The sequence below is a fragment of the Sprattus sprattus genome, assembly GCF_963457725.1.
Source record: "Sprattus sprattus genome assembly, chromosome: 2".
Classification (NCBI taxonomy): domain Eukaryota; kingdom Metazoa; phylum Chordata; class Actinopteri; order Clupeiformes; family Clupeidae; genus Sprattus; species Sprattus sprattus.
Window position 1 is genome coordinate 33,556,704 of NC_137921.1, and position 52,132 is coordinate 33,608,835.

The following is a 52,132-nucleotide window of genomic DNA, read 5'->3' on the forward strand; positions in this document are numbered from 1 at the left end:
AAGAAATTAATTGGAGTGGTCTACTACAACGGTGCACCAATTTTCTGAGGGGGAGAAAAGCCTCAAGTTCAGTTCAAATGAAATGCCTCATTTGCCACCTGGCATGTTCACAAAGCACTTCCTCGGCGCCATCCATATTGCAGTGGTACAAAGTTGACTTGATAATTGAGAGATTTTATGGAGTTTTGGGCTTGCTGAATATTACATGAAACATCCCAATCAGATGAGACTACTTTAAATAGTATGTGTTAGCACTTCATTTGCATGGGGAAATATGTGTTTGTGTGTGTTTAATTTAATTAAATGTACGTGACATGTTGGATCTTAATACAGAACATAGGGAAAGATTTCCCAGAATATATACGTACATTTACTTCAAATCATTGTAATCACTGCATTTTTAAAAGGCCTATTATATCGTTTTATACATATTGTGTACAAAGTATCTGAAGCCACATGGGAACAACCCCACTCAGCATGAGTTGATAGCGCAGGCTACCCAGATACCATACACTGCAGCGCTCGTGTATTCTCTCTGTTGGAACCGTTATTAGAGTAGCAGTTCAGATTGATTTACTCCGCCCTGTCCTGTCTGTTTCGACCAATGGAATATGAGTCATTTGCATGAGGTTCTGTGTTAGGCATAAAGACACGCTTGGAGCACTCTGTCTCAAACTTCTCAAGTAACCTCAGGCACTGACAATACTTGTAGTCATACCTCTAATTGGAGTAGTCTACTACAACGGTGCACGAATAACCTGGAATAACTTTGCTGTACTACAAACTTGACTCAAGCACACAGTCAGTGGGACTGCGTTGACTGGATCATCAATAATATGGGAAAAGACAAATTATTTCTCTTGGTTGTTTGGATATACTTAGAAAACATTTGCACGGTTTTCTCAACAACCACTGAACTGAATTATTTTGGTGAGTAAACTAAGAAATTAACGCTCTTTCTTGTGCAGAAGATACTAACAGACTATTGTCGAGAATTGCCTTATAAATTACATTATTATGACACGAGCTAGCCGCCAAGGCCATGAAACCTTGGAATAGGTAAACATTCCAACCTGAAGGGGTGAACTTAAAAGAGTCCGAATGACCGGGAGTTAACTCACCGAGACCTCTTCAGGAGCGAGTCATATTTTTGGACTCCTTCGCGGCTGTATTTGGCTGCCCTCACTGGGCGCAGGAGAGCAGTAAGATATACAGTTTCATTTGCGTAGTAAAGTTGCCTCTTTTCTCAATACAAAAACTGTTTAAGTTCATAGCCTAAAGAACGTGCGCATGTGTTATCCGTGGTTTATTCACCAAGTCAGACCATTAAAATCAGTTTTGAGCAAATTATAAGTCTGAACAGATAAACAAATGAAACAGATGGAGGAAAGGAATAGTAGTAAATTAAAATTCAGCTGCAATTTTTTTTTGCAATAATTTTTTTCACGATTTTACGTGAAAATAATAAGTAATTTTGTATCTGTTTTACCATAAAGAAATGTGTGATGTGTTAGGGTGTTTTGTGGCAACTGGGGGCACATTGTAAATGTTTATTGGCTTCTTAGAAAATAAAATGTCCTAAAAGTACAAGTGAACAGAAAATAAAAAATGTTTTGAGTCTGACTCCCATTATTTACTGTCTGGTTAAATAAGTGACACATTTATGTTTACACAGGTAACAACACAGACTGGCTGTATGACTATTCAGACATTGAATCCAAGTTTGCCCTGCGGACAGCTGAGGTGCCTGACGATGACCTGTGCTATATAGAGCCTGGCCAGCCTGACAGCATTATCGAGTGTGAATTCGACTCAGAGGCAAAGACCTTCATCGTCATTCATGGATGGACGGTAAATAAAGACCCATCCCAATAAACTGCCAAAACCTTTTCATGTCCTTAACATATCTTTATAAGTAATTGGAATCCCTACAGAAGGCATATAGAGTCAACTGGGCATATAGTTAAACGACTTTGAATAAAACAGGTTTCATAGATAACTACAATATAAAGAAGCTTGTATTTCTCAGTATATTTCCTGTGAAATTCATGTACCCTACTGCACCCAGCATGTTGAAAGAGTTGGTGTGAGGCTCAATATTGACAATGCTGTCTGTGTTAAGGTCACTGGCATGTACGAGAGCTGGGTCCCCAAGCTGGTGACTGCTCTGTATGATCGTGAACCCACGGCAAATGTCATAGTGGTGGACTGGCTAGCCAGAGCCCAGCAGCACTACCCCACCTCTGCAGCATACACCAAACTGGCCGGGCGAGATGTGGCCAAGTTTGTCAACTGGATACAGGTAAGACTAATTAGTGTTTTAATTGGGATCAAAGTATTAAAGTTCTCAACATTGATATTCTGTCAGTTTGTAGTTCTATTCTGCTAGAATTATGAAATTAGCTGTTAGTGGTATGATGTTCTCACAGTTTTTTTTTGGCTTGCTGTCTATTGTGTTGTGTATCTCTGGAATGTTACTGTGTTGCTTGTTTGTTAAGAAAGTTTGGCCACATGTTTTCTATTCCTCCCCTTCCTCAGGGTTTGCTCGATTACCCCTGGGACAAGATTCATCTCCTGGGCTACAGTCTGGGGGCGCATGTGGCGGGCATTGCCGGACTGCTAACCAAAAGCAAAGTCAATAGAATCACAGGTGAGGAGTGATGCAACATTTTCACCATTTGAAGCATAGATGTCATAAACAATGCCCCATGAAAGAAGACAGTGACATTGTATTTTAATCAATCAAACTGAATGTGTCTAATAAACACAGTTGTGTACATCTTCATTTGGACCAGACCACATCAGAGCTCTAGGGACAGAAACACATCTGGTCATCACAGACAGCTTGACTGCATTAGCATGGGTCAGCGCAACACCACAGCTCACTCTGTAATCTCTTCCAGGTATGGACCCAGCAGGACCCACCTTTGAGTATGCAGATGCCCAGAGCACCCTCTCCCCAGACGATGCAGCCTTTGTGGATGTCCTGCACACCAACACTCGAGGATCCCCTGACCGCAGCATCGGCATCCAGAGACCCGTGGGCCATGTGGACATCTATCCTAATGGCGGCACTTTTCAGCCTGGCTGCAACATGCAGAAAACCGTGATGATGATCGTGTCCACAGGCTTCTCAAGTAGGTTAAACTTTTTAACCCTTTCATAAAGAATAAAAATGATTCAATTAATTTGTATTGCACTCTACATTCAAACTGAATCTCAGAGTGCTACAGTAAAACATTGCTAGAAAAAACATAGTTAAAACAGCCCATAACAAAAGCATAATTTAAACATATTTTAAAAGCATAGCGTTTAATACGTTTTTAAAAAGTAGGTAACGCCTTTCTGAATAAAAAGGTTTTTAGGCCATTCTTAGTCTTTCATGACCTTCTGCTCATAGCCGGATTTTACATCACTCCTGATGATGAGACCTTTCAAAAATTCAAAAAGGGCTGTAATGTGTTGTTTAATGAGTTTGTTTCCCTGCTCATTTCCTTCCAGATATGGACCAGATTGTGAAGTGCTCACACGAGCGCTCCATTCACCTCTTCATCGACTCGCTGTTGAACTCACAGGAGCACCAGAGCATGGCCTACAGCTGCAGCAACAAGGAGGCCTTCGAGAAGGGCGTGTGCCTCAGCTGCCGCAAGAACCGCTGCAACAAGCTGGGCTACGAGATCAACCGCGTGCGCACCCGCCGCAGCAGCAAGATGTACCTGAAGACTAGAGAAATGGCGCCATACAAAGGTGAGCCGGCTGAATGGGACAACTTCTCAGTTAATCTTGTGAATCAGTGAATCTGAGTTGTAGCCGGTCAGTTGATTTCCAGAACTAGACATCATAGAGGCACGAATGAATCTCAGTATAGAGTTATGTAAAAACATTACAAATTAAGAGTTGGCAATAATGCATTACAGTAAAGGATGTGTGGAGACACATCAAATATATAGATTAAAACAACTGAAAAAAACTCAGATATCTTAGACTTTCTCAAAGATTTGATCCAGACAATTTTTGCAGTCTTAGTAAGCATGGTTGCTATGGTTTCATGTTATTGGACAGGTATATGCACACACACATATGGAACAACTAATGTGAAACACAAAATTGACCCAAAGTTACCTCGCAACACATCTTACAAATTGTTTCCATACTTTTTGGCAGTACTGACCGATATTCTTCACAGATTTCCATTTATGAGTCTATTTGGCGAATGCTTTTTGCCAGTATGCCAAACTGTAAATGCATTTTGATTTGTTAAAAAAGTTGCCTAGAGACAAGTGAAAAGAAGTACAGCTTACACAGCCTTAAGGCCACATGGTTACATGCCAGAGACAGGATGTGTATTTCAGTGCCAGGTGCTGTGAAACAGGACACGGCTATATGAAGCTGGAGGGATGACAGATTTCTAATGTCACTTATGGGATTACCTTCTGGGTGTCAGAGGAGATGTGTTTCATGGAAGTGTCTAGTATACTTAAAGTACAGAGACAATGCAACTTATGTGGTTAGGCGCCATATGAGGCGGGGTCTTAAAATAGCCCAAAAGGACGTCCTGGTGAAGCTGCAGGTGTTTCTATACAGGCTTTCTCAGGATTTCAGATGTTGTCAAAAGGAATGTTTCCATGTCTAAGAATAGCCCTCTCCCAACAGTTTTCCATTACCAAGTGAAGATGCACTTCTTCAGCAAGGATGCACTGAGCTTCACTGAACAACCAATCAGAGTGTCCCTGTTTGGTACCCTTAACGAAAAAGAGGACCTCGCTCATGTCTTGTAAGTATGATTTCTCCTGCCTCAAAAGCAACTCAATCACTGCATTGATTTGGTACTACCAATCAAAATAATGGGACTGTCCTATTTGACAAACAACTTGTGTTCTACAATATCAAATCAAATAGCCATTCATTGGTCAGTTGTACAGTTGCTGAGAAAAATACTTAAAAATAATCCAAACAGGCAACTCAGTGTCAAGGAACCTGCACTTTTATTTATGGCACCGGGGGAGGTGAGAGCAACTTCACAAGTGCTCAGATCCTAAACCATGTTCATCACATATAATTTGCATACAGGCACATTGTCATAGTGGCGTACATGTAAACAGTCATACACAGGTCTCATCTCAATCAATATTGTGATCTTGTTTACTACCCTCAAGCCACACCTGCAGGCGCTATGTTTGCCTAAATTACAATATTGAGTACACTGTGTACCTTTGGTGGTTAAAAGGTGCAGCCTTAACCCTGTGCAGCTCTTTGATATATGGAGTTAAGCCCCACTCATTCTAGTTAATGGGGAGGCCAATTTTCCCTGTCACCTGCACTTGTTGCAAGGCAATGCTCTCAGCAAGCTAGTCTCTGAGCAAGTTAGCCCACTTCCTTTTCATAGTTTCAGGCCTCTGAGAGTTCACATGACACATTAACAGTTTATCTAAGTATTAAACATTTCCCACATAGTAATGCAGGTAATCTGGCACTGGAACATTGTATCATGGAATAAATGTAAATGTGACTTACCTTGATAGTCAGTCTGTAACATGAAAGAAAAGATCACTTCAACCAGTGCTTTACTTGCATTAACAGCAGCTACATTCCTGCACTTCTTTTTCTTTTCTATTTTGTCTTTCTGTTTCTTACGTAAAGTAGTATTTATTGTTACATTAGGTCTCTATTGCTCGTAGCTTGACTGTTCTCTCCCTTGTATGTCGCTTTGAACAAAAGCGTCTGCTAAATGTAAATGTAATGTAAATGATTAAGTGTGATACTTCTTCTGACTTTACCCCTATAGGCCTGAACTGAAAACGAACACCACCGTATCTTACCTACTGACTACTGACACGGACATCGGGGAGCTGCTGATGGTGAAGATGATGTGGGATAAGGACTCTTACATCAGCTTTTCGGACTGGTGGAGCAGCAGCAAATTCCACATCCGCAGGCTGAGAGTCAAAGCTGGAGAGACACAGGCCAGGTACCTCTTGGAAACATTAAATTGTATATTGTCATCATGTGATATGTCTAGTTTCAACAGTCTAATGCATTGTTTTTCATAATAAAGATGTTTTGTATGGGTACCCACTAAGAATACTTAGAGAGAAGGAATGCGACTGGGTTGTGCCATAGAAGGAAATAGTGACAGGCGTGTATGTTTCCACAGGGTTATCTTTACCTCTAAAGACGGGGAGTTTGCGTATCTCTCCAGGGGAGGGGAGCCTGCTGTATTCGTCAAGTCAAAAGACCACCAAACAAGTCGCAAACAAGAAAGGTAAAAAACTATCCTTCATGGGGTTCCTCTGAGACTAAATGACAACCAACCATCAGGATAGAAGAATAACTCTGTTCATATTATCTCCTTTCAATCACAGGCTTCACAAGCTGAAAATGCATGGAAGCAACTTCAAGCAGAACACTGCATAAGATGGACTTGAAGACACACATCTTTGGAGCGAGTGAAGTATGGACCTTTGCCTCTGTTACATGTTCCCCCTCTCATCATCTGTGACATTGAACTGAAGTCTATATCAATCATGTTACATCTATTTACTCATTATAATGAGATTCCACAGCAGCATTTATACTGTCAGACTTTACTCTTTCATTTTGCCTTAACTACTTGAAGAACTGTTTACACAGGTTTCTAAAATACAAATATTTTTGCTAGTTTATCAAGAATGCGATTTTTATGTGATTTATGCTAAACGTATGCTTGACATTGTGGAGGATGTAAAGGAAGAAAGGATGAGTCATTTTTATTCACTGGTGCCTGTAGGTTTTTTGTGTGATATCAATTGAAATGAAGAAACATCGATTATAGCATTCCCTCTAAATTATACACATTCACCATTGTAAATAGCAATTAGACACAGAGATAATACTACATTTCTTTTGAAGCAACATTTATAGTAGTGTTGCAGATTATACCTTAGAATTACTGTACTGTGTATGGTAAAGCTGAATATTAAGTTACTGGATGGTTAAATGAAGTTTGGCCTAGTCTAGTGCAGAAACTACCTGCTTAAATGTATTTTTGGTAGAAAATAAATGATTGTTGCCTGCCAGGGATTGGAAAAAAGACTGTTACTGTGATGAGCCCTAAAAACAGACGTTTGTAAATGCAAGCAGTTGTATTGAACATACCTGCAGACAATTCTGGTGGACATAATAAGAGGGACAGGATTCAGTAAAATGTGGTCTCCTGTTCACATGCACTTATGGAAGCACTGAGCCCAGAGCAAATGCAATGCTAGGAACAGACCCTCTATTTCTGAATCAGTCCTTGTCTGAGGTCACTACGTTATTCACTTCAGCTGTATCATGCACATCATGTTTACGGATTTCTTGTAAACAGAAAGGTATCACTTATAAAGATGGCACATTCTCACTACCTGATATTTCTCTGTCAGCTGTCAAATCAACTGAGCATTTAAGAAGAAAAATGATTGCCGACTTAGCCACAAAGTGTATATTTATCAACGCTCTTGCCATTGCATTAGATATAAATATGCTACTTGTAGAAACCTATTAATGGTCATAAAAGCAAATAATGGACAATGTTTTATTTGCTTTGTTGCATTACACTGCTGAATCGTTACACCCTTTTATAGAAGCATCTTGCCATGTATACAGTTAGTTCATATGTGATCAGTCATGCTGTGCCTTACTCACTGACGCCAAAGCAGAGGGACCAAAGACATTGACAGTCATTAAATATCAAATGAAGTATTGGATTTCTGTACATACTTGTTTTTTAATTTTTTTCTTTTTGTGTGGCTATTCTGTTAATTGCTAGTCACTTTCAGGGATCAGATCCCTGTCAGATGATTCCACTTGAAATTATACCTTAGTTTCATAAGTACTCAGTTGCTGTTTGTTTTCTTTCATTTGGGAGGATTTTGTTTGTATGAACAATCACTACCTTTTAATATTACACAGTTCCCAAGAACACGTTAAAACATTGTGGTGTCCATGGTTTCGTTTTTGTTTAATGACAGCACAACATAATAGCCATACATCCACTAACAACGTTTCATATTTTATTTATTAAATGTATATATTTGTATATTAAGTCTAATATATTATGCCAGGGTTAAGTTGTGTTTTTATCAATTCTTCCTGAATAGCATTATGCTTTCTTTCATTATGTATTTTGATTTAATTGACTTCAGTGAGCTGAATGCTGTGAGCTGTGCCTATTCACCCTTAGGAACTTCGAAGTGGCACTCTGTATGGTAATCTTTGTGTAATAAACTGGACATATTGTAGTCTAATTGTAGTGTCCCTTTTTAAGTCTCTGTGATAAATGTGTATAGTGTTGCCCTCAACAGCACACATCATGTACATGTATCTCAAATCATATCTCTAAACATGTATCTCCAACATTAATAACCAGGAAAAGTTGGAAAACTGGAGAAGAACCAAACGTGACCATTTTAACAGATTGCCCTTTAAAACTCTCTATCTTACACACACACACACACACACACACACACACACACACACACACACACACACACACACATTTTGCTATCAAAAAACACGGATACTTGTCTCCAACTGTGTTACTAGCTACTTGTATGCATAACTTATGGTCCCTAAAATATCTATGCATGGCCCTAGCCTTATCATTACCACAGTTATGGCCATGGAACTGAGATAGCCTCTCCGGGTGTCAGGCTTTGCTTTCACATTCAAAAGTTCTCATTTCGTCAATAATACTGTAGCCTTTACGAGAAAAGCTTCTCACAAAAGTGTTTTTTTTGCCTAAAATTCAAAATTACCTGGAATAACCTTGTGCCAAGACTCCCCAACTGTTACATTGATATTTAACATCTTATATTTGACTGTTAAAATGCATCCCATGGTCAAGGTCTATACTACCATTGATGCGCACAAATGATCCGACACTGAATCTTGGTCAAATTGTTTGAGTGCCAAAAACGTTTGGAACTGTAAAGTTAAGCAACCGCTTCTTAATGTGGTAGAGTGCAAACCTTTAACTGGACAAATCAATTACATTTTACATCAAGAATGCTGGATTTGCACCTCAGGTTGTTAAAGAGCTACATGCTAACCTTCAGATAACAGGCTTCAGTGTCTGAACAGCCCCATGTAACAATGTCTCACTGTGTTGAATTAACTGTACTTTCAGTTTAGAAAACGTATCGAGTAAGGGATTGTATAACTTTCAAATCACAATGCACCTCTTAATCCCCTTGTCTATGGTCATAGTAGGTTAACAGGAAATGATTCAAAGAAATTACATAACTAAACTGTTGCTAGAAAATCCCCAAATTTGATTCTTGGAAGACCAGTGCAGCAGTCAGCAGCGCTCCAGGACTTGGATTCGGACAGCTTACAGTTTCCTGACTCAAGAATCCCTAGAACTGTAAGTCGCCCTGGGAATGTCAGCATCAGCTCCAAAACAAAGAGGGGGATTCTGTCTGCCAGCTCTCCTGTTTTACAGCTAAGGAGCAAGAAAACAAACTGGACATCTGCAAAGAACATCTTACCTCTTGATTAGGCATGGGTTGTCCTTCTCTTTCTCTCTCTCTGTCTATCTCTCTTTGTGATAAATACACAGAGACACACATGCTCACTCATAAACAACCACATTTTCATGTTGCCGGTTTTTGTTTTCTAATTGAGAAAGAAGATAAGGTCACAAACACGGGAGATGGGAGTTGCGTAATATGGATTCTGAAATGAACTACACTGGCCCTTCTCTCTTTATGATGTGTTCTTGTGCTTGGGTTAGACAGTCTTTACACTGTTTTGGACATTCTGTTAACCTGCTGATGGGACAGAGGCATGTGATTCCGCACTCACTGGACTTAAGAGAACACAAGGTACATCCCACAAGATGGAAACACAACTGCCAAGTCACCCTAATTTGTTGAACGACAGGATGCACATGGGTAAAAAGAGGATGACATTTCTAACAAAAGGTCCCAAGATGAAATAGTGGTTCCAAGAATTTACATCAGTCAGTTGAGGGTGCTCTGGCTCTGACATTCTGTTAACCTGCTGATGGGACAGAGGCATGTGATTCCGTACTCACTGGACTTAAGAGAACACAAGGTATATCCCACAAGATGGAAACACAACTGCCAAGTCACCCTAATTTGTTGAACGACAGGATGCACATGGGCAAAAAGAGGATGACATTTCTAACAAAATGTCCCAAGGTGAAACAAGGTCATTATGAGGGTGCTCTGGCTCTGGCAAAATGTGCCTAATTTATTATCTGTTTTACCGTGACTAAGGGGGAGGATACTTTTCACATTACATTTCCCTTAACCACCATCAAATAATGCAGTAATTAGCATTAAGAAACCATGAACCTGAATACTAATAAACCTCATGTGACAGGATGTGACAGGCAGCAGACAAATGTGAGTGGGATGGTGTGGCCGTGTGGGTGTCAGGGGGTGAGGGGGGCTAAGTGGGGGTAAGGGGGACAATAGCTTTTGTCTTTGATGCAGGTAAAGTTGCCGAACAAGTTTCCCCTTTCTATCATTCATAATTTATTGCAAATTGGTCATATTTTATAGCCTACCATAATGCAATAAATATACGATACCTTCACCTACATGGTGGCCTACCTTAGTCCAATTGATTTCAACTGAGAGAGAGCCACATTCTTCGTCTTCATGAAAACCTATATCAACTGCGAAAAACAGAGAAATTAAATGGGTAACAGTCAAAGTTAGTGTTCAACCATGCACAGAAACATAATGCTTTCTTGAGGAACTTAAAGAGTTTTTCTCAGACGTCCACCGTCACAGAACGCATCCCGGACGCCCGCCGTAACAGTTACTCCGCCCGCAGGCAACGGCCAATGGGATATTAGATTGGCGGTGAGAGGTACTATTTAGGAACCGAATTTCTGCACTGAGTCTCAGATATCAATACTGTTCAAGCGAGTTTGCTGGCCAGAGGACTGCCCTATCACCCATATACAGTGTATTCCGTTGCTTTACTATATAGGCCTATTCAAGAAAAGTCGTTAGATAAACTCGAAGGTGAACTTTTTAGAAATCTGTTTCAAAGACATGAAATTGCGGTTCCACCAATGTCTTTTCTGGCTCGTTCTCAGTTGCACTGTTTTTGTCGTTTCTTCTTTGGAGGACGTACTGTCTCAGTCAAACTTTGGTAAGTTTCACTTGTAAAATGTCCTGTCATTTAAATGTTTCATCATAGTAATAACATTGTTTTACTGTATTTACAAAGACTTAGGAACAGTTGTAATTGCGTAACCCTGTCTATTTCTGTCGTATATCTTACATGTTGGTGTATACCTCTATAACATGTTTTAGCGTAATTGCAGTTTGAAGTACATTTCCCTGTCAAATTAACATTGTCCTTTTTGTAAACTGTTAAATGAAATGTTATCACAAGTGTCTAACACTACTGTCGCGTGTGTGAATGATAACGTATCTCATTAATATGGCACGCTCAGTTGCTACAGTGTGCAATCATTCACCTTCTCTTAGGGAAGGTTTTACGACATATGCTAAATAAAATCAGTTGGTTAGCTCATTTGCCACTCCGTTTACTTCAGATCAGAAGGTTGCCAATGTCACGTTTTGTAATCTAAGACTCCTGTGAACAGAAGTAGGAGGATAATGCAAACAATATTGTGGCAATACAGTCCAGCACAGGGTCAAACGGTCATGGGAAAGCCATTGTAAATGGCGCCGTAACTGCCCTTCAAACCTATCCCTGTTTCAGAGTGGGCAATAGAAACAATTACTGGAAGAATGTTGTTCAAATGTAGACTACTGACTGGTAGATACAATATGTGTAATGGCTCTAACCAGAACACTTTTTTGTCCGTTTGCAGATAACTTTTTGGACCCTTTAAAGGATTTGTTTACTTCGGAAGATGGTGCTGGTCCTCAAGTCAAATTTTCCCTGCGCAAACCAAACCGGCCAGATGATGATGTCTGCTACATTGTCCCTGGCAAACCAGAGTCGCTGTCTGGTTGCACTTTCAATTCAACCTCCAAAACCTTTTTGGTGATTCATGGATGGACGGTGAGTAGCCATTGCATGTCTGATGTATTTCTATAGTTTGCACCATGTCTGTTTATTTATTAACTGTCCAGTTTATTGATACTGACACCACCTGTGGCCTCTCTGTATCCTCAGGTGATCGGAATGTTTGAGAGCTGGGTGGCTAAATTGGTGGCAGCGCTTTTTGATAGAGAGCAAAGTGCAAATGTCATAGTTGTGGACTGGCTCAGCACTGCCCAAAATCACTATGTCATTGCGGCTCAGAACACCAAGAGTGTTGGACAAGACATCGCTCATTTCATTGACTGGATGGAGGTGTGTGTGATTTCGCTGAATCAGTATTAGTATCAGTATGAATCAGTGTCAGTATGCAAGGATACTTGACATTGACTTTTGAGAATAACAGTGTTTTTTGGGTGAAAATCTTGTAGGAGACAACAAACATTCCACTAGAGAACCTTCACCTCATTGGCTACAGTCTTGGTGCTCATGTTGCAGGATTCGCTGGCAGTCACACATCCAACAAGGTTGGACGAATCACTGGTTAGTATGACTTTCATATCTAAACATCTGTCACAGAACACCATATTCTTTGTTTTGTTTTGTTTGTATTGTTTAATCCGTTTTGAACACCAACATAGAAAATAACCAAAATATTAAAACTGAAAAACACTTTTCTGCAGGACTTGACCCCGCAGGACCAGTCTTCGAAGGTGTCCATGCCCACCGACGTCTCTCACGCGATGATGCCCATTTTGTTGACGTGCTCCACACTTTCACTCAAGGCACGCTAGGCCTGAGCATTGGCATCCAGCAGCCAGTTGGCCATGTTGACATTTACCCTAATGGGGGAGCCTTTCAGCCTGGCTGCAACCTGAGAGGTGCCCTTGAGAACATAGCAAACTTCGGCATACTTGGTGAGAATCAGACATGAGAATTAAGAGTTATTATAAAAAAAACTTTGAATATTTTGACAGTGCACATTTATACAGTGGAATTACTTTTGGTAATTGAATTTTCCCCCTTTCTCTTCCAAGCCATGAATGATGCCGTAAAATGTGAGCACGAGAGGTCCATCCACCTGTTCATTGACTCACTTCTGAACGAGCAGGAGGCCAGCAAGGCATACAGCTGTGGAAGCAGTGAGATGTTTGACCGTGGGATGTGCCTCGGGTGTCAGAAAAAACGCTGCAACACCATTGGCTATGATGTCACCAAGGTCCGCAAAGCCCGCAGCGTCAAAATGTTCACAAAGACTCGCGCCTCCATGCCTTTTAGAGGTACAGTATTTCTAACATACTTCACCTTGCTCATTGCTTAACTTAAACTTCTGGTACTGTGGCAAGATAAAGAATGGTTTGCTGTTTTTCATGCTAAGTTACGTTTCTTTTCCAGTGTATCATTATCAGCTGAAAATTCACTTCTCAAGTAAGGTCAACCAATCAGAGATGGACCCTTCCCTCACTGTTTCCCTCCATGGTACTAAAGGAGATGCCGAGAACCTTCCCCTTAATGTGTGAGTAGCACTTTTGGCTTACAGTTCAAAGGTCACCCAAACAAAGCATAGGCATAATGGGAAAGCAAACATACTTCTTCCTTTTTCTGAGGTAAAATTCACATTTTGGACCAAATGCTTAAACACATGAAACATTACGGTCAGAGAGTGTATAAAATGTTTGGTATGTCTCTACCGTAAATCACTGTTCTTCTCTGAGGATGGAGGCCACAATAATAAACCATTAAAAAAGATAATCACAGGATGTTAGTCAGACTTCTTTGTCAGACTGCGATTTACTGTGAAGATCTTTCCTTTGCAGTAAGGAGAAAATTGCTGCCAATAGAACACATTCTTTTCTTCTGGTGGCTGAGAAGGACATTGGGGATCTGCTGATGCTCAAGTTCAGATGGGAGGAGTCCACCAGCTGGACTGCATCTTCACTCCTACGCATAGTGTCATCATGGTGGTCCGGTGACTCAGCCACCCCCAGTATAGACGTCCACAAAATTCGCATCAGAGTCGGGGAGACACAGAAAAAGTACGCTTTGATTCGACATGATTCAGTGAGCAATTCCAGCAACTCAAAAGCTGGTACAAGAAACAGTGTGTCAAAGCTGGCCTAAGTATTTCATTTCCCGTCTCACTGACTTCTTTATACTTTTACTCTAGGATTGTGCTTTGTGTAAAAGATCCCAAAGCTGTTAACATGGCCCAGGAAGTCACCTTTGTAAAATGCAAAGATGAGTGGAGAGGCCCATCACGAAGGTAAGTTGTTGACATTTTTCTTATTGTAAATCAATTTCACTTACTATTTTCTTTCAAGTACACGCTCATATTTTGATTTCATATTCAGGAAGAACCTACAGACCCACTCACACAGTTCCTGAAAGGAAGAATCATGTGTTGCTTGACAGACTTTTTTTATTAATGATGCAGTCTGCGATTCAGATGGAAAAAGATTGTTGATATTTTGGCTCAACATCCAATGAAATTACTCACCACCTTCCGTGCTCCTGATGCGCCGTGTTGATTGGCTGGGAATGTTTATGCCTCTATCTGAGCCACTATGTTTGATTCCCATTACAAGGCCAGGACTATGTACGAACGTGAGGAGCAATTTGGTGAATTCGACCAAAAATGTAAGGGATTCGAATCGTGGACTGTACCTTTAATAGTCATAGAATAATTTATGATTGCGTTATTTATTTATTTATTTATTCTGCAAACACAAGCACGTGTACACTGTATTGCATCCTAATCCCACGCATTGTGTACAGACTGTACAGCAATTGCTACTATTTAAAACATGTCAAAGCATATTGTAAGCACAGCCTTTATGACAGATGGCCAGGTACAACGAACACATGAAATATTGCTTTAATTTTAATTACTTTCTATCCAAATCTTTGGTTAGTTTAACTAAATCATAGGTATACACTAAATGTACAAATTACCAAATTTTTGAATATGATCTGTCACTTTCTAGTGTAATGTAGTTGTGTACTAGGACATGTTGTCCTAAAGTGATTGTTGGAGGCAGGTATTTCTTTTGTCAGGACATTTGGCATAAAATGATCAAAATGTATTTATTCTAAAGCACTTTTGCAGGTGCTATGATTTTTAAGCCTGTGAGCCCATATTAAACTGGGTTGCCATATATAGAATGCAAATCAAATCAACTACAAAACATATAATTGAGTTCAACTAATTTCTCAGTAAGAAATAACTATAAATTCACCAATAAACTGAATTAACTTGTCTGCCCATGAAAAGATTTTGAACCCATTTCCAGAACAATTTGGTCAATTACATGATACAAAAAAGTTATATACCGGTAATATAGGTACTGGACTAATAAGACTGAGTATCTGCCTTTTGAAATGATACCGTTCACATAAAGTGTCATGTCGGTATACATGTCTGATCACTGTAATCTCATATTGATATCTCATGTCATATAAAGTGTAATGTAATACATATCACTATGTATATAAATGTTAATGGTATGGTTGCGTATTTAAGGTGTTTCAGTATAATAAGTTCCACTCAATCAATGGTACAAACAGAACATGCATTGCACTTTAAACCTTAGGTGAATGTTAAAGCAAATATATGTGTTTTTTGTTCAAGAGGGTCAATAACATGCTGGTAACTGGTTTACACGGTACAAAATGTTAATAGATATTTATGTGTTTTTTTATTGTTGTGATATCCATAAACTTAAAAAATATGAAGACATTTACCATTGTGATGTACATATACATACTGTAAATAGAAATACTTTAATAAACTAACTTTTCTGTATCTAAATCTAAATATTTGTATCATGGTTTTGTTTGCTAGTGCTTGATATGTGTATGCAGAATTTCACATTGAAATACATAAATTAAAGTTATGTTTTAATTTGAAAGTCTGATTTAGAGAATTGTTATTTTAATATATATCGTAATTTCAGAGGTCAGCAATGTTGTTACGGCAATGCATTTCAGCCTGACATAATTGTACTTCCTTTTTCTTTTCCAAAAATCTGTTTACAGAAAATTATACAAATAACATTATATTTGAAGTCAGAAGTTAGTATTATAATGTTGTGATGTATCTAGTCAGGACTAGAGATGGAGCTTGTTTGAAGTGAGGGTAAGGGTTTTGGTAAGGTTTTTCAAACAAGCAATCCAATTAATGTGTCACCAAAACCTTCCATTGTATCCTTATGTGAAGTGATCCTCCTGAAACAGCAAGAGCTTCCGTTATCCTTATGATTTCCACTTAGATAAACCGCCATTTTTTTTCTCAGTAGTAATCATGCATTTGATATCAACCAGCCCTGATGCATTGGTACAGGTGGAAATGCACACAAACATCTCTCTGGCTGGCTGTCAATCAAACATGAAGAATTGTGTCAAGGGCTCTTTGGGGTAGTGTAATGTGGAAACCTGGATGATAGTCAAGACTCAAATTAGACATCAAGTTGAAATAGCTCTGCAGAGACAGGCGTTGGGAGGCTTGGAAGCCTGTGTGAAGCCTGTACTCATAAGAGTTCAAATAGCGTCTGAGCATGTTTGGACAGATGGAGCTAAACCCAGGTCCAGCTTTATTAAGCCCAGCGAGCTCACAACTGCAGAAAGACACTAACAAGTTGGGAGATGTTTTCCCATCCACAAAACGCCACCAAACCTTTTGCACACGGCTTGGAAACGAAATTCACAGAGCACTGAATCAGTATAAATTATTTCAAAAGCACAATCAAGTTTGCTTTAGGCATTTGCAGGGCCGCAGATTAACAAAAATGGCAGGATTATTCAGCATTAGGCTGTCGTGTTCACTTGTGATGGCAACGGAGAGGCAGGAATGGGGGATCAGTGTTTACTCAGTCTGATCCATCTCCAAGGGGCGTCCAAACAAGAGCACAGTGCCAGCCATAACGGCAGAGAGAGTGAGGATGGCTAGAAGAATAGCCCACCACTGTGCCTGGGGGAAAAAATATAATGACTTTTGTGAAAACTTACAAAACCTTAGGAGTTCATGGTGACAAAAAGGAACCAAAAAGTTAGACAGAGCATAGATAATAAAAAATAGATTGTTCAGTCAATTAGTCAGTTGGATGTTTGTGAAGAGACTGATTATGGTGCAATTGAAGGAAGACTAAATATAAATATATATGTTAACTATATATATAATGTTATATCTAATGTCGCCATGGATCTATCTGTTTACGTAATGCAGACATACTGTAAACGTACCTCCATCCAGTCAGCCAAGTCCTCAAACTCATCCAGGTGGAGAAACGCATTCTTGAGCCTTGCTATTGGCCCATCAGCGTCCAGCAGGCGACAGACTTGGAACTTGTCGCAGTAGCCCTGATTCCCAGAACAGGGAGCCCCAGCAACCAAGGCCACGCGCTTTCCTCGGAAATGCTTGGCCAGAACGGAGGAGATAGTGCTCGCACATGTGTTGGGTTTGTCTGGCAATGAACAAAGACAGCAAAGAACTCATTTGTTTTGCTTTTTTAATGCCTTTCCTGATGTTTCTCTTGGGTTGTAAATTTGGTCAGACAGTTTCTTCTAAGTGATATACTGTTGACTTTGAGACAAAATAAATAAATAAACACTACACTTACTGATTTGTTGACAACACATGTGGCATTTCTCTCTCATGGACTCTCCCGGACAGTCACATTGCTCCAGGCCGTACTTCACACAGAGAGACAGAGAACACTCCTGAGACAAATAGAAAAGATGATTTAGAGTGCTTAGTGTGTGTGCGTGCTTAGTGTGTGCTTAGTGTGTGTGTGTAGGGGGTGCTAGCGGGGGGCTAACTCTTTTTTGTTCGGGACATATAGAAATATAAAAAATGTGGCTGAAAATGTGCCAGGTTATAAAATTCCCTCCAATTGCTTGCTTCTCTGGAGGGTGATCTATGTGAAATGTACAAGTACAGCACATTTACTTGTCTTTCACAGCAACATTGTTCGCCAAGGCCTCATTCATCATCACAATGGATGACAGGATTCAACCAAAACCAACACAGTCAATATGGCCACATTCTGTGAAAGCACAATACTCACTCTCCGTTTGAAAGGGTTTCCTTTTGAAACAGCGTTACATTTCAAACCCAGCGTGTGGGTTGTGTTTCTAATTAGTAACCGAGCACCAACACAGCCTCTCACTAGTGCAGCATGTTTGATTCTTTTGTGCAGTTTAATGTTCACAATGTTGGCTATGGTTGGCTCATTGCGAGCAACAGCATTGACCTTCATCACATTCCAACGCACCCCTTGAAGACAGACACGTGTCCCCAGACTACAGACAGTCATGTTGGCTTTGGGACTGGGAGCAGGACAGACAGGAGAGGCCCCAGTGCACTCGCTCTCCATCTCGCACTCTGACTCTTCCTCACATGGCGTACCCTGGGCTTTGAAGTCACAGCTCAGGCTGCAGCAGAGGCCTTGGCTGGGACTGGAGTGTAAGTCAAAGAGGATGCCAAGGGAGTTCAGAAGGATTAGTGGAGGCCTGCACAACACCAACGTACAACTTGTACGTTTGCCATTACCATAAAGCACTGCCAAAGTTTTCCGTTTCATTTAGACACTCTAATCCAAAATGACTTACAGTATTGTGAAAGCATGCATTTTTATCAGTACTTGGACTGCAAAAGACTTGACCCCTTGACCTTATCAGCTCTTGAGCCATGCCGTTCTGGCTGAACTATTAGACCAATTATTTCCAAAACGTCACTTAACCTGAAAGTAAATAACAATACCAGTGTAGCTAACAGCGCAAAAGAGAAAAATCTAGAAAGGGAGTCCCATACCTGCAGATCTTGTTTGGTTTCAGGCGACATTGTACAGCCAGGGACTCCTTGGAGCTGTAACAGCACGGGTCCGTGTCGTTGTGCCCCACGTCACACTCCTCTCCATCTTCCACAATCTGGTTTCCACAGATGGGCTGATCACTGACTGGAGCAAGACAGAGCATGCACACGGACACATCCGAGTTGGACAAAGATGAGTCGTAAAAAAGCACCCCCAGTACCTCAAGGCGCTAGAGATCTCAGACAGATAAGCTATGTAATAAAATAGCGAATCTTCCCCGAGGGGGCTTGTCTCCTGACTCTCACCAACAAAGCAGTCGTCCTTCTTTGTTTTCAGCAGTCGGCTGATGTGCTTGAGGCTGCAGGGGGAGAATTTGTCATTGTTCTCCTGCACCTCATTGCTGGCGTGAGGGAACATCAAATATCTGCCTTTCCCTCCTTCAGATCCCAGGCTTCCACAATCCGGGCCTTCATCATGCTGGAACCAACACAGAGGAGTGCACATTAGGGGATGGTTTTTCATGAAATCGCTATTGGGATTTGCTTAGAAAAAAACACAGCTGTTCATAAAAGGTACCCTCTTGTCCAACAGTGAGGTTGAGCTGTGTCTCTTTTTCTCCCTGTGAAAAGAGGAGTTCAGCAGGGGTACGTTCTGCTGCACTGGTTTTTAGTCCACAGTTCTTCAACTTGATTTATACCCTGGGCTTATTACAGGGCTAACTACTGAGAGTCTGACCTCAGGCGGTGTGTGATCATAAACCTCTCAGACCCAGTTAGCACTTCCTGTGCTGTTCAGGTTATTCTCAATTGAACTGGGTATATGTAAAGCATACTTAAAACAACCAATAGACCTTTTGATGGACATAACTTAACTAAATGTTTCATACAGTAATTCAGATCACCTCAAACATGACTTCCAAATGGATATCAGTGCCAGTGTCCCTGGGCCCTGGACAAAATGTTCCTACTACCATAACTATGACGTCAACAGAGATAGCAACTCATCTATCACATCTTCATTGATGCCTTTGTCTTATGTCTAGGGCATATGGGGTAGCCTATTCCTAGCAACTGTTTTTACAAAAACAAAAACTCAGCAAGTGAAACTAAACAGGATTTAAAGGCTGCTCCCTTCGTGACACTCAGGATAAAACAGTAAGGTCTCCCCCAAGGTCTCCTCTGTACATAAAGTCAAATAGGCAGCAGACTGTGGGCTGATTTTAGCAGGAGAGGCCACATAAATCTCAGGTGAAGCCTTTTTCTTTGATCTCCACATGATTTCATACTCAGTCTGGAAACAATGAAGGAACGTCTGTCAGGACATGGCTTGCTAGAGTCAGCCAAAAAGTGACTTAATTTATAAAGCGGAAAGGTTGGGGGGGGGGGGGGGGGCGAGACAGCCAGACAGCAGAACTAATTGGCTCAGGAATGCAAGTCCACAGCCTGTGGAAGGATGGCCATCATTCATAAGGAAAGGTGTCAGTGGAGGAGAGGTCATCTGTGAGTAGTGTGAGCTGGTTTGTGGTGGGTAGTACAAGAGGTGTGGTTTTATAATGGGTGACAGCACTTGTGACGAGGGCGTGCAGACCTGCCCCCCCCCCCCCCCCCCCCCCCCACCCCCCCCACCCCCGCCTCTACAAAAACAGACCCTCAAAGACTTAACTGACTGTTCTTTTTGCAATGGGCATGAGAAGGAGGTGGACAGGGGGTGGCTGGCTGCTGCTTAGGAAATAAAAGGAGGCAATAGACTCACTGAAGCACCGAGACTGTGCCCCAGTTCATGGGCCAAGGTGAGATGGATCTGCCTGGGGGGTAGATAGTGGCCGTAGTTCTGCAGGGTGATCAGGCCCGTGTTGAGGCTGGAGCTGCGGCCGTCCCTCAGGGGGGTGTGCCTGGAACAAATCCCTCCCCAGTTACCTGGAGGTTCAAGAAAGAACAACATACAAAAAAAAAGTCACAGTGACTGATGTTTTTTTCAAACTCGCTGTTGACAACAATTTCCACGAAGCTCTGTCAGTTTGTTATGTATGAGGGGTGTGTCTTGTTTTCATCTTATCTGCTCATTCATCTTACACAACGACCCTGGCCCCCCTTCTCATGAGCAAACATCACCTGAAATACCACTCTCTCACATTTCCCTGAAACAGTGGGGGCCATGTCCCCCAGACTTACATAATGGCTAGGTATGCTAACCTCAGGATTACAAACAGCTGGACTTTTTCACACGTGAACACAGCTGCCTTTCAGAGTCCTCCGTCCCAAAGGGCCCTTGGACTGAAATAATAGCCTGCTGTTTAAGAGGCTGTGGCCCTGGTGAATCTGTCAGCCTATCAGCACGCATTGCCCTATGTTGACATGACAGAATGCTTGGAATGTGGAGTGCATTGTCAATCTTTGAACTCAACCCCGTACCTCCAATCCCACAAATACTCAGAAAACCCCCCCGAGAGAGTATGTGCTTGCATAACCAAAATATTCAAATCATTTGGATTATCATGAATTTATTCTGTTACCAAATTTAATTTAAAAGGCTAAGCATACTAATCATACTAGTGACTCTACCTCAATGAACATGGCAAACACTATGTAAAGTGAGCAATGTGAATCATTCGTCAGTGACTCAGCATATCTGCCTTAACATGCTATGTTGAACAAGTTTATAGTTTTGTTAAGATCCATGGGCACACGTGAAACACCAAGGGATTAATTGCCTCTTTCACAATATGAGAAAGAGAAACCCTAAGGAATGCACGGAGAACTGGGACATGTGAACTGCTGCCTGGTGAACTCGGTGACAAAGCAGCAGAGTCGTGTTCTGAAAGGCTTCTTGTAGTGGTCACAGAGGAGAGGAGCTATGCAGTGATTTCCTCAACAGTGGCAGTGGATTGTCCAAAACGCCTATCTTCCCAGTTGAGGATTGCAGAATTAAGTTGATTTCAGTGATTCACCTCTGTCATTACAACATAAATGTTCACATTAATCTGTGCGTCAGTGGACAAAGTGGACAAATTAATTGAGCCATGCCAGCTAATGTGAAGAGGCTTTCTACAAAAACCATGACTGGCATGTATCTGCTCAACTGAGCCATCATTGGGAGTCACCAAGGGACCTTACCAGAGAGAGAATCATCCCTATCAAATGGCCGTTCTGCAGCCGTTGGCAGAAATTGTGTCCCCTCTGCCATAGCATATCTGTACAAATCATCTCGCTGACCTTATAAAGAGTCACATTTTGTATCAATGTGAATAAAGCATATGTCCTATGTTTATATGTGTAGCCTATATGTGCTGAGAGACTGTCATATAACGTCATGTATTCATCTATTTGTTTATGTCTGTGGCGATTGTAGCCTACAGACTGTGAAAACAAATCCCCTGCAGGACCATAAAGATGATTTCTATCTACAAACAGTAACGTAATCCAACCTATTTCCGCCCTTTATGTCCTGCCTCACGCGGGTACATGTTACTTAAAGTGGCATTATGTAGGAATTGTACTTCAGGGTTAGGATTAGGATGATCAGTTTAACCTTAAAATAACAGCTTAAAAAAATTGGCGTTTATTAGGCTATGGAGAATCGTCTGCGTGCCATTGCCATACCAGGGTCCGCAGGCATATTACTGCATTATGTAGGTTTGCCTGAAGCCCTACAGTTACTACTGTCTGCCGAACTACTCCTACATACACTCCTACCCAAATGGTGTATTTAACTTGTATGTGTGAAAAAAACACATCGGCAGCAATATTAAGTGATATTAAGGGCCTGATTTACTAACAGGATTGCGCCCATTTCAGGCGTAAAATAGCGGTCGTAAACATAAAACGGTATTTACTAAGGGGGCGCAGCGCATATTAACGCTTTGTGGGTGTGGACGGGGAGGACACGAAAAGGTGGGTGGAAACATGCGCAAATATTTGGGAGGAGCGAAGATAAGTGCGCCTAATGATGTATTGCGTGGTATTTACTAAACTGCCTGACCAGCGCACGTCTCTAATTTGCGGGATAATTCTACGCCTCATAAAAGCACGTCTTAACCAGGAAGCGCATTTCCATTGCGTCTGAAAACGTTGATATGGCGAAAGTTATAAGAACAAGGCGAAGATATAGACAGAGACAGCGCACAGAAATATTTTTTACAACTCGTATAACACTTTTTCAGTTAAGCGATCCACAAATCATTAGACGGTACAGGTTAACCAGCCACGCAATACTTAAATTACTGAACCACATCAGAGACGACATCGAACCTTCCAACGGAGATCACATTCATGGTAAACTCCGGACAACATTGCAAATATTGGCATCGGATCATTTCAAACAGTTATAGCATCAGCAGTTGGTATATCTCAGCCTTCACTCAGCCAAATATTCACACAGGTAATCGACGCATTGCTACGGTGCACTGGTCAATACATTTCCCCACTGCCACAGCTGAAATTAGAGACATCAAACAGGACTTTTTTTGAAATTGCAAACTTTCCGAATGTAATATGAACCATTGATTGCACCCACGTCCATATATATTGTAGTGAACCCATGTCCCTTGTAGAAATTATCGCCATGTACACATCTATATTGTTATAATAGACAGTTTTTAATGCCACCAATAGCATATTCTTTATAATTGTGTTCTTTTAAACATCTCGCTGTAGGTGATGGCGGGCATAACAACAATATAGCAGCGCACACATTGAATCAGGTTCAGTGATTGAGCGAACGTGAACCAATATATCTATCTCCACTTCGCTGAACTTTCATTTTCTCTTCCTAAATAAAAGTAGCTCCTACTCCTAATGTCCGACCGCAGTTCAAGCAGCGGTCGCAATGTTAGTAAATCATAGGGCGGAGTAAACACAGTTTGCCCAGCGCAGATCTGGTTTGATAAATACCACGGAAAATGTGCAAAAACACCGTGCGTTAATGTGCGAATGCAGATTAAGCAGCGGTCGCATGTTAGTAAATCAGGCCCTAAGTGTACTAGACAGCGATTTATTTCTGTGTGTACAAACCGTCATGGAACGAACTGAACGTATTCGATTTCGCGACGAGCATTTGTGAGGGTCATACAGTTTTCAACCGGCACGAGACCTCTCTCCCTCTTTAAATTGAGGGTTACCCGCTTATTGCAGCGACGACAGCTGACGACCGGGCTAGGAGATGTTCACGAGAGGATATGGGTCCTGATAAAGATCATACTTGATCATATCGGTAATGTTTTGCTAAATTTTGGCAAATTTCCTTACACCACACGTATCACAGGTAAATCACGAAAGGCTGGAAATGGGTAGGCCTACAACCTCCTGTATCAGCTAATTTTGCGTGTTGGTCTACGCAACAGAAAAAAAAGGAAAACACGTTTCAGTTGAAATCCCTATACTTAACTCATTTCTTGGTACAGTGGTCAAGAGTCTGGTCTTCACGTGTGAAGAAGTCTATGTGCTGATGGTTAATATTTTTCACATGCAGATGATTCAGTCACCCAATTTGCCAGGTTCCTGTGGACGTCAGGCCGATCCGGCAACATTTATTTCTGGATTCATGCTATCCAGCCTGCGTGTGGACGGCCCCTCTACCACGCATGGAAAAGCATGGAACTGAAGATTGAGATCAGTGTCTCAGCAGGGGGCTGGGAAGACATGTATGTCATGTATCTATCTGTATATGTCTGTGGTGATTGTACAGACTGTGAAAACAAATTCCCTGCAGGACCATAAAGATGATTTCTATCTATTAACAGTAATTATGGTATGTGCAAATGGTTGGGCACCCTTTCAGTATGAAGTCTCAGAACTTTACATTAACTTAGTAGGCCTTACTTATTAGGACTTAAAGTGAAGTAGGTCAGAGTTGTCATTCGTAATGGTCAGCTTATGACAATTCCAAAAGCTGATAAATTCTGAATTTCATGCATTTCCAGCTTGTAATTTCCAATGACTGAAATGTTATAAAGAAATTACTGTTAAGGTTTACTGGAAATCAAGGCGGGATCTTGAGGACCAAGAACACTTTCAGATGAAACTGCACGTCTGCTGGGCAGAAAGGCCAACCATTCTCCTCATTCTCCCACCTGACACAGGTGTGGTGGTGCACCTGTCAGACCTAATTTCCTAAACCAATGAGGGAATAGGCGTCTTGAAAGTTTTAGCAGGTGCGTCTCTCTTTTCGCTTTGCTAAAAAGTAACATAACATTTATTAAAGCACCTTTCTTGGTACGATGGTCAAGAGTCTGGTCTCCTCGTGTGAAGAAGTTTAAGTGCTGATGGTATTAAGGCAGGACCTTCTTCACATTGGCTCTGTTGAAATCTCCGACAACAATGAAGGTTGCCTCCAGGCACACATTCTCCAGACCAATAATAATTCCTTAATCTTATAAAGAGAATATCTGGGTCTTTGACTATCTAATGTATCCTTAAGTACCCATTTAGTCCTGCTTCTGGCATAATAATTAACCAGGTGGACAGTGGTGTCTCGTTACTCACACATTAACACAGTCAAATTGAGGGGGTTCCCACCCAAAGATGGGGTGTGCCCCCTCCAAAGAGAGATTACTCTACAAGATTTGAGTTTGTTAAAAAGAGGACACTTCTTGAACCCACTACCGATGACCCCGCCCCCTCCCCCGGGGCGAAATTTTGACATATTTTTCACATGCAGATGATTCAGTCACCCACTTCGCCGGGTTCCTGTGGACGTCAGGCCGATCCGGCAACATTTCTTTCTGGATTCATGCTATCCAGGCTGCGTGTTGACAGGCCCTGAGACCACTCTACCACGCATGGAAAAGCACGTGGAGAAACCAGAGACAGAACATTAAGATCAGTGTTTCAGCAGGGGGCTGGGAAGACATGTATGTCATGTACAGTATTTATCTATCTGTATATGTCTGTGGCGATTGTACAGACTGTAAAAAAACTAATTCCCTGCAGGACCATGAAGATGATTTCTATCTATTGACAGTAATTATGGTATGTGCAAAAGGTTGGGCACCCTTTCAGTTTGAAGTCTCAGAACTTTACATTAACTTAGTAGGCCTTACTCATTAGGACTTAAAGTGAAGCAGGTCAGAGTTGTCATTCGTAATGGTCAGCTTATGACAATTCCAAAAGCTGATAAATTATCTTACTCTTCAAATATTGTGGCATCGCTCAAAAAACACAGGCTCCTCTCAGCAACAGACAGAGGATCTGAATGAATCTATCTGAAGCCCACAACAGAAAAGACATCAATGCATTTCCAGCTTGTAAATTCCAATGACTGAAATATTATTAAGAAATCACTGTTAAGGGTTACTGGAACTACTCTCCAACTCACAGAGACTCATGTCTCTGAAATCCAAGACTAATCTATGCAGATGTATGATGAACACGGATTCACTAGCAGGTTCAAAATGACCCACTCTGGAGACCGGATTCAAAAGGTTGTCAATCATTTATTTAGAGATGTTAAGCATTGAATGGGGTCAAATTGACCCCATACATAATAGGAGGGTTAAGATAAGTGTCTCAGCAGGAAGGTGGGAACAGGGGCGGAGATCCCATTTTGTTGTTGCTCCATTATACATTATACATTATTGCATAGTAGGGCCTTTTTCTTTATTTTTGGATCTCAGCCAATTTGAGGCAAGGATTGACACCATGTTCAAAGTGGGGAATGACAGAAAAAGTTTGAGTACCACTGTGTTACAGCCACAGGGCTAATTTCAAGTCTTGTGGTTTTCCCTTTCATCAATTTGTAACTCCCAAGCCCTCCACCACATCTACAGTCTTAACTGTCAATCCAGGCCCCACCCACGTCAGGAGCTATATTAGGCCAATTTTCCATCAAGCTCAGGCCAAGCCATTTTTGTCATCTAGCGAGCTTAAGGCCCAGGGCTGGTAACACTGCTCCACAATGGGATGCAGGCTTATGATCACAACATAGTCGGGTTCGTTCTGAAGGGTAGGCCAGCCCTTGTAGCAGGCTGGAGGGCTCACGGCTTCAGTGATACGGCCCTGTCTATTAACATCCTAAATGCATGAACAATGTGACTGAAATGAGCGTTGAAATTTACTGGGGGAGAGGAAAAGTCCCTCTGCATTCGCCAAGTTTCAAAGTAATGATATTATTCCCCCATGGAGATCATCCCTACGTTCTGAGCTGGAACATTTCCGTCCATCTCCCGAACAAATAAACATGTTTGAAAACTAACAAACAAAGTTTGAAGAGATACTGAGAACCATGGAGAGTCCACATGATGGGGGGTCCAGAAGGAGCCACAGGTTTATAGTTCTTTGGGGACAATGTCACAAACATGACAACAAGTGATGTCCTCTTGCTTGTGTTCATAATCATGTATTCATTAGTTTCGACAAACACAACATTCCCCTGCAGGTCTAATAGTGAATTGAAATCAGTGCCACTATTTACTACCTTGTGGACAACACAGATGGCTTTGTTGTTTTGAAATGCGTGCCCATTGAACGGATCTCATGTGAGATGTCTCCATGGTTACAAATCCAAGTTGTGGAATGTAGCCACTACCCAGCCAGAGGGTGTGGTGGTGGTGGATAAGAAACATGGGGGGGGGGGGGGGTTTGCAGAGGTCTTTCGTCACATGGCAGTATTTAAGAAGCCTCACACCCCTCAGCTAAGCCAATCCAGAACCACACAGCTGACAATGTGATGGCAACAGTCAAGGAGCCCAACCCAACCCACCTCCCCCCCACACAACAACAACACAGCCTACTTTGTCACTTGTAATGTGGGATGTCAGCGACATTCAAACAGTTGCTACCAGTCTGAGACTGTGATGGAATGTGAATACTTTCTTTGTCCTGGGAAGTGAGGGCAATGTGTCCTAGCATCCTAGAATGTGAGGATGTAGATACAATGTAATAATCAATTCAGATGGAACAGGGAACAGTGAGTTCCCTACTCAGGAAATAATACTGGGTATCTTTCAGTGTTTGTCTGGCCAGACCAATTCAGCAGGCTCTGTGCGCAGCTTACCAATGAGTTGGCATTGCGGTTTGCAGCGGCACATGTGTGTCTACTTCATCTCCATTGAAAATCAATTCATAATGGGCTAAAGAAAGAGAAGCTCACTGTTCTCACCACATTATAAGCCAAGAAAAAGACTTCTAGGAAAAGCTATTGAAAAGCAGGGTCCATTTTAAAAGTAAATAAGTATCTAATTAGAGAAGGTATCAAGCTGTCAAGACATGACATGATCAAATTACTTCAAGGTGAGGCTTATAACATATCACTTATTAACGTATACAATTATAAAGGTAATAAGTAACAGTACATTTCCTACATCCTGTTTGTCCTGTTTTTTTTTAAGTTTTTAAAGAAAATTTCATTTTGAGGTGGTGAGCTTGAGGGGGAAGAGGAAGAACCATAGACATCATATAGGTAGACGCCCCCTTCGGCCTTGGACGGCATAAATCGTCGGCGCCATCTTGTTACAGGAGTTATTTCGTCTTCGGAGTGAAGATGCCTGATTCATGCGCCGCTTGGGGGTGCACCACCGTCAGGACGATTCAAACAAGATCGCAAGGAATTACCTTTCACAAGTAAGACTAAACAATTGTTTCTATTTGTAATTGTAAAATTCAGTCATGTCACGTAGATCATGTGTTATGTTGAGAGCTAAGAGCTGTTGAGACAGCTAAGTTGCCACCAGAATCAGACTATAGCTAGTCTAACGTGAAATGGACATGGTGAGCAAAGCCTTATTCTATCGTTCGTCAACAGGAGATAATATTGTCAAGAAATATAGGATATACAGTATATACAGTATATATATATAATCTACCACTACTTGCTTGTGAGTAATTACAATGTATGTATAATGTAATTATATAGCATTTATGGTCGCGACGGAAAGCTGCGTTTCGGCTGAGCGACTGGCCTTAATTTCTCTCTGTGATGTATTTAAAAAAGAGACTAGATTAAAACAAAAAAAGGCTCAAAACATGCCAATGTTTATGCAATGGTTCTACAATATATGAAGGTGTCACGTAATGAATGAAACTACGGAAAAAATGTCACGATACTCTTCATGCACCTGTGAGATGCACCTGCAGTCAGTCGCCGGCCGAAATTGACGTTTTAAACGTTATTTCTATTTCAATGTTTTTGTTTTTTTAAAGATACATCTGTATTATGAATCTGACTGACTGGCTAGCTAACCTTGCTCGCAATTTTAAGGTTTCCCAAAGAGAAGCAGTTGAGTAGACAGTGGGAAGTGGCTGTGAAAAGGGAAGACTTTTCTGCCAATGAGAGGTCAATGCTCTGTGAATGAATATATGATATACCTATACTTAAAATATATTATATTATATTGTTTCACATATTATATATATATCATATATATATATTATATATATATCACTCCCTTCCCTGCAGGACACATACACCACCCGGCTCACACGAAAAGCCACCTCAATTGCGAGTGACACCAGCCACCCCGCACACAGCCTGTTTAGCCTACTACCCTCTGGAAGAAGATACAGGACCCTCCGTTGCCGCACTACCAGACTCAGCAACAGCTTCATTCACCAAGCTGTTAGGACACTAAACTCTCTCCCCTCACTCCTCCCAGCCATATCCAAATTCCCCCACCCCCCCTAAAATCACTCAGGACTCTGTAACAATCTGCTTCTGCACTTTTATCACTTATGGTAACACCACTCACTGTACCAAATTGCCCTTTTTTTGCACTACATAACCTCACTTTATGTAACTTATGCTGCTATATGTTTATCTGTATGTTCTACTTGTATTATGTAATGTCTTGTCTGTATGTTTGTATGTCCTCTCTGTTGTGCCTGTGCACTTATATGTTTCACCGTAGGAGAGTGGGAAACGTTTTTTCGAATACTTTGTATGTCTTGACATTTGAAGTAATTGACAAATAAAGCTACTTTGACTTTGACTTTGATATATGTTATTCCATTGCACATTATACTGAGTCATTATATTATATTGTATTATTTAAATGCTATGTTATTAGTGTGCTTGCCCGAAGGGAAGCACAGTATTGTTCTTCGTTTTTTACAATTTTTTTTATTCTAGTAGTTTTTCTTGCAGCTAACTACTCCTCGCCCGATTGAGATAGAGACGCCGTTCAAACACCAAAACGTCCGGCCCGATCCGGTGCAAGCTGCTATGACTTTTCGTGGCGGTACTCCTTGCCACTCCTTTTTTATTCCTCTTTTTCCATCACCTTTTTTCTCCATAGACTTGCATGGCAGAACTTTGAGGCATTATGACATCATAATAGGCTCATTAAACTGGCTTGCACCTGTGATTCACTGACAACTCTCACTGACACCTGCGCACGGTTCCTCTTCTCTCTCTGTCCCTCTCCATTCAACTGTATAACTAGGAATATTAAGAGACACCTTCCATACCAGGTCTCTACTCACTCATGCATACTCACTCATGTTTACTCACTCGTGCATACTCACTCATGCATACTCACTCGTGCATACTCACTCATGCATACTTACTCATGCATACTCACTCATGTTTACTCACTCATGTTTACTCACTCATGCGTACTCACTCATGCGTACTCACTCATGTTTACTCACTCATGCATACTCACTCATGCATACTCACTCATGTTTACTCACTCGTGCATACTCACTCATGTTTACTCACTCATGCATACTCACTCATGCATACTCACTCATGCATACTCACTCATGCATACTCACTCGTGCATACTCACTCGTGCATACTCACTCATGTTTACTCACTCATGCATACTCACTCATGCATACTCACTCATGCATACTCACTCATGCATACTCATTTGTGCATACTCATTTGTGCATGCTCATCCAGCAGGGAGAGCTGGAGAGCTGACACCTGCCCCAATTCCAAGGCACTTGTTCTCTCGGTCATGGCCGCAACAGAGCAAGCACACTCTCGCAGTTCGTTCACGAAACGCATTCTAGTTTATATTACAGTTCAACTATTGAGATGTGTATGTATATATTGAGATGTGTATATTTTTACTGCTATAGAAATATATAGCTTTTTTTTGTAATGTTGATTTGTGAAATAAATGTGTATTGCCAATTGCACTGTTCAAGGTTTCTTAATGCACATACTTGAAAAGGAACTATTAAACTATGAAAAACACACTGACTGCCAGTTTCTCACTATTTGATGTATGCTCTTTCTCTTAATGATGGTCAATACGTAGTAACTAAAGAAGCACTATTTCGATAGTTTATAGATCTTCTCAGTATTTTCAAAGTGCACGGGCTGTGCAAGAAAAATGAGCGTTTATCATAGACCCATGCACATGTATGACTGGCGATTTAACTAGCGAGATTCAAAGTAACGTAGAGGCAAATCTTTTTCACACATTTCACGTAGAGCATAAACCCTTGAATACTCCATGAAATTGGTTGCGAAATGTAAAAGGTTATCGTGATTTTTATCCAGATAAACCGCAGCTCCTGGCAACTTGCACTTGTTTGACACGTCTGACAGACCTCTGGCTTCAGAGAGCTCCCGAAACAATATGGCGGCGACGCGTTTCGCCGAGGCAACGGGCTGAAGCAGTGGAGGCGGCGTCTACCTATATGATGTCTATGGGAAGAACCATGTCGGCATCCTCGGTAATGTGTCAAGGACAGACACGGACAAAAAGGAAATATTAAAGGACTTTTCCAAGCGTGCCGCTTAACGCCTGTTAAGTGTTATATGGCTAAGTGGATAGCGCTCACGTGGGTTTGGTTATCGTTGACGATAAGACTTCCGCTGTCGGCTTTTTAGCCCACGCCTTCCTTATGGGGCTGTTTACATTTTTTTTTTTCATACCTGCCTTCCCCTCCCATGCAAGGCCCAGCACTCCACTGTAGTCGCGGTTGGTCAGCAGGTATGACAAGCAGTAGTTTCCCCAGTTCGTCTCTGAATAGAGACTAAGCAGTTTTTCTGGGCCAATGAATGGTCGATTCATAGGGTTGCCTGGCTCCTCCTTGGTCATCACCTGAGAACAGTCGGACAGGAATATGCATAATTGTGAATATTTTCCCCCAAAGTGTCTGTCATTTCACTTGTTGTTGGTCTTTGGCCATATGCGAAGTCATTCCATGCAGGAAGCATTTTATCAACACGTGTTCATTCAGTACATGAACAGATTCCAGGCATTAACAGTACAATTTTGATGTGGCACTCACAGTGAGGGATTTCACTTTGAAGTTGATCAACTTGACACCGTCAAAGTCCGCCTTGTCAAAAACATCATTCACTGCTCTCATATAGGAGGCTACCTATGAAGGAGAACAGAGAGATGGATAACAACTGGTTCAGAATCCTATACAGTATACAGCCGCGGAAAAAATTAAGAGACCACTTCAAAATTATCAGTTTCTCTGGTTTTACTATTTATTGGTATGTGTTAAAGTAAAATGTACATTTTAGTTTTATTCTATAACCTACTGGCAACATTCCTACCAAATTTCAAATAAAAAATATTGTCATTTAGATAATTTATTTGCAGAAAAATGACAATTGGTCAAAATAGCAAAAAAGATGCAGTGTCTTCAGATCTCGAATAATGCAAAGAAAACAAGCTCATATTCATTTTTAAACTACACAATACTAATGCTTTAACTTAGGAAGAGTTCAGAAATCAATATTTGGTGGAATTACCTTGATTTAAAATCACAACTTTCATGTGTCTTGGCATGCTCTCCACCAGTCTTTCACATTGCCGTTGGGTGACTTTATGCTACTCCTGGCGCAAGAATTCAAGCAGCTCGGCTTCTTTTCATGGCTTGTGACCATCCATCTTCCTCTTGATCACATTTCAGAGGTTTTTTATGGGATTCAGGACTCGAAATTGGCCTGGCCATGACAGGGTCCTGATCTGGTGGTACTCCATCCACACCTTTACTGGCCTGGCTGTGTGGCATGGAGCATTGCCCTGCTAGAAAAAACACTTCTCAGAGTTGGGGAACATTGTCAGAGCAAAAGGAAGCAAGTTTTTCTTCCGGCACAACGTTGTACTTTGCCTGGCTGAGGTTTGTAAAAGACCATAAGGATTGAAAAAGCGGACTGGAGGTCATCTTCTAAGTTCATCTTCTCTGAGTCCAATTTTCAGCTTTGCCCAACACATGGTCGTCTGATGGTTAGACGGAGACCTGGAGAGGCCTACAAGCCACAGAGTCTTGCACCTACTGTGAAATTGGACTCATCAGAGAAGACGAACTTAGAAGACCCTCCAGTCCGCTTTTTCAATCCTTATGGTCTTTTACAAACCTCGGCCAGGCAAAGTGCAACGTTGTCCCGGAAGAAAAACTTGCTTCCTTTTGCTCTGACAATGTTCCCCAACTCTGAGAAGTGTTTTTTCCAGCAGGGCAATGCTCCATGCCACACAGCCAGGCCAGTAAAGGTGTGGATGGAGTACCACCAGATCAGGACCCTGTCATGGCCAGGCCAATTTCGAGACCTGAATCCCATAAAAAACCTCTGAAATGTGATCAAGAGGAAGATGGATGGTCACAAGCCATGAAAAGAAGCCGAGCTGCTTGAATTCTTGCCCCAGGAGTAGCATAAAGTCACCCAACGGCAATGTGAAAGACTGGTGGAGAGCATGCCAAGACACATGAAAGTTGTGATTTTAAATCAAGGTTATTCCACCTAATATTGATTTCTGAACTCTTCCTAAGTTAAAGCATTAGTATTGTGTAGTTTAAAAATGAATATGAGCTTGTTTTCTTTGCATTATTCGAGATCTGAAGACTGCATCTTTTTTGCTATTTTGACCAATTGTCATTTTTCTGCAAATAAATGATCTAAATGACAATATTTTTATTTGAAATTTGGTAGGAATGTTGCCAGTAGGTTGTAGAATAAAACAAAAATGTACATTTTACTTTAACACATACCAATAAATAGTAAAACCAGAGAAACTGATAATTTTGAAGTGGTCTCTACATTTTTTCCGCGTCTGTATATGGTAAACTAACATCAACTGTATGACAGGTTGTATGACATGTTTAAGTGAACTCTGCTTACTGGCCGCAGTGGCTACACCCGCCAATGAACTAATTATGACAGGTTGCAGGTGGGTGAGACACCTGTTGCCTGTTAAGGGTGTATGATTGTTCCTGGAGCAGGATGGTAACAGACAGTCTGAATCTGGGCACTGGAGAGAAAGCTTGGCAGCACTAAGAGGAGAAGCCCTAACCTTCTGTGGACTATTGTGTGATCGTGTCTGAGAATTCAGGGTGAGTTAGCCCCCGGCCGGGGTAAATGGCCAGTCCCCTTGGCTATAGAGAGTCTCAGTTGTGTTTGGAGTCTAAATACGGGTGGTTGGGTTGAATGTATTGACTATAAGTTGTAACAAACAGTAAACGAGTATTCTGTGTTTGTGTAAGCTTAACTCCTCCTCTGGTAATATAATCCTATTATAGTATTAGGTGCCTTAACTGGCACAGATCTGGTGAGATTAGAATGAGCACAGTGAAGTAGATTGGGATAATAGAGAGCATGGAACAAGTTCTTCAACCCTAGAAAATGAAAAAGAAAATGTGGGGTTTAGTATCCCTATGAACACACCGCAAGTGTGCAAGTGCAAGGAAATGTGTGCTGACAACATGTACCAGCCATCTTCCACAAACACTTTTATACGGTAACCTCTGAGAAAAGTTACTTGATATTTCATCAGTCTTGCATCACAACCGTGTCTTAACGGCACTCGGCACACTGCAAGCCTGACACCACACCATCTCGAAGGGCAAGTCTTGGTAGAGTGCCTGAGCAGCACCATGCAATCCCAAAGGACAGTCCGTCAGAAATGGTTGTCAGAGCCTACGATTTATGAGCACTGGGCACGGCCAGAGTGTTACTACATACCAGACCAAGCTGCCAGAGACATGGCGCCCTGGAAGTGCAAGACCTAGAAGCACACACCAGATGTTTGGCCTGAGAGCGGCATGCTGGGGGTAGGATTCACATGTGGCACAGTGCCCGGCCGGGCACCTGCCCGGAACTCTCACTTGAACTTTCGCCTGCATTTCATTCACACGGCTACAGGTGGTCCTGACAATTTGAGTCCACAGGTGAGCTGCCTCAATGAAGGGCACAGCACAACACCCGCAATCCAAATAAGATCAATGTGAAGTCAGAGGAGGTCTTCAAGCTCTTAATGAGACACATCAGCTCAGAATGAATCTTCTGCCTCTATCTACTCATCCTCATGGCAATAGAGATTCAAAGACCTTTTCTATTCTAGGTGAAACACAAGAGTGTGAACGCAGACTATCATTTATTCAGGAATATTGCTCTTCACTGTGTGTGTGAATAGTGCAGCACGGTAGAGAACCATTTTAGTTAGTGAGTCCTTGCATAAGTCTGAGTTAATAATATAAGGCAAAATATTCCGTTCTGATGCATCTACCCATTTAGTCATAACAAACAACAACTGCAAACCAACATGCCGATGTAGCAGTAGAAACTGGTCCCCAAATTCACACCAGTGGGAAGCTGTAAAATATAAATATGTACATAAACATCACACAAGGACGGATGAAGTAACGAGAATTTACCTCATCTGGGATGGGTAATGAGTTTCTATTGTACAAAAGAACATTCTAAGGAAAAAATGTGACATCGGGCACTACAAGTGACTGAAATCCCGCCCCCTGTCCTTTTCAGTATACAAACATTACGTGACGTTCTGATTTTACATGGTTCAAATGGACTATATGTTCTCAGGGTCATGTCACGTGGCAAAAACTATTTGGCAGATGCCCAAACTTTCCCCCAACAGTTCATCCACCCCTGCCTGCAAATACAGGGGAGGTAACATCACTTCCCTTGGCCGCACAATAGGATACACTTAGCACCACTTTTTAACAATGAAAACGTGCATTAGCAAACCATTGTTGCCCCTGATGTTCCTTCCAAAAAATGTCAAAAATGGTGTTCTCGCAGCTGAACAGGAACACCTCGGCGCCAGCAACACCGGGGCCAAAGGTGTGATTCTCACACAGCTGAGATACCACAGAAGATCTACATACGTGTGTGTGTGCATTTCTCCACTGTATATACTGGTCATGGGTAAATATACAACCCCAATCAGAACAGTTGGGACGGTATGTAAAATGAAAATTAAAAACTGAAAACAATGATTTGTAAATTCTCTTTGACCTGTATTACATTGAAAACAATACAACAGTTGGGACAGTGAAGCATTTATCACTTTGTAATGTTGCCATACCTTTTCACAACACTAGGCCTTTCCAGGATGCTGCTTTTGTACCAAATCATGATTACAATGACCTTTTGACTTTCAAATCACATCCTTATTTATTTATTCTACCTCATTACTACCCCTAAATTGCCCCCGTCCCAACTTTTTTTGGAATGTGTTGCAGGCCTGAATGGAAGGAATGGATGTATATTTACAATTTAAATTAAGTTGACCAAACAAAACATGAAATAGCTTATGTTCATACTGTCTGCAATACAACTATATAAGGTAAAAAAAAGGTACATTTATAAATCACTGTTTCTTAATTTTTTTTTATTATAATTTTTCCATACCGTCCCAACCTTTTATTGACATTGGGTTGTATGTACGGTAAGTCTTTTTGACTTCAGCCTCTTTAGACTGTGTCTGTTAAATAACTCAGGGAAGGGTAGAATCATCATAACAGTCTTTGTTTTCACTGTGTCATAATGTATCTCTAATCACCTGTGCCACGACAGCCTCTACGCTACCAAACTTTCGGTAGTACAAGAAGTCCGCTTGCAGGTGAAGCAGACAGGTGGTTTTGGAATCATCGGTTGTTCTTCTGGACCTCATCAGCGTTTTTTCCTGTGAAGCACAGCATATGGTCATCAAACGATCGGCCTCCAACGGCGACATAGAGGTGGGAACCAAAGGAGGATGTTGGTAGTCCTATGTGTTCTAACATGTGTGTAGTTCATTTAGGAGCCTTATCTCCAGATGGCGGGTAAGGTGCGTATGTTTAAAAATATTGTCAGCATACAGTAAGCTGAGATATTGCCGTCACATGCTTCCTTGTACTGCAATTGTTTGTTTACCCCGATTGTTACTGATTACAACTTGGCAATGATTCAAATGTTTCTCTAAACAATGGAGCAGATTGTTTAGATTGAGCAGATATGTGTCCTCAGCACGCATAACTTTTACCCTGATTCGTGGTAATCAAAATAATCTAAACTGGTACAGGATATAAAGTCCAAACACCCATTTATCCCAGAACGTTTGTTCCCTGGCATCAGCAATATTGAGTGGAGGAAAGGCTTTCTGAAAGGTATTTCTGGACGTGGGGACAATAACAATGGGATCCTCATTTTAAAAGTGGAAAAAAGAAAGTAGAGCAAATGTCCTTTATATAGAAAAGAGGGGAGTATGAAGTATGCAGAAGGCTCATGAAAGTGATGTAATGTCTGACCTGCCCTTCCTCCTCCAGTCTGAGGCTTCTGGCAAGGTGCGCCATGAGGTCTGATCCACAGAGCCCATTAACTCTGTTCCCTAGGGCAGACATATCTGTGAACACACACACACATAAACATGTGAGCACAATACAGTACAATTCAGTACAATAAACACACACATCCAGTCTACTACAATACATAAATGAGCATGCATGTACCTATACTCTCTTATACACACACGCACACAAAACCCCCGCAGAGATATAGAGATATATATATAAAAGGAAGGGAAACGCATTTTGGGTTTTGTAAACACATGCAAAAGACGTGTTAAATGCTGTGTTAACAACACTTTAAAAGTTTATTAGTGGGGCAGCACAGGATAAACAGGTGATACAAATTTTAATGCAGCGACAATAAACCGTCTGGTTTACTACACCTCTTTCAGACCCAGAGCCATGTATAATATCTGATGTGAAGAGAGAAAGTACATATCCTTTATTTAGTCCAGATGTTGTATTTGCATTCTGATTCTCTTCTCTCTCTGCCCCCCACTCTTTCCCTAGAGTACGCACTTGCAGGCAGAAATGTTAGACTATAGGGCTTGAAATGTTTTGCAGACTTGTCGAATTCTCGAACTGAGGGTGTCGAGGACTGTTCTGGAATACACTGCAAGATGGCTGCAATGACTTGAAGTGAGGGAAAAGTAAAAGTCTGGGAGTGCTTGAAATGTCTGGAGTAGGACAGAACACTGATGCTTGGACGTAGCGTTTATGTTTAAAAAGGTGCTTGTATCCATGTCACAAACACTGATATTATGACCACATTTCGGAAAGATTTGATTTTGACATTTATCTGTGAAATGCTTATATAAGCATATGTGCAGTGGCGGTTTTAGGCACGGGCGACCCGGGCAGCCGCCCGGGGCGGCACTTTTTCATGACACGTGAGGGGCGGCACGAGCACTTAAAAAAATAGTAATAATAATCTGGGCCGCAAAGCGCTTTTCTATTTCTATATATCATATCACTGCGTGAGGAATTGGCAAATTGGCGCCCCCTGCAGCTGCAGGCGCACCTGCTCGCTAAGAAGGTGCAGCGCAGTCCTGGGTGAAAGGGGGAAAGAGAGAAAGAGAGAGGGGGCGGCGGGCAGTTCAGCTCTGGGTCTCCCAATAAACATTATAATTACCCTATACTTTTTGTTTTTCTGAATTGTGTGAAATGGCTAATAAAAATAGGTAATACAGAACGATTATGTGGTCACCAAGGGCAAGGTTAATTGGTGGAAGGAGACCACTAACTGCATCAATTTATCCAACTGGTGAAGGTAATAGTGAGCAGAGTATAGATAGATAGATAGTCAGATAGATACTTTATTCATCCCGAGGGAAATGTAATACATCTTTAACAGAGTAGTCTATTACATTATCGATAGCGCTATTGAAGGATGCTCGAGTGGACAAGGTAAAAATGTGTTTTATTTTATCAAGTGTAGCTTAACCAATACTCTATTACTGTAAGGCAACCAGCTAATGTTGAGCACCAACTGAGTTGTTTGCTAGCTAGCGTTAGCTAGCTGATTTGACCATAGGGTATGAACATGTTCATTCATCTGACACTAGGCTAAAGTGTTAGCGAAATCCCGCTAGCCACAACTACATAATGTAACAGCATACAGAGGACTAGTATAATCTTAATAATTAGCAGGTCGATAGCTAGCTGGTTAGACCACAGATTTCCTTTTGACACCACTAGACTAGCAAGCGTTAGCGAAATCCCATTAGCCACTATTAGCAAACTCAACTAACTATAATGCATGTTGAGTGCTTGCACAACATAACTTGCAAAGAGCTGGTGTTAGCTAACATTAATGCACATGATGTGTGCATTGATTATCTAAAGTGTGTTATTTAAATGCTCTATTGAAAGAGTTGTGCAATTGAAAAGCATACAGAGTACTAGTATAATCTTAATAATTAACAGGTCGATAGCTAGCTGGTTAGACCATAGATTTCCTTTTGACACCACTAGACTAGCAAGCGTTGCACTTGCACAACATAACTTGCAGATGGCTGGTTAGCTAACATTAATGTAAATTATGTGTGCAATAATTATCTTAAGTGTGTTATTCAAATGTTCTATTGAAGGATTTGTGCAATTGATACATTTCATTTTTTCTTTCACTTATATTGTTATAATTGGAAAAAGTAAGATTTTTTTTTCGGGTGGGGGGGGGGGGGGGGGCGCTCGGAGGGGATATCGCCCGGGGCGTAATTCCATGCAGAACCGCCACTGCATATGTGTAACCGGCAGAAGTACGGTCCTGTCACTCAGCAGCCACCGTACATTCTGTCCTGTCATTAGCGCAAAATGGCAACCTTATATAACAGGCTCACTAGTACATGGTAGCGATCTCGGGGCTTTAACATTCCTTTGGTCCATACTGCTGCTGCTTAAAGGTGTCAACATCATCCAAACGCTTCCGGGTAGCGTGTGCGTTTTGCTACTGAAGGTTTGGTTGAATGACATTAAGCTGTGGTGCAGTGAGAAGACTGTCGGAGGTTGCCAGAGAACCAATTGTCCGTGTTTGGGTTTGTCATTTCTGAAGGAGATTGGCCACTGCTGCTTTGCTTTACCATAAATTTAGTTTCATTTCCGTTTTTGCTCTTTGTAGTTTTTGGTTTGTTTGTTTTTGTGTTGGTTTGACCTAGGTGTGAGCTAGGTTTAGCGCACTACTTTTCTGTTTACTTTTATTATTATCCCCTCCTCCATAGAAACACCAGAGAGAGTGGCAGCTGTCCCACAGATCCCCAGATCTGAGTCTTCGCGCACTGCATGTATTATTAGTGGAATGTGCACCTCACCAGTTGCAGTGATTTAAACCTTTGCAGTGATCCCTTTTTTAGTGCCGGTGCCTAGGTGTGTTGTGTGGTTGTGTGTGTGTGAGTAGGCACTAGGATCCATGACCACGGGTGGTGTGGAGATCTCACTCCCTTTTTCAGGACGGGCGACCCCCCTGCAACAGCTGCTCTCCATAAACCCCCTCAGCATCCCTGACCAAGCTGGTGGCAGCCATTTCCTCTCCCTCCTGTATTTTAGTTTTGTATAAATAAACACTGTTGTCTTATACGGAAATGCCGTGTCTCTGTCGTTACTAAAACGTACCTGGGTGAGAACCCGCTTGCCTCTGACGAAAGATACAATTGCACCCACACTATATCCTGGTGTGAAAGGCACCAGGTGGCGTAGTCAAAACTAGAGCCAAGACCATACCACTAGGTTACAAATTGGCGTAGTCGGCAGGATCTGGTTTACAGAGACAGGTATTTCTGGTTTTGTTTTCGTTTTTCTTTGTTACATTTTTTTTTTTAGAAAACACTGTGACTGAAATTTTAGGCAAAGCAGCAGTTGGCACGTCGTGGGACCTGACGATTACACTGGACAACAGCAGCGCCCTCTACCGGCTGACGGCAGAGAAGACCTGTTTTTGTTTTTCTTGTTGTTTTTTTTGTTGTTTAACTGCACTGACCTTCTGTTGTAGTCATGGAAGAAGAGCTGCAGGAATTGAGGCAGCAGGTGCTGCTACTACAGGCAGACAAAGAGCGCTTACAGTGGGGACGGGACGCAGCTCAAGCATTGTCTGCAGAAAGTGCTGGGGCCTCTAGTCGTGCTACTCCTGGTTCTGTTAACCCTGTTGCTACCTCTGAACGACTATTGTATTTCCCTAGGGAAAGAAAGTGTCCAGTGTTCAGGGGCCGAGCAGGTATTGGGGTTGAAGAATGGGTGGAAGAAGTGAATGCAAGCATGAGGGCAAGGCACTTGGGGACACTAGATCAAGCTTATTTTATTTTTGACCATTTGGATGGGGAGGCAAAGGACGAGATCAGATATAGGACCAGGGATGAGCGGGAATATCCAACAAAGGTTTTAGCTATCCTTAAAGAACTGTATGGGTGCGCAAAATCATATGTTGCTCTACAAGAGAACTTTTTCTCTAGGAGACAGTTAGACGGAGAGTCGTTACATGAATTTTCTCATGCCCTTTATTCCCTTATGAATAAGGTGACCCAGAGTTCCCCAGATGCAGTGCCTAACCCTGATGTTTTATTGCGTGATCAATTTGTAGAGCATGTCCTTGACTCTGATCTCCGCAGGGAGCTGAAGCGGTTGGTCCGCCAGACCCCAGGACTGTCCATGTTGGAGGTACGAGCCGAAGCTGTCCAGTGGGAGCGGGAAGGTAGGCCCAGTGACTTTGCTAGAGGTAGAAGTTGCTCTGTCCTATCCCTCTGTGCAATGCAGTCCTCAGCAGAACAGCAATCCATCTCAGGAAACCCCTTTTAAATCAGAGATGACCGAGTTAAGAACCATGTTGTTAAAGCAGCAAGAGCAGATTAACGGGCTCACTAGCAGTTTGGCTACTTTGCAACTACCAGTTCACCAGGCTAGGCCTGGACATCCTGCCTCTGTCATTTGCAGGCGATGCCAGAAGCCTGGGCACTATGCCAGAGAATGCAATTATGAGCGAGTGGTTCCTGCCCGTAGTCCAGCCCCTCATCCCCATGGCCCGCCTCATCCCCATGGCCCGCCTCATCCCCATGGGCCGCCTCATCCCCATGGCCCGCCTCATCCAAACTCTGCTTCTCAGACGATGGGAAACTAGCTCCCTCCAATGTGTTGAGCCACACATTGGGAGGGGACACTACTGGCTTCCAGAAGCAGAGGTTAGAAAGAAACACTGTGTCATCTCTTGTTGGGCAGTGCCCGAAAGTAGCTGTCAGGGAAAGAGGGATGGAAATAAATTGTCTATTGGACACAGGCTCCATGGTGTCCACCATGGTGGAAAGCTTCTTTTTGCAGCACTTCCAGGGTAATCTTCAACAGTGCCATTGGTTGCAGCTTCGTGCTGCAAATGGGTTAGAAATTCCCTACACACGCTATGCTGAGCTGACTGTCGAGGTACTGGGTAAGATCATTCCTCGATGTGGCTGGCTGGTAGTTAAAGATCCCCCAAGTCAGGCGGCCCCAGCTGAAATCCCTGGCATTTTAGGTATGAATGTCATTCGGGAGTGTTACCACGAATTATTGGGTCAACATGGGCCCTCACTCTTTGAGCTCCCACCGGTGGTTCACGCTCCACCTCCCTGGCAGCAAGCTTTGCAGCATTGCCACCAGGCCCAGCCTAGACCCCATAGGGGGAGAACCTGTGTTGCCAAGGTCCGGGGCCGGAGGCCCATCCACATACCTGGAAACGCCATCAAATTGGTAGCAGCTACTTGTTCTTCCCAGTTTGGGTTGGCCTCTGGCATGGTCCTGGTTGAACCAATTAGCAACTCCCTACCTGATGGCCTTCTTGTTTCACCTGCCCTGGTTAGTGTAGACAGAGGAACCATCTATATACCTGTTGTGAATGTGGGTTTGACTCCAGCTACACTTTACCCTAGAGGTCAAATAGGCAGATTAATTCACGCCACACTGGTAAGCCTTCCAACTGGAATCACGGAGGTTGTTCCCGGATCTGACACGATTATTGCTACCAGTAGCACCCAAACCAGTTTTGTTAGCACAGTCAAAGAAAAGATTCTGACTATTGATTTATCTGCACTTTAAGCCTCTGAACAGGAGAAGGTGAGGTCTCTTCTACTTAGACACGAGTCTGTGTTCTCTGCACATGAGGGTGACCTTGGTTGCACAAATCTCATCTCGCATGATATTCCCCTGCTTGATGATAAACCTGTTAGGCAGAGGTACAGGTGCCTTCCCCCGTCTGACTATGATGCAGTGAAGGCCCACCTACAACAACTACTAGAGGGTCAGGTTATTCGGGAAAGTAGTAGTCCCTATGCGTCACCAATCGTCCTGGTACGAAAGAAAGATGGAAGCCTTCGAAAGTGCGTTAATTACCGGCAGCTCAACGCCAAGACGCATAAAGACGCCTTCCCCCTCCCTCGCATAGAGGAGTCCTTAGATGCCTTGTCTGGAGCTCAGTGGTTTTCAACATTGGACTTAGCTAGTGGCTATAACCAGGTACCGGTCAGTGAACAAGACCGTCCAAAGACTGCTTTCTGTACGCCCTTTGGGCTATTTGTGTTAAATCGCATGCCGTTTGGATTGTGTAATGCACCTGGCACCTTTCAGCGACTAATGGAAAGGATATTTGGTGCACAGCATGGGCAATCACTTTTGCTGTACCTGGATGACATTATTGTGTTTTCCTCCCATGTAGACGACCACGTGTGCCGCCTGGACCTGGTGCTCAGCCGCCTCCAGCATGAAGGTCTGAAGGCGAAGCTGGAAAAGTGTTGCTTCTTACGGAGGGAGGTGCAGTACCTAGGCCACCTCATCTCTCGTGATGGCGTGTCAACCGACCCCAGCAAGGTGTCTGCAGTTGCCAACTGGCCCCATCCCACCAACGTCACTGAATTAAGGTCGTTTCTGGGTTTTGCCAGTTATTACAGAAGGTTTGTGGAGGGTTTCTCTAAACTGGCAGCCCCACTGCATCGTCTAGTAGCAGAGCTGGCTGGGACGACACAGAAGGGGCGACGTATATCGTTGGGAGGGACCTGGACAGACGCCTGTGAGCAGAGCCTCCAGGAGTTAAAAGCGAGGCTGATCAGGGCACCCACTCTTGCCTTTGCTGACTTTACACTCTCTTTCATCGTTGAGGTGGACGCAAGTCATGTTGGACTAGGGGCGGTGTTATCCCAAGAACAAAATGGAAAGGTCCGACCCATTGCGTATGCCAGCCGTAGTCTCAACCCAGCTGAGAAGAACTACAGCTCCATGAAGCTAGAATTCCTGGGAATGAAATGGGCGCTGGCTGGGACTACCTGTGGGGCCAACGATGCATCGTCTGGACTGATAACAACCCCTTAAGCCATTTGGGCACTGCAAAGCTGGGGGCCACCGAACAGCGGTGGGTAGCCGAGTTGGCTGTGTTTGACTACACCATCCGTTACCGTTCTGGCCGCTCGAACAGGAATGCGGATGCTTTGTCCAGACAGCCTGCCTCAGGGCCAATAGATGCCTCGGAATTACCAGTGGTGGAACTGCTATACCTGGGTCCGTGCAGCAGGCGGCCAGAAGCAATGAGGATTCTCAGGCCATCCAGTCTACCATCTCCGTACTACCCTCCCGCACCCCTGCTGATTTGAAAACCCTGCAAGATGTGGATCCCACTATCAAGGCATTCCTCCCCTTTTGGCTTAAGCGGCAGCGGCCAAGTTCGGCAGTACGGGAAGCGCTACCAGGGTGTACCAAGGCCTTGTTAAAGCAGTGGGACAGAATTGCTGAAATAGACGGCCTGCTGTATCGACGGATCCTTCGGCCTGATGGTGGTGAAGAGGTCCATCAACTCCTGCTGCCAGAGTGCCTAAAGGGTGAGGTACTGCAGCAACTCCATAATGACCATGGCCATCAGGGTAGGGAAAGGACCACCGAGCTGATACGGCAGAGGTGCTATTGGCCAAGGATGGGCGAAGACATCAAACAGTGCTGTGAGAACTGTGAACGGTGTACCCTTGCCAAAAATCCCCGTTTTAAAGTCCATGCCCCGATGGGACACTTGCTGGCGTCCCGTCCGAACCAGATATTGGCTGTGGATTTTACATTCCTGGAGCCCTCCAGGGACGGTAGGGACCAAGTCCTCGTCATGACGGATGTCTTTTCCAAATTAATACAAGCCGTGCCCACTCGAGACCAGAAGGCGTCCACCGTAGCAAATATCCTAGTTCGGGAATGGTTCTTCAGGTATGGGGTTCCTGCTAGAATCCATTCAGATCAGGGCAGGAGTTTTGAGAGTTCTCTGGTCCATCAGCTATGTGACCTTTATGGGGTCCAGAAAACCCGAACAACACCCTACCACCCACAGGGCAATGGCCAGTGCGAACGGTTTAACCGCACAATGCACGATCTCCTCCGCACGCTCTCCTCTGAACAAAAGAGCCACTGGCCGGATTTTCTCCCTCAACAAGTTTTCAGCTACAACACCACCATCCATCAAACGACTGGTGAGTCCCCCCACTTCCTTATGTTTGGACAAGACCCCCAATTGCCGATTGACTTTCTTTTGGGCAGGGTCCTGGAGCCGACAGGGGGTAGCATCAGAGATTGGATGGAGGAACACCAGCAACGCTTGGATGTTGCGTTCTCTGGTGCCAGAGATCGGTTGCAGACTGCGGCACTACAGAGAAAAGAGCGGCACGACCAGAGGGAGCAGAGCGACCCACTCCAGGAGGGACAACTGGTGTACATCAAAGACCACTCTGTGCGAGGCCGAAACAAAATCCAAGATGCTGGACCACGGGTGGTGTGGAGATCTCACTCCCTTTTTCAGGACGGGTAACCCCCCTGCAACAGCTGCTCTCCATAAACCCCCTCAGCATCCCTGACCAAGCTGGTGGCAGCCATTTCCTCTCCCTCCTGTATTTTAGTTTTGTATAAATAAACACTGTTGTCTTATACGGAAATGCCGTGTCTCTGTCGTTACTAAAACGTACCTGGGTGAGAACCCGCTTGCCTCTGACGAAAGATACAATTGCACCCACACTATATCCTGGTGTGAAAGGCACCAGGTGGCGTAGTCAAAACTAGAGCCAAGACCATACCACTAGGTTACATATGCATATACAGTAGATGTCCATTATGTAAATTAAATTAAACCACAGGACTTGTTTCATGGACACACGCAGTGACCATGACCCCACATAGCTTGTTGAAATACTTGCGTAACTGTGTCAAGGGAGATTTTAATAAGACACGAAACTATAAATCTTGAAGGCCTCGTTGCTCATGTGATATCCTTGAACTGCCAAGAGACACCCCCGAGTGTATTTAGTAACTACATAGTTCAACTCCTCATCAGTCATTGGCCAGGGGTTGCAAGTTTGTAAAACAGGATGAATTAAGGCAAAGCTGCCTTTATGGAAATCTCTACAAAAACGTAATCACTGTTATATATGGAGATAGCTGTTGGTATTAAATGTAGTGGTTATAAGATTACAAGAAGGTCTAAAGCATTTCTCTTGGAATGTTTAAAGTTCACTGTGAGTGAGTTTCTGTACTAAGCAAGATGAAATAAACTGTTGTATTGTCATACGCTTCACTGTCTGCAACTTAAAAAGTCATGATGAAGCATAGGTCTGCACACCCCAGTTAAACAAGGTGATAAAAGAACTTGCCAAACACATTATTTTATAGATTACCATGGGCTCAGTGAAAATGACAGCTCAGCTATGAAATATAACCGAGTCAGGTGGTTTTGCCTTCAGTGACTAAGATAAGATTAGTTCAACAGAGTGAATTGATGACTGGCCAAGAGCTGACTCTCATGCTATCACTTTTCAAACTGCTCATTCGAAAACCTCAAGCGTGATTGGGTCAGACGATATGGCTGAATGGAGACGAGCCAATGGCAGTCGGGCAGGGCTGTATGTGGGGGAGGGGATTTGAGGTAATAGGGGGGCATTGACCCATTCACAGAATTATTTCCAGACTGCTCCCAAACCTCCCGGCCCCTCTCTCTCCCTCACTAAACTCTGTTCCCTTTTAAGTATTGTCGCATGCTGAGACAAAAAGCAAACTTTCCGCCCCGAAGGAATTCTTTATAAAACAGGCAACATACAGAGGAAATTAAAGTAAGCAAGCCTGCACTGAGGAAGATGATTCTCAGATGATTTACAGTTCCATCTCCCTCGGCCCAATGTTTTAGTTAACAGTGAAGCCAAGCTAATCAAATACTGAAGAAGCTGACTTGTTCTTAAGCCAAGTCCCTTTGTTGCAGTAAGAAAGTAAATAATCATCAGACATTCTTTTGGAATTAGTGCCTTTACCCCTCTGAAGAATCTAAATATCCTTGGTTTAGCCATTTCCTCAAAACAATGTGTTCAACTACATTTGAAAGCCCCTTCCTTTTTGGTAGTTGTTTGTATCTCACAGAGGAAGCTGGGTAGTAAGTACTGAATGGGAGCATTGCCGCCAAGAGTATGGGAAATGCCCTATAGTAACCTCTCAGCCACATGCATTTGACTTCAGCTACGAGATCACATGGCCCAGGGTAATCACAGTGCACTCCTGGGTTTGTTTACCTTAGACTAAAGCTACGAGATTATTGCCTTCGCTTCTCTTTCTACATGGTGTGTCACTGCCACACACACAAACACACACATATACACACAGACAAGGACATCACAAATATGAAAACGTTGATCCCAGTCTATGTGAAAAAACACTCACGTGCACACACACAGGGCAGGGTGACAGCAGTGGTCAAACCCAGAAATCTGTACGGCTGCCATGAGGTCATTAAACACTGTTTAATTCCAAGCCTGTAGCTTGACCAGTACTTCAGACCTGTGTCGGTTTAGTAGGTATTTCGTCAGTCTGGTCCTTTGCAAGATGTAAACATTCTTTCCACGTTGTAAAAGCTGGTCAGATACTGGTCAGTACATCCTTCTGCTTTCATGTTATTATGCTAATATGTTCATAATTTGTAAACAAAGGCTAATTTAATGAGAAGGGGGTGTAGAGTGAGAGGACTAGTCAGCGGACATTACTAACAAAAGTCCCACGGCAAGGGAAGAGCAGTGAAGAGACGGCATGCCTCTTTGCTGGATGACCTGCTCTCTGTAAACAGTCCCCTTGAATCCTGTGTCATACTGACATCAGTGTTACTGACGAGCAGCTGCTGGATAGGTACCTCGGTTCTGCGTCCAGCCCGCAGATTAGGTACACAGCTCAAGATTGGCTCAATGATGGGGTCATTGTAAACTGATACTTTTTCTGAACCATAGCACTATCTCATTTTAGTTTTCACTCTCTTTTCTTTGGCTGCAACTCTGCCAACGACTCACACCTCCCAAGCCTCTGCAATGGGATTCTATCAAAGGGCAAAATATGTCGTCTTATTGTAGTCACTGAGCTTCAAATTATCCTTAATGCTAAGCAAATCCAGGCACACAAACGCACATTTTGTTTTTCAAGAATCATATGTTCAGCAGGTTTTTTTGAATCTGCTGCACAAAACAGTTGCGTAACCCCCCTTTCCTTGAAAGCACATACATTGTTCTCATCCACCCCCTGGAACACATTAAATGGCACCATCCCCCTTGGCACCTAAGACGTGCCCCAGCCAAAATAACAGCCGGTCAGAGCTTGGCAGCCCCAGTTGCAACTGTCTGGACAAGTACACCTCCCCTTAAACTGCCAGTGCCAGCGTTGGGTAATGAGAGCTTAAGGCAATGAGGGGGCAGGAAGAAATACAGAAGACGTGGGGGGGGGGGGGGGGGTGTCTCTTCTTGACTTGCCTATGTCGTCTTCATGGTAGATGATAGAGTGGAAGTCAGACTCATTCGTTGTGTAACTGTGCAGAGGCTCCACGTGGTAGGTTCCATTTGCGGTCGTGATGGAGCCCTGGAACAGGCCCTGGAGAATGGAGCCGTGACAGGAGGACTGGCCCTCGTCTGGAACAAAGGGGAACGCATGGCCATGTTACGCTCCTAATGGCATCACGGTAGCCTGAATTACATCACATATGGACATTTCAAGTTTAGAAAGCAAATTTTATGTACAGAATTTGGCGCACACCGTCTGCCAATCTCCTAGGCATCACACTTGGAGGCAGGCCTTACTGTTTACTTTATGATGATAACTACACAGGGTTTTGTTTCAAATATGGCCACCATAAACAGACCATACACTCCGCTAAGAACTGGTAAGCAGGAGAAATCAGCTGGTTCTATGCAGAGAGGAAGGAAAGACAGGACAATAGCAAGGTTTATCTCCACCTCTCACAGACCTTCCAGCTCTCCTGAAAACACATGAGAGAGATCCACAGCTCTGTCTCTGCTCCCCAGATCAACTTTGAAGTTATCAGCAAATCCCCCTGAGTCTTGCCTGAGGAGCAAGCGGAAGTCCCTGAGAAAGACCAGCACATGATGAGCCATTAATGGAAAACGGATTCTAAGCAGAACCCCCTTAATGTTTTCGGGGAACCAGTGGACAGTTTTTTTTTTTTTACAGAAAATGTTTGGACCAAGAGGAAAAGTGTTACCGTTGGAAAGCAGTGAAGTTTAGTTGTAGTTGCTGATTGTGAGGCAGCACTTCACGCGTAACTCGCTGGTGACTCTGATGTAAAGTTTTGCGGTCATAAGTCAGCCCTTCGTAGTATTTTATGAACTGACCAATGGTACCTGTAGCTCCTGAGAAATCAAGAAGCATTACATCTTTCACAACAAGCAACAATAAGATACTTTATATTTTGTATAGCACATTAATCAAAACACACCAAACGAAAAATAATGTCACTCAAGGAAAGCCACACACACATTGGATCTAGGACATGTGGTCATCCTGTTTATGAGGCACTTGAAATTCGTTGGTAAAGATATGGGGAATGATGTTCATTTAGTAATCACTGCCCTCACTCTGGTTATACTACACTGACTTGGATGAGTGCCGTCAGTAAGAGTACAGCAAAGTCCAAAACTCTGGTATGACTCAAAACAAATGTGCTGAGGAGGACAGAGAATTTGATTTCTGAATGTCGCCCACTTTCCCATTCAGGGTAAATATCAGGAGAAAAACAGGACAACAGAGACTTTGATTTCTGATGTCGGCCACTCTCACTCAGGGTAAATATCAGGTGAAAAACAGGACGACAGAGAATTTGATTTCTGAATGTGTCCCACTCTCACTCAGGGTAAATATCAGGAGAAAAACATAGGTCTCCAGTTCATTCAAAACATTCATCATAGAGGGAGAGGTTATATAGTATAGCATAGCATAGCACCACAAACCATCCCACATGACATGACATGACCACACAGAACAATAGAGGAAAATAATTCTACCTGCATTGTGTCCACTGAAGTATATCAGTAACATAAGGACCCAGGACTGTAAAATATTCAGAATGTCACCAGCCATGCTATCTCATGGTTACTTCTTTCTCTTGGCTTAACTTACCACCTGAAACATCCACACAGGAATGTTAGCTACCTGCTCAGGCTCAAACCTACCACTGGAGTTCAGACATATTCAGACACGCTAGACTTGCAGGGAACAGACCACCTTCGTGAACAAGGGGTAACATTAATATTGCTAACAAAGCATATCTCCAGCATTGCTTCACTTGTGAGATTTGTTTTCAGGCCTGAAACTGTGGTTTTGCTTGTGATTGCATTCTGAGCCTCGGCCAAAGTCATCCTGATGTTATTAAGCACAAAGCAAATACCCCTCAGAAAGCCAAAGTTTTCAAAGTGAATGGCTTCATATTGGATCTCTGCATGGGCAACTGGACCAACGCCAAGTCAGGCACAGGGACTCCCACCAGAAACTGCACTGATGCACCACAAAACAGGATGAGGTGGATTATTAAAGATCACACTGGAGCCTCACACTATGTAAAGACCCAAGCACGTGTCACAGTATATGACATTTGATGAGGCGGTTTCTCCCATCAATCCATTTCTGAGAAAGTAACAATGAGCCCCGCCCACCAAGTTCTCTGGCTGTTGATTGGCCCAGGGAGAACAGCCTGATCTGAAATTATGACATCAGAAGATCACCCCTCCCACAAGGAACAACAAACCTAGCAGAGGTTACTCTAGGACATGTCAGTACATTCCCCATGGCTCATTAGTTACCTTTTAGTTACTGTCACAGACACCTCGCAAAATGTCAAGCACAAAGAGGGTCACTTAAAAGTTATCACAAGGAAGGCCACTGATCAGACCACAGCAGGCATTTCATTCCAAAAGTCTCACTATTTGCCATTACTCTTGTTTATGTAGTCTGAATGTTGATTGAATGTGTGCTGTAATCTGTTTAATGTGCGGCCAGCACGCACATTCTTTTCAAACAGAGATAGCTGAATTCATTGAAATACTGTGGTTAAACATAAACAAGCAAACAAACAAATACATCTTGTCCAAAGGAAATGCCTTTATGTGCATGCTTACCAACACCTAATGATTTACATAAGGGTCACACAATGAGGATTTACATCACTGAGGAAATTCTTCTAGGTTCAATAAAAAGTTGATTATTTATCAATTTATTATTTATCAATACATGGACATTTACAAGATTTAGTAATTTTATGGGGGCAAACATGCAAGTAACAACACTATATTGAAATAAGATAAATCTCCCTCCCGTTTGAATTCAGTGGTTGATGGACAACCATGATTATTTCCCAGACCACTAAAAACACATGATGTGCTGCTGCCCCCTGCTGGACACTGATATTTGTTTTTAATGTTTGTTCAGTCGGAATAGAAAGGTACATTTACTGAATTAGTACATTAAGTAATTTAGCAGACGCTCTTATTCAAAGCGACATACAAGGAAACTGCATTTTTACATCAGGACTAGTTAGGGGTTCAGTGTCTTGCTCAAGGACACTTACACACTTGGCAAAGAGAAGTGGGGAATCGAACTAACGACCTTCCAATTACTAAACAACTCCTCTACCTCCTGTACCACTGTTGCTCCCATCAGTAGTATAAGTTCATCAGGTCATCTTATAGAGTTATAGTCGTATTCAAGTCATCTTATAGAGTTGCATAAACACTGAAAGAAACTGAACTAGAGGGGAGGTCTGTTACTCAGTGATCTGTCCTCTATTTCTCCATATAGTAATAACTACTGACCTTCAGAAGAACAGCTGAACATCATTCATAGAGGCAACTAATTCTAACATTTACAGAAGAAAAGACACCAATTCAGATTCCATCTAACTCCATTCTTAAGATAAATCTTAAGTTTACATCTTTAATATAGAGTGAATAGGAACCCAATGCAATAACTTGTGTGCAGCATTAAGGTTAATAGCATTAAGGTTAGTATTTGATGGATTTCTAAATTGCCTGAAGTTGTAGGGAAACAGGGGTAAGGGTG

At 42.6% G+C, this 52,132-nt stretch overlaps 3 protein-coding genes across 3 annotated transcripts; 2 read left to right on the forward strand and 1 right to left on the reverse strand.

The window, feature by feature from the left end:
* Positions 1-688: 688 nt before the first annotated feature.
* Positions 689-8,258, forward strand: lpla (lipoprotein lipase a). Its single transcript, XM_080832688.1, has 10 exons — positions 689-930; positions 1,676-1,851; positions 2,123-2,302; positions 2,539-2,650; positions 2,904-3,137; positions 3,502-3,747; positions 4,654-4,774; positions 5,786-5,968; positions 6,155-6,262; positions 6,363-8,258. Exons 1-10 carry the CDS (start codon positions 837-839, stop codon positions 6,412-6,414), a joined length of 1,506 nt encoding a protein of 501 aa, XP_080688814.1. The 5' UTR covers positions 689-836; the 3' UTR covers positions 6,415-8,258.
* Positions 8,259-10,920: 2,662 nt separating this feature from the next.
* Positions 10,921-15,805, forward strand: lpl2a (lipoprotein lipase 2 a). Its single transcript, XM_080860744.1, has 10 exons — positions 10,921-11,148; positions 11,840-12,033; positions 12,148-12,327; positions 12,444-12,555; positions 12,696-12,929; positions 13,050-13,292; positions 13,408-13,528; positions 13,830-14,048; positions 14,180-14,275; positions 14,364-15,805. The coding sequence occupies exons 1-10, from the start codon at positions 11,049-11,051 to the stop codon at positions 14,395-14,397; spliced, it is 1,533 nt and encodes a 510-aa protein (XP_080716870.1). The 5' UTR covers positions 10,921-11,048; the 3' UTR covers positions 14,398-15,805.
* A 1,068-nt stretch (positions 15,806-16,873) lies between these two features.
* LOC308382033 (uncharacterized protein) lies at positions 16,874-49,450 on the reverse strand (the record flags this gene model as incomplete). Its single annotated transcript, XM_080859716.1, has 20 exons — positions 16,874-16,978; positions 17,251-17,471; positions 17,628-17,727; positions 18,282-18,465; positions 18,821-18,965; positions 19,127-19,298; positions 20,574-20,737; positions 31,644-31,812; positions 32,003-32,095; positions 36,529-36,651; positions 37,256-37,350; positions 41,736-42,008; positions 42,311-42,416; positions 43,427-43,525; positions 44,753-44,997; positions 45,137-45,416; positions 45,733-45,788; positions 48,538-48,693; positions 49,029-49,147; positions 49,284-49,450. The coding sequence occupies 20 exons, from the start codon at positions 49,448-49,450 to the stop codon at positions 16,874-16,876; spliced, it is 3,072 nt and encodes a 1,023-aa protein (XP_080715842.1).
* Positions 49,451-52,132: the final 2,682 nt, after the last annotated feature.

Bases quoted from the DNA above. Each gene is read 5' to 3' on its own strand.
- lpla (XM_080832688.1), top strand. From the start codon at position 837: ATGGGAAAAGACAAATTATTTCTCTTGGTTGTTTGGATATACTTAGAA. The intron at 931-1,675 runs GTGAGTAAACTA...ATGTTTACACAG, and splicing joins CACTGAACTGAATTATTTTG to GTAACAACACAGACTGGCTG. The intron at 1,852-2,122 runs GTAAATAAAGAC...GTCTGTGTTAAG, and splicing joins TCGTCATTCATGGATGGACG to GTCACTGGCATGTACGAGAG.
- lpl2a (XM_080860744.1), top strand. From the start codon at position 11,049: ATGAAATTGCGGTTCCACCAATGTCTTTTCTGGCTCGTTCTCAGTTGC. The intron at 12,328-12,443 runs GTGTGTGTGATT...AAAATCTTGTAG, and splicing joins ATTTCATTGACTGGATGGAG to GAGACAACAAACATTCCACT. The intron at 12,556-12,695 runs GTTAGTATGACT...ACTTTTCTGCAG, and splicing joins CAAGGTTGGACGAATCACTG to GACTTGACCCCGCAGGACCA.